General features: G+C 41.0%; 1 protein-coding gene and 1 pseudogene across 1 annotated transcript; both read right to left on the bottom strand.

Annotated features, from left to right (window-relative positions):
* Positions 1–45584: 45584 nt before the first annotated feature.
* Positions 45585–46336, bottom strand: LOC147419987 (uncharacterized). The gene has a single exon (XM_086505101.1). The coding sequence runs from the start codon at positions 46231–46233 to the stop codon at positions 45895–45897; it is 339 nt and encodes a 112-aa protein (XP_086361227.1). The 5' UTR covers positions 46234–46336; the 3' UTR covers positions 45585–45894.
* Positions 46337–57401: 11065 nt separating this feature from the next.
* Positions 57402–57867, bottom strand: LOC147419988 (uncharacterized; annotated as a pseudogene).
* Between the last annotated feature and the right edge of the window lie 14222 nt (positions 57868–72089).

The raw sequence follows: 72089 nt of genomic DNA on the forward strand, positions 1-72089 counted from the left end.
CTCTACTAGAGAAGTACTCTGGTCTCATGAGAGATGTCTTTGGGTCTTTTTGCATCAAGACAGCTCCTAGAGCTTCTGGACCTACACTAGGATTTACATAGAATAATTCACCCCATGTGGATTGTAGGACGACAGGCAATGAGCTCAAAATGGTTTTAACTTCTTGAAAGCACCTTTCACCCTCCTCACTCCATGTCAATGTAGTGTGTTTAGTGAGCTGCTGCAAAGGATAGATTGCCTGAGAAAGGAGATGTATGAATCGTCCCATGTAGCGAACCTTTTGAATGAAGGAGACTAGTTGCTTCACGTTTGAAGGAGTAGGTAAAGCTAACAATGTCTTTACCTTTTCAGGGTCAGCCTCAATACCATCTTGAGACACAACATGGCCTAGTAGAGTGACCTTGCTCTCACCTATGTGGCACTTGTCTTTATTAAATTGCCCACCCAATTGGGCCAGACGGGTGAAACCTTCATCAACCTTGGATAGATGTACTTCCCTAGAGCTGTAAATGCAAAAATCATCAATGAAGACTCGTATGGACTTACCAAAGTACGGTTGAAACACCAAGTTCATAAACCTCTGGAAAGTAGCTGGGGCATTAGTTAAACCAAAAGGCATAACTCTATATGCAAAACACCCCCAAGGTGTTATGAAGGTAGTCTTTCTTTGGTCTTCATCTGCAATTCTGATTTGGAAGTAGCCTGAGTACCCATCACACACTGTGTACCTTTCATGACCAGCCACTTCATTTAGTATTTCATCTTGAAAAGGCAAAGGAAAATGGTCCCTTTTTGTGGCTGCGTTTAGAGTCTTGTAATCCACACATACCCTCCACTTCCCATTTTTCTTTGGTGCTACCACAACTGGAGACACCCACTCAGAATCTTCCACTGGGTAGATAAATCCTGCCTTGAGTAATCTTTTTACTTCTTTTAAGAGTGCATCTTGTTGCACTAGCCCTAATATCCTTAGCCTTTGCATCACTGGTTTGGCACCTTCCTTTAATTGGATATGGTGTTGGGTTACCATAATCAGTTATAAAGAGGCCAGGATGCTTCTTTAGTACCTGCAAATAGGGTTCTCTCTCTTATTCTAGTAGGTCCTTAGCTAGCATCTCCTCTAAGCCTGTGGCTTCTTCCTTGTTTAGAGAGTCTTGACCACCTTCTCCTTCTGGGTTTTGCAGTATTATACCCATGACTTCCAAAGAGCTAGCATCCTCCTCAGATGATTCATCCTCAGATGAAGAGCAACTGCTTGTGCTCCATTCATCCATAGAAGTCTCCATCTCTGGGTCTTGTTGTCTACCCTGCTTCATGTCATACACAAGTTTTTGTTGCTTGCCACCTACCTTATGATTTGGTCGCAACTCAAGGGAACCTGTCTGCCAATCTTGCCTAGCTTTCATAGCCATAAGCCAAGGTCTTCCAAGGATTAGCGGATAGCCCTCCCCCTTAGTTGGGATCACATAAGCATCAATTGAGATTGCCACACCAAAAGCTGAAACCTTCACTCCATTAACCTTTCCCACACAAGCCACCCTTACATTATTTGCCATCTTAGCTTGTAAGGAAGTTTTCTCGTTTACTTCCAAACCCAACCTGTGCATTAATTTCTTTGTCATAACACAAATCTCGGCTCCACCATCTACGTACACATTGGAGACTCGTTGACTCTTAATCTCTGCATCAATGAGTGGCACGATATCCTTCATGCCTCTTGCACTAATAGACCCAACTGACTTTGCCTTAGCACTCCTAGTGCTGACCATCTTAGACCAGGTTCTACGCATCTTTGGGGAAAGGTGGAGGAGTTGCTACCATGAAATCTTTGGTCCTTTCTTACTCACATCTACTACCAGGTCGTCAGGTATGGATTCAAAAGTGAAGAGGGACATCAGGTAGAACTACAACTTTTGCCAAAAGAGGTCTATGATGTCGCAGCAAAGCCCGAGACAAAAGAGGCTAACGAAAGGCTTGGAATCAAAGAGTTCTACCACCAAGAGCCATGTGGAGTAGATTTTCAGAAAGCTTATGAGCTCCTATCCACAATCAAGGAAGATTGAAGAGCCCAGATCTTTGACCAGCAAGGAAACAAGGTCAAAGTGGTAATTACAAAAGAGATTGTGGCCGAAGCTCTCAAATTGCCGACAGAAGGGATGACCATGAGGGAAAGAGACAGAAAATTAGCAAGCACTTTCACCAAAGAGACTATTGCTGCAACATTTGCTGATCTCATCTAGAAACAGGTGGAAGAACCTGCAAGATTATGTCATCAACACTTCCACTTTCTCGCGAAGAGACTGCCAAGGTACACAAAACCTTGTCATGCAGTTGCGACTACATTTACACGTGTTAAAGTCAACAACCAGACAACCAATTGACCACACACAGTATGTGTTATCCACACTAAAGGGAACAAAGAAAGAGGGCAAGATAACATATCTGGGAGCACCTGAGGTACTCACAAGAATTGCCTACCATGCTATCGACATGGCATACAATTTGTCACCTGCCCTAGATCAAAACACATGGATAGTGTCAGCACAACCATCCCCTCGAGCCACAAGATCCACCAAAAGAACTTATAAATCTGATGAAGAATCTGCCGAGAGCTCTCCTGAAGCGCATAGTAGTGAAAGCTCAAACAATGAGGAAAGAAGAGCCCGCATTGCATAGATGAAAAGAACAGCAATGGTTGCACATCAGGAGAAACCTCAACAGAAGAAGACGAGGTGTGAGAGAGAGAAGCACTCTTATGAACGAAGCGGCCAAGCTCAAGGCAAGGACCCTGCAAAGGGGGTACCCATCGAAGTAAAAGGACCAAGAACAAAGCACCCTGCTAGGAAAGAGGCTGAAGACCCCATAGAGTTTTTGGAACACATGTACGCTGAATGAGAAGCATTAAAGCTGAAAGAAACTCAAGAAGAAAAAAGAAAATCTAAAGATGCGACGGAGTAGCAAGGACAAGCCGAAGCAACACAACAAACTAAAAGACAACATGAACAAAGTGATATGTCTCCCCGACCGTCGTCACCTGCTACGGAACAACACGACCACCCCATGCCAATCCCAGCACCTTCACCAACAAATACACCCATAGAGGGCGATCCAATAAAAAAAAAGGATCTTGAACCATAAGAGGCAAGAGATTCTGCACAACAGGCAGCAACTACTTCTGACCAAGTTAAACCAAAAGAACCAAAGCCGAAAAGGGCAGAAAGTCTTGCACCAAAGGAGTCAATAAGATTTGAGCAAACAAAGGAATAGGAAATAGCAGAAACCCCATCTACCACCACGCAGCAAGAAACGGATGAGGCATCCATGAAGCCTCAAGCACACAAAGCAAAAGAGGCCTAAGCATAGTCTCAAGGGGAAGAAAAAACCCGACCACTACCACAAACATCCACCACAGACCCACTAAAGGAATCACAAGAGACTTCAGAAATGTCTAGGCAACTCACAAGGAATGAAGACTGGCAAACCAATGATGAGGTAATTCTCCAAGTCAATGAATTTGCAAAGTAAATGAAGGACATGACAAAAAAACTCCAATCAACAGCACTTAGCCGCAACACCACAAAGGCTAAAGAATTGGAGATGGTGATCGACGCTCTCCAAGGTGAGTTAGAGGATATATTAAATTCATCATTGATCTACAAAAACAAGTCCAAGAATGGAAAGTTGAAGCTGAACAACACCAACTAGCAAGAGACAAGCAGCAAAAGGAAATGGAAGAGTTAGGCAAACTTCTCATGAAGTTAACAGATGCCTGCAAAACGAAGGATGAATAGCTGATAGAGGTTACTAACGAACTCTTGACTATAACTCTGTCAGTTCAAAAGATCCAAGTACAGCTAGATGTAGGAAAAGACTCATTGCAATTTTCAGAGCACAGGATCAACGATCAGGAAACCTTTTTGCGACAAATAAGAGAAAATCCCGTAGTTGCCTCGATCAAAGGTATAGCCGAAGTGTACAAAGCATTGGAGAAAAAAAATAAAGACCTTGAGCTAGAGTTAAAGCTGGAGCAGTCACAATGCAAAGACCTAGCACTAATGCGGGTACAAAGAGGAGAAGAGCTGCTCAAGGAAATAGCCGAGCTGAAGAGAGTGAACCAGCTACTGCAAGATGGACTGCCAAGATGCAGGAAGAAGCAGGTACGTTAGAGCAGCCACATATTGATATTCCCTTAATATCTTTTGCTGAGATGAAAACAAAGCCAGTAGAAGGGCTAGGTGGCGAAGAAGATTTCTAAGTACCATTAACAGAAGTTGATGAAGTGCCAATGGTCCAATTGTAAAAATCTGAGGAAGATTCACTTAAAGAAAAGATTACCCAGGAGGTGGATGAGCAGTGGAAAGAAGTGATGGATTGGGAGTTGAGAGTTCTTCACTCTGTCAATGTTACTCAACTCACTCCCAATCAAATCAATGCACAATGGTATCAACAATCACTGCCATATCCCTTAATAAAGATAGAGTTGCTCCAAGTCAAGGAAAAACTTTATAAAGACATGCAAATAAAAGGTGCAGATGAAGTCTATCCCAAGTGGAGAAAGAGCTGCCTGAACAAGAATCCTAGATACCTGATTCTGTTCACAAGAGCACCTACGACACTTCAAAAGGATCCAAATTTTTGTCATGTACCAACAATAAAGATGTGGCAAGCACATGAGGCAATGACAAAGAAGCGGCCTACATGGCTCAATTATCCAAGATTGCTAGCTCCAGAAAAGGGAACGCCGACAGAAGATCTCTCATGTGCTATGTTTTATAAAATTTTCCTAATGATGCTCACATGCATTGAATTTTTTCATGAGTCAGAGCAAGCAGGAGCCGCGTGGATGTCATTCCTCGAGGGCAATAGGGGTTTATGCTACGATCTCAGTGGCCAACCTTTCGAAGAAGTTCTCTATGACTTTTACGATTGCTGCATGTTCTTGCCGTCTCATAATATGTTGGCGTTTGATGAAGCATTCTACACAGGGTTCTTCACTTGGTGAACGAAGATTTTTGGGCCAATGATTAACAACCTGACTTCAAGATTTATAGGCTACTCTGCAGTCGAGCTTAAAAACAGAGTCACTATGCAATTTTTGCGGGTGCCAGATAAAGAGAGAAAGATCAGATAGGAAAAGGCTCTACATGCACTTAAATTTTTCCTCGCAAGCCGTCAACCCGAAGATTATTTCAGCCCATAAAGTTGTGTCAAGGGACGACACAAGCGAGGAGTGGGGGAATGTTAGCTGCAAGCTAACTAGGATATCATGTTTTGGAGCTCTCATTGTAAAAACACTTATTATTTTGATAAATAGGGAATATTGTAACTCCTATTTTTCAGATAAATATTTGTAATTGATGAGCTCGGACTACAAGCTTCTAGATTGTATCAATTGTCTTTACCTATCTTTAGTTAGAGCTCACATATTATTAGTTTTGACCACCAAAAACCTTGGCTAAGGTATAAAAGCCAATTTTTGTAAGTTAGTTTCAAATTTTGGATAATGAAATACACAGCGTTAGCTAACAGTGCTCACTTCTGTCCTTCTCGTGCTTCCTACTCCGTCCCCGGTTGTCACATTGCAATTGCGTCTGTTGCGTTGCAACCGTAGGTAATAGCTCTATGCATTGATGTAATCATTTCACAGTATTTCGTAGCTTTTGGCATTGCCAAAAAATTCATCATAAGTAGGAATTTAAGCTCCAAAATAAAAAACTAAGCATAGGCGGGGTATTGGAGCATCATTGTTAAGCATTTAGATGCATTCTGGGTCGAAAACAACTAGGTCAAAAATCCACTACTGTTAATAATCACGATTTTTGCACTTGACCTAAAGTGAGATTTGAGACCATAGCATGCCTGCTTAGGTTTTATAAACTTGTCCTAGAAGTTTCATTATGTTTGGATGTCATTTGATGTTGTAATGGGTGTAATTCGTTTGCCGGTGAGCGATTGGCTTTTGGTGATTTTAGTCACTTGAGTGTAGCTTGAGTTAGATGCGAGTTGTTTGTTGTTTTCCAAGAGATTGACAACCTCTTGTAGCCTCTATGCACTAGTCGAGTCAGCTTTGTCCCATGGATGATTGAGAATTTAATCGTGGTTCTCACTACATCTGCAATAAGATAGGAGTGAGATTAGACACCCGTCCCACAACTTACATGGGAGAGAGAACATGAAGATTGTTTCCAACAACTAAAACAATACCTCACCTCCACTCCCATACTCAAGATACTCGATTTTACTCAAGATTTTGAGGTAGTAACAGATGCAAGTGGACTCGCTGTAGGAGGATTCTTAACACAAGAAGACCAACCAATTGCCTACACTTTCAAAAAATTCAGGCTTCATGAATTGAACTATCCAACTAAGGACCTGTAATTATTAGCTGATATACATGCCCTCAAGTTATGGAGACATTATCTATTGGGATGCCAATTTCAGCTGATCACTGATCGCTAGAGCCTAAAATTGATTTTTTTCCAACCAACCCTTAACACGATACAAAGACGCTGGATAGAACTTCTTCAAGAATACAATTTCCAAATTAAATACAAACCCGGAAAGGAAAATGTTGTTGCGGATGCCCTTAGCAGAAAAGCCTCCCTTGGATCCATCTCCATGGCCGACAATCCAATGTTGGATAAGGTGAGGGAATGCTCACAGAAAGATGAAGCCTATCTTCAACTCATCCAAATTCTCAGCTAGGAAGATGCAACAAAAAAATAAAAAGCCCTAGTAAAGGACCATTCTATGGAGAATGCATATGGCCTTCTTTACTACAGACATTGACTTTACATTCCTAAGGATACCTCCCTAAAGAAGTTAGTTCTTCATGAAGGTCATGATATTCCAGTATCCGGGCACCTCAGGTATGCAAAAACTCTTAATACCTTGAGAAAATCTACTTTTGGATAGGAATGTAGTTTTGATACATCAGACAATGCCTCTCTTGTCAGAGAATCAAGGTTGAACGAGTAATGATGCCAAGAAAGATGCAACCCTTAGGCATACCTCAAGTGAAGTGGGAATTCATTAGAAAACAAATTTAGGAATTTTGGGATTTATTCAAGTCCCACTTTAAAAATAGGAGATGCAATCTTAGTCATGCTGGCTCCTTTGAAGCATCAATAATGCAATAGCACGCTTTATAGTGAATAGAATTTGTTTTTAGTTTATAAGTTTTTCACCTTGAAATTTTCAATCCTTGATAGAATTTTGTGTATAATGTTGATTTCTTTTGAGACCACTCAATGTAGATTAGGAAAAAGTACTTTTAGTGGCTTGTATTTGAAACTCCAAATTCAACTTAATCGAAAAATAATAGTGACATTCTTACCAACAAAGTTTTTACAATGCTCCATTCAACAAGTAAGACAAACCATAAAAGAGAATCAAGAACCAAACAAAAATAGTATGAAAGTCCTATGGATGCATGTTAAAAAGATCTAACTATTTATGGTTATACTAACATCAAGTATACAAGCAAGACTATTAAAGTACAACCATAATGTGTTATTCTTCATACTCTTTATATAACAACAAAATATTAAAAGGTGTTCCTAATGGTTTCTAAAAGATTAAAAGAGATTCTTAATTCAAAGATTCTCTCAATAACAACAAAAACAATGCGTTAGTCTATACATACATCAACGAACAATGACGAAGCACGTAGATTTGCAACAGTATCAGTTGGACATGAGAATAAGAGATACAACTTTGCGCGCACGCGCGCGCGCGCGAGAGAGAGAGCACTTTAAGGAGAAGAAAATGCTAAGTACAAGAAAAACACAAGTAGAAGAGAAACATACATATACAATGTGAAGTAGCCCACCTTTTTATATAGACACAAAAGGTCTTTTGACTTTCCACCTTTGGACTGTCCACCTCCATTTGTCTTTTGACTTTTCTCCTCCATCTTTATTCTCATTTCCTAACCTCACCCTTCAGTTAGGCACTTAATATGTTTTGAAAGACTTTTTATTTTTTCGAGATTGGGAAGACCTAATTCGCCTCCATCTGTCTTTTCATTTCCTAACCTCACCCTTCACTTAGGCACTTATTATGTCTTCAAAGACTTTTATTTTTTCGAGATTGGGGAGACCTAATAGCAAGAATGTCAAATTGCAAGCAAATGCCATGATTAGAGTTGCTAACTTCACAAGCAAGAATAAGAATAAGAGCCATCATTAGGGATTCTTCAGAATGACCTATTCTTGAGAGGGAAGGTGTTCAAGAGTCAAGCATTACTCATAGTCATGCAAATTGTGAGATACTACTATCTATGTCATGTTTGGAAGGCCTCGATATTCGACAATACATTGGAAATAGCTAAATTCACAAAGATACTCCAAGAAACTCTAGAGGCGGTCATCGACTTCTAGAAACAAATTAACTTTGATGATTGGAACAAGGCCTTAGGAATCATTATGACTGACTTTCTTGGATTAACGGGTGGGCTCATCACTTGCCATGGGGTGGCTCTCCTATCAACCGATGTAATGATGACCTAGGGAAGCTATTGTGTCTCGGCATGAGCGTGACATTAACTTGTAATTTTTTTTCTATGTTAATATAATCTACTCACAATTGTGAGTTTTCCTATTAAGCAACTTCCAATGAGAAACTCTCGAACATGGATAACGTATTAGCAAAAAAGCCCCCATTTTGGTTTGGCTAACTTCACATGAAAAACCATGAATAACACTTCAAAAAAAAATACAAAGGAGAAAATCATAAACTTGGGAAAGAGGGCCACAAGCTGGCCTTGGGGGGGGGGGGGGGGGGGGGGGGGGGGGGGGGCATACCCATAAACACATGATTTCTCAACACCAAAAAAGAAAGGGAAACTGAACAACAATGTCTTCACATTTCGAATACAAAAGGGCACCAATTAAAGGAGTCTCGGATATATTACATAGGAAAAGCGAGAGGTTTATATATCTAAAAATCTATTCATAAAATATTTTTAATTTTTTTTGCGAGTGCATGTGATATGGTTGGTTTACATATAGTGAATCCTGTTGGGATTTAAGCCAACTGGCTGGATATCCCACTTACTACTAACCCATATACTAACTTAACCCATGTATACACTTATTCTTTAATACAAAAGAATAAGGAGTTGCAACAGGATAACGTTGTTGTGCGCTCCACCCAACAGTAGGTCTCTCTCACTGCTCTCGCACTTGCACTTGCACACGCTTCCCATGGCACCTTAGAATCCCTTGAGCCTATACAGAGAATTCAAATAGAATGTTTGTGGTACATTAAATTTTTCTTCTTCTGTAGTATACATATTTGATTATAACAAAATATCATATTTATGTTAATAATTATTGAAAATTGACGAGTGTAGGGCTTTGATGGCTATGGTGGGCCAACCACAACAATGCCATGGCTAGAAGGGCGTGCAACATCATAAGAGAACAAGAGAGAAGGGGAGTAGAGGATACGATTACACGATTGGATAAAATGAAAAGAGAGGATCTTTTAGGTTTTTCATTCCTTACAAAATCTTACATAGTGTTTCACACTCAATAGACATTGGGGTGAGACAAAGCTCACTCAACAATCCTCCCCTTGAGCTTTGTAGCACTCACACAATAGCCTCGCCTCAAACACAAGAGAGGATAGAGGTAAACAATTGCCTTTCCCTAGACACAAAATATAGGTATTATTGGATATGCAAGCCCGGATTCAATAATGTCTAAGCCTGTGAGAGAACAAGCCTCAAGACATGCAGCTGTAGACCATCAGCTAGAGTAAAGTTTGCATGGCTTTTTTTGGCTTTATATATACATTGTAAGCATGATCAAAAAATAGTGTAGCATGGTTTTTTACTGCTCTACCGAATCTCTCTCTCTCTCTCTCTCTCTCTCTCTCTCTCTCTCTCTCTCTCTCTCTCTCTCTCTCTCTCTCTCTCTCTCTCTCCCCCCTTCCTCGTCTGCTGCACCACAGTATCTTGCCATGCCTCCATAGCCTAAACCCATCACATGGTATCAGAGCAAGGTGAGGCTTGTGCTTGGAGAAGCTTGGCGGGCTCCGCTGCCTACAGAGAAGAAAGCAAGTGTGCCGGCCTGCAGCAAATCAAGAAAAAATTCCATCAACCTGTTTGCCTTGGCCTTTTGGTGAGTTTTTGACACGCCACTTGCTACTAGAAACCCCTCTGCAACTCGCTGCGAGCACAACAACTCCTCCACGCCATCGGCCTGTGTCGCGGTTGCTACTACAAAAAATTCATTTTTTTTAATATATGTGTGTTCACACTTTACTAAGTGACCACCCATTTACAAGTAGGGATTCACACCCTCGGTGGGATCCACCATAGCCACAATTCCCGAATTTGGTGCTTGTCGGTGCTCACAGTAGATAAGCCAGGTGCTTTTGGAGGCTTATTTTCAAGGTGAAGTTGCTGTAAATGAGTATTGAATGAATGCAGTTGCATCCACCTCTTTAAAGCGGTCCTAAAGCATAGCAAAAGGGCGAAACTATCCTTGGCATATCAAAAAGGCCTCCAAGGTGGATAAATTCAACGGGATCGGTTTCCACACTTGGCAGATCAAGGTAAAAGGCTATTGGATGCGGAAAAACCTATGGAACGTGGTCAAGCCTCTCGTACCCGACGAAGCACGCACCACAACTACAGTAACTCGAGCCCTCTCTGCCAAGCAACAAAGGAAAGATGAACAAGCTTTTGGTATCATTCTAACTTCCTTAGACAACGACTTTATTTATTATTTGGATGATGTTGATTCCAAGTGCTGCATGAATAGAGTTAGAGAATCTTTTCGGTGCAAAGCTAAGTATTCCAAAATGAGTTTAAAAATGGAATTATATTCTCTTCGCATGCGTGAATATGAAAACATTGCATCTTTAGCTAATAGATTGAAAAGAATCAAAACATAGCTAGTTTATGTTGAACCCCTATGCCAGATGAAGATTTGATAGCTACTTTTTTTAGAGTCTTACCATACACCGAGCGACATTTTTCGAGCGATCCAAAATCCGAGCTAATATTTATATGGCATGGGCCTAGTTGTTGAGCCCTCTTCTCCATGAGAGAGAGAGAGAGAGAGAGTTCACAGTACTCTTGAATGAAAAGAGCAATTTGTCTTATGTCTATGTCACACTAGGGTAGGGAAGCAAAGGCCACGCGGAGGCGGTAGCCAATCATTTGCAGATGAAAAGGAAAAGTTTAGCTTCATTCCTTGTCAAAGGGATGGCCTTGCACCCTTGGCGAAGTTTTCAAAGTAGTGGCAAAAAACACAAAGTACACGTGGGAGTTCATTTTAGAGGCGTTGAACCTTCGGAGATAGCATATAAATCGGAGGTTTAACCACTTGGGCTACTCCCTTGAGAAAAATGTGCAACGTTTATTTTCAACTCCAATGTGACAATAGAGTTAATAACCATTTTCAAAAGGGTGCGACAGGTGCCCTTGTGTGACAAGGGACTTGGAAGCCATTCCTTAATACGAAAGTAAGTGGACCTTTAAAAAAAAAATAAACTTTGATGTGTATAAAAATTGAAAAGAAATAAGTGAGATTTTCTCTCAATGCTAGAAAAAAACGGGGGTCCAATGTATTTTAACCGTTGAAATTACAAAATCTCGGCTATATTTTGAGCTTGCCTTTACAAAAGTCAAAGTTTCAAATGGCTTTAAGAGAGAAAAAGCAAAAAAATTACACAAGATTTAGTGTCATTACCGGCAAAAGATTCAATTTTTCACCTAAGAATTGAGAGCAATCCAAGTTTGCCCTTATTTTCATCGGTTAGAGAAAATGTATTTTTCTAGCCCTACTCTCTCTCTCTCTCTCTCTCTCTCTCTCTCTCTCTCTCTCGTATAAACTTCCTCAAAGGGTGTGCCGGACGTGCAACCCTTTCAGGGAGAATTTTTTTAAAGCACATTGAAGAGCTTTTAAAAAAAGGTGTATTCACTTTTTCATTTAGTACAAATAGAGAGAGATAGTTACCGTACCTCAAGCACTTTCTTTTTGACAAGTAAATTTCTCCGTCCCTACCCGCCACTTGTGTGTATCGGTCCGACCTACGACCCCACCTACATGTTTGACGTTTGTCATCTTTCCATTTTCTCCCCATCGAACATGGCTCGACATCACCCCAAGATTCATTAACTTCACCATTCACTTTTTATCAAACAAAATGGGATACCCGCCTATTCTGTCTCCACTCATTAGCTAGAGTCTCCTCAGATTCCATCGAAGATGGAGTTGTAGATTTAAGCCTTCTAAATAATATGCACTTTGTTTCATCAGACGACGATGATCGAGCATATCACTAGTCGCGGATCCACAAAGCATTTCTCCTTAAGACAGTCCACCACAATTAGATGCTTGTTGGCTCCACAAACCCATGCATATTAAAAAAAGCATGGCCTGTTTAACCTCCCCTACATGTGCCACATCTCAACACCTACCTTCCTTGCATTGCGCAATAATTGGCAGCTTAGGCCTTCCATTTAAGTTAAACACAACTTCCCTTTTAAAATAAAAGAGCACCTCTTCATATTCGCCATAAAAAAACATGGGTATTCCCTGTTCACTTTGTGTTCACTTAGCACTACAAGAACACATTTTCTTTTTTATTTTAAAGCCTTACTAAAGGACTATAACAAAAGAAAGTTTTTAGACAAAAAAACTCTCTCTTTTTTTATAGTCCTTTAAGAAGACTTTTTCTTTTTTTAAATTGTGTTTTTGTAGTGAACACAAAGTGAGGAGAGAAAGGGGGGGGGGTTGTTTGCAAAGCTAGCGATGATGGTGGACGTATTGGATTTGTCGATAGCTTATCCGATTTATTTATGTACTAGAAGATTTTGTTTATGTTGCGGTCTCTTACTTGCTCGTGTACAACTCGGTGTATGTATTGGAGACTCTTAATTGTTTGTCGCGCTACTCGACGGATTTGGTCTTGTTGTCGTTGGTTTGGTCCCAAGTTTTGGGCACTATGGTGGATGGGGCACGGCTATTAGTAGTAGTGGCATCCTAAACCTGGCCTCTCGGTGATGGGGATTACGAGCCCCGCCATGTCGGCATAATGTGGTGTCGGTTTGCTCTTGTTTTGTCGACAATGGACTCCCCTCTTCGATCGGGTTTGTTGTTGATGGCGGTTCACGAACTTGATGTATAATTTTGGTAATTTTTGTGCTTGATGTATGGCTACCTGCTATGGTATCCTAGCTCGGCTTGTGAGCAAGGTAAGTCTTGTATTTTTTTTGGTTATTTTTGATACAATACTACTCACTTTTGTGAGTTTTGCCAAAAAAATATATCTCTCTTTTTGTAATCCTTTAGGGAGTTTTTTTCTATTAAAAAACCCTCTTTTAGGGGTTTGAGGTAGGATCTCTTATTGAACATCAAACATTGATTGGAGAAGAAGGCCTCCAATTAATGATAAAGTGTCTTTCATTAACTCGCTTGATTTTATCATCGCTCGAAAAAGTTCGCTCGGAGTTTGGGATTCCTCCTTTTTTGAATAGTCTACTGACATAATTTCGTCAAATTGTCACTATTTTAAAAGAGAAGGATCCTCTGCCTTCTTTGGATGGTATTGCTAACTCATTGCGGGAAGAAGAGAAAGGAGTACCACGAATTAGCTCTTTCGTACCAAATGCATATGTAGCCCATGGTTGCACTTCAACTGCCAATTCCACCAGGTCTACTACCAGCACTAGACCTTGTGGTATATGTGGACGCAACAATCATCAAACCAAGGATTGTTTCAGTAAAAATCCTTGCACCCATTGTGGAAATATTAATCATCCATCGGACAAATGCTTTAAGAAGAACAAGCGACATATCAATATGGTTGAAGGTGATGAAGATGATGCAACACCAATGCTTTTCGTAGAAAGTGATGTCCTGTAGTTTGTTTTCTTTAGTCTATCTTTATGTGTCCTTTATGTCAGTTATTTCTCAATAGTTGTATGGGTTATAGACACTGCATAAAAATATAATGGTAAGACCACCCTTTGTTGTTTGGTCGGGTTCTGGTACGTTTCACACTGATAGTTTTTTGAGGGAAGTACACACACACCTATGTTATTGTCAAGGGGGGTACTTCTATTCATGGTTTCAGGCGAATGGACTCTGCCATGGTCTGTCTCAAGTCCATTGTCAGTGGTTTGGGCTTGATGGGGGGTGGGGGGTTGTTGGGTATGCAAGCTTGGAATCAATAATGTCTAAGCCTGTGAGAACAAGTCTCAAGACATGCACCTATAGACCATCAGTTAGAGTAAAGTTTGCATGGCTTTCTTTGGATTTATATATACATTGTAAGCATGATAAAAAAATAGTGTAGCGTGGTTTTATTACTGCTCTACCGAATCTCTCTCTCTCTCTCTCTCTCTCTCTCTCTCTCTCTCTCTCTCTCCCCCTTCCTCGTCTGTTGCACCACAGTATCTTGCCATGCCTCCATAGCCTAAACCCATTAGTTATGGGCACACAAAACCTCCCCTCACACAATTGTAAATACAAGCCTACACACACACACACACACACACACACACAAAAGTATAATCACATGGAACTCCTACACACAAGGTGTGACACACATGCTTCCGTACACAAATCACTACAACACAACATGGAGATATCGACGCGCGTATATCGACAAAATTAGCGGGCGTCGATATATGTGTCGCAATGTGCGTCGATATACACGTGGAAAGGCTTTATTTCCCACGCGTATAGCGACGCAAAAAAAATTTGGGGAAAAAAGCGAAACCCGCAAGTAGCAGGGGCCATTTTCGCCTGCGCTCTGCTCAAATCTTGGCCTCCACCTGCTGGGCAGGTATTATGCCCCCCCCCAACCCCCCTCTCTCTCTCTACATCATGTGTGTGTGTGTGTGTGTGTAGGAAAGAGAGAGAGAGAGAGAGAGAGAGAGAGAGAGAGAGAGAGAGAGGTGTGTGTGTGTGTAGGAAAGAGAGAGAGAGAGAGAGAGAGAGAGAGAGAGAGAGAGAGAGAGAGAGGTGTGTGTGTGTGTGTAGGAAAGAGAGAGAGAGAGAGAGAGAGAGAGAGAGAGAGAGAGAGAGAGGTGTGTGTGTAGGAAAGAGAGAGAGAGAGGTGTGTGTGTGTGTTTAGGAAAGAGAGAGAGAGAGAGAGAGAGAGAGAGAGAGAGAGAGAGAGAGAGAGAATTAATGTATGCTTAGGAAATTAAAATTAAAGAAAAATAATTAAAGAGAGAAATTAAATGAAATGTTCCAAAGTGACCTATGAGACATGAGACAAGAAAGTTACAATGTGATGGATCTGATACAAAGTCAGAGTAAGAAGATGACAAAATAAAATATTATGGAATCCTAAACTGCTGGGTATGGACTAAACTGCTAAACTAGCTAGCTGGGATAGGTAGCTCATAGGAGATCCAGCAGCTGTCGCTGGCGGACCTCATCAATCTCCTCCATGGTCAGTAGTCTGACCGAGCGTTATGCATGTCGAGCCAAAGTGACCTAGCTAGATCCTCTAATGTAGCCTCTGTCGATATTGTGTAGTCCTCCGCAGTCGTGGACGTCTAGATCTCCCTAGCTCAGTCGCTCGTTCGATCAGTAGAGAGATAGGGAAGTAGAGAGCGAGAGAGAGAGAGAGAGAGAGAGAGAGGTAAGTAGAGAGAGAGAGAGAAAGAGAGTTATATATATATATATATTTTATATATATATATATATATATATATATAGAGAGAGAGAGAGAGAGAGAGAGAGAGAGAGAGGTAGGGAAGTGAAGAGCGAGACAGAGAGAGAGATAGGAAAATAAGGAAATAGAGAGAGAAAGAGAGATAGCGAGAGCGAGATCGAGAGAGAGAGAGAGAGAAAGAGAGATCGAGATCGCTTTTTTGAGCAAGAACCATGCAAGGCTTCTGAATCTTTCTCAAGTTGCTCATCCATCTCCACATTATCTTCTGGCTTGGACATGGAGGCACTGTCCGGTTTACAATCAGGTAGAAAACTTTCATTGGGCTGAGAACTTCCATGGCTTGTGCATGTGGTGAAAAAAACACCAGGATGGGCATAATATCCTTGGAAAAACCTGCGTAAAAAATTGCAAACATACGGAACATTACAAAAATGACAAAAATGGTCATGCTTTAATATATGATTCATCAAGTGCGGCATTGGAAAGCTTTCTCTGACAGGCTACCTCGGAATGGAGGCAGGTGGGTTCGTAGACAGAGAAGAAACTATGGAACTAAAAGAGGCAAAGAGGTTTTGTCTGCTACAAGACAGTGAGAGCAGCTCGACAGATCGGAGAACCCATACCTCTAGAAGAGGAAGAGTTGGCTATTGGATGTGACTGAAAGTATCATACATACATGGCACTGTGGTCGCATGGAAAGCATTTTAGAACACAAAAAATTGATAGCAGAAGAAACACGTTTGAAAGTGGGGTAATGGTTAGTTTCATACAAAAGAGCAGGGCCAGTGCTAGAGACACGAATGAGAGCACTAGCAACCTGGATTACTGTGGTCTGGTGTCAGATATCCTGAAAGTAAGCTTCAGGCGGTTTGAGATGTTTTTGTTGGATGTGAAGTGGTTCAAGGTGATTACTTCTGGTCGCAATGCAACCCTATGCAGAGATGGAAACACACTTCTGCAAATAGATTCTACAAAGACTTGGACAGATGCGAGTGACACATTTGCTCTCCCCGAACATTGCGAGCAAGTGGTCTTTGTACCGGATCTTCGAGAGCGACAATGGTGGTTTGTGGTTCAGGTTCCTCCAAGAAATAAACAAGTATTTGAAGGGCAAGATCTCCTGGAGGAAAGTCAGTCAGACGACGTCCATACTACTGTGACATTAGATGAGATGGACGAAGGTATGGCAGAGGAAGCTGACAGATATACGAGGGATAACGCAGACGAGCCAGAATTGACACTTGTAGATGAAGATGCAGTGGATGAAGACAATTTGAGAGAATGAGTTGGGGTAGAGTTATGTTTGCAATTAGAGATAGACGATGATACGGTGTAAGATCTTATCAATGATGCCTCACTCGTCGAGGCCTAGGCGTGTAAGTGTTTGTGTGAAGACTTTGATTTGAAATTAAGCTTAAAGTGAATTTAAACAACTGTGTTCTGACACTTTACTTTACTTTCTTTGTGCAGGACTTTAGTATGGCAGACGAGATTCCAGATCCCGCTTCCATGAGTGCAGATGCATTCATGGGCTTCGTTACATGGATGACGCCTGCTCAGATGGCAGAGGCTTCTCAGTACTGGGTAGCCAAAGGCACGGGTACTATCCCTCCGGGCTTCACACCCGAGGGACCGACACCTAGGGGAGGGACGCCTACGGGGTTGAGGATGCCTATGGGTACGACGCCTTCTTCTCCCATCATGGCCGCTTCGACACCTAGGGGTGGGGCAGAGGCAGGTACGTCCTCATCTCCGCAGCACAGGAGCACTCGCCGATCTCGGCGATCGTCAGGTGGAGGTGGTGGTTGCTGTGGAGGAGGGTCCACAGATGCTTCGACCCCTCCTCGCTCACGACCCCCGTCTTACCCAGGCACACCTCTCGACACACCTCTTGGCACACCTCGGACACCTTGGGGGGAACACGATCCTAGTGCCTCCAAGCTCTATACTGTACGGGGAGATGGTTCTGTTGGCATGGATAGAGTCAGGACAAAGATGCGATAGCGAATTCGCCAGCTCGTGGAGCTGCATTTTTCGACCAGCATTCTGACGTCTTGGGATCAGCAAGAAAAGGAAAAAGTCACTTACATAGTGGAGACCATCCTTAGAGAGTACCTGCCTGCTCTGGGTTCTTCCATTGTTTCGGCACGATGGATCAAGGGTGTTGCACGGGACACCATCAAACATCGACGAGATACAGCTCGAAAGGCTTTCAGGACCGGCTCGCCGAAGCCTTCGGGAATCCCACACAAGACGTGGCTACAGATCAGGGAGGATGAGCGAACAGCGGCCACGCGGTTTAGACAACAGCGTGAGGCCGCGCATGTACGACAGATGACTAGGGAAACATCTCATCTTGGCAGCGGAGGCTTCGACACCTTTCGCTATGAGTTTGTGAGTTTCTAATCCAATCTTAACTATGGCGTTTTTTAAAACGCGATGAATCATGTATTCTTATTACTTTGATTTTTGTATAAAAGTAGAATCTTGTGATGCATCGAGCTCTATCACGCGAGGAGGAGTCAGATGGATATCACAGAGGTATCTATGAAGTACTGAATGATCTTGAAGCTTCAGGAGAGCCTGTAGACTGGGAGGCCTTACAGTCTCACTGATCGCTTGAGGTGAGACGTTAATATGTGTGAGTTGATTTAATTAAGTCAGTATATGTGAAGTAATATCAATACTAATTTTGTGAGTTGTCCTGTGTGCAGGTTGCGACGCCTAGTCATTAGTGGACCAGATTTCATCTATATGCTTTGTGAGACACAGACACGCTTCTGTGTCTCTTTTTTGTACAAACAGTTAGTGTTCAGAAAATTATGGTTTCCCTTATGGTTATGATTATTGTCATTGTCATTGTATAGACAGTTATTGTTTCTCTTTTTGGTTATGCTTATGGTTATTGTTAATTTTGTTTATGGTTATGGTTATCTGCATTATGGTTTTGATCAAAGTGATTATAGCCCGTTATGATTTTAAGTTATGGTTATGCTTTTAAGTTATGGTTATGGTTCGTTATGGTTATGCTTTTAAGTTATGGTTATGGTTCGTTATGGTTATGCTTTTAAGTTATGGCTATGCTTTTCAGTTGGTACGGTTGTCTTTCATTGGCCTTAAATCTCATGTGAGATCCTACATGGATAGCATGTAGGAGGCGTGTACATGATATGGTTTTTTTTGAAAAGTTTATGTAAAAACAAAGGGAGCTCTACCAAAATTTCTGCGCGCAGGAGCATGGTTGATATTTTGGTGCTGCTCGCTTTCTTGGGCAGAGGGAAGGAAGTTTGGCTGTGGTTGTGTCCATCTTTTAACTGGGCACAGGCCAGGCTACCTGCCCTCTGCCCAAGAAAAAAAATTTCTGCTATGGTCGTCGCTATATGCGTCGCTATGAACATCGCTATCAGCGTCGCTAATAGCGACTGGTTTTACAGCGACGCGTATAGCGACGCTCATAGCGACGGGCGGCGTCAATATATGCGTCGATAACACCTTCTTTTGTTGTAGTGAATGAGTGTTTTTGAGGGACAAAAATTGAGTGCAGACAATGGGTAGGTCTTACCTGTGATTGAAGATGCTAGGGTAGTGTTTAAACCCACACATAAGTGAATATAGAGTACACAAGGGAAGGTCTTACCACTTGCCTCTTATTCTCTGAGCCAGGGTAGTGTCTAGTTCCATACAAATTTATTTGGACAAAAGAAAAATTGACAAAAAATATAACAAACTTATAACATAGAACATAAAAACAATCTTTTGGACTCCACAAATGTTGATGTTGTGATAAGTAATTGGAGTGTGATGCTAAGCAATTGGAGTGAGATCGTAATCAGTAAGAAAATTTTGATGGATATTGATTCTCTACAAAAATGTGCATCATTCATTAGTTCAAACTTGATATGCAAACGATCTTTAATACTACCGATATAACAATCAATGGCACTACTACCACTGTGGAACAACAGGGGAACAATATTTTGAAATGCTACGAGAAGGAGTTATCCTTATCGTTTCTTTACAGATTCCTTTGAAGCCTGCAAGATGACATCTTAGAATGCTACCAGAAGTGTTGACCCTATCACCTCTCTAGTGCTTCAAGATTATTTCATTAGTCGAGGATTGGTACCTTATTATTATGTTGCAAAAATTATGAGAGAAATGCTCCTCTACTACTTGATTTTTTAGATGCTTGGAAAAAACTAAAGCACAAACAACAATGTTTTGATATGCCACTTGACCTATGTTTGAACAATAAGGCAGAGTTTTGATATGTTTCTCTCGTTGAGAGAGAGAGAGAGAGAGAGAGAGAGAGGGGGGGGGGGGGGGGGGGGGGCGTACTAGTTTTTTGTTTAAATCTCCAACCAAACATGGTCAAGCCATGTATAATAGATGGGAGCCTTGGCAGTTGAACTTTGATAGTACATCTCCCAATCCCGCTACTTTGACCTGCACGGTAGGGCGACGCCAATTTGTGCCAAACTGTAGTGGTCAAGCAAGGTGTGGGTGGCTACTAGTCGGAGACTGCAGCTTGTCTCAAAGCTACACGGGACTGAGAAAGGCGCACGGGGATTTCTTAGAATGATGCAATAGGCCAGGTATGAACTACAATATCGCAGGATTGACAGGGTGGTGGGCAGCTGTTAGTGATTGTTTGGTGCTGCTAACGGTGTTGATGCTACCAACACATGCTGACAGGGTGGCATGGCGCGAGTACAAGAACACGGTTGGGGCCACATACTCTCAGTGGCCAACATCAAGAAAATCAAAAAGGTCAAGTATGGCTGACTCGCGTGCTCCTTCTGGCCATTCTCCCTCCTCCCAAGGTGCCCTCTGGTTCATAATCTGTGACGACGTCATCGACAACATCATGCCATAGCTTGTCAATGTTTCCAACCACTGCAAATCTAGGCATGGCAAACACCAGTGGAACAAGTTCTGTGATGCTACCGTGGCGGCTACATCTACATGATGATTAATAGATCCAGAGGGAGCCTACCCCTGCTCCTCTTGTTGCTGCTGTAGTAGGCACCGGGGGGGCTACAACGGGGGCTATTGCTGCTTCTTGCAAGAGGTGCGCAGACTGTTACTGCTACTGTAGCTGCAACGAGGGCTACTGTTGCTTCTTACCAGAGGTGTGCAGGTAGCATGAGAGGGCAGTGCTGGCGACTGGGCACGTTGCAAAAGTTCCAAAAATGTTCAAGCCCAACCATAGAACAATATTTTTAACACCATCTCCATCTTTGATTCCTGCAAAGCATAAGTGACGGTGGCAAGAAAGTTGACGGCAACTAATTACAAGTATTTCAAATTCACCATCAATTTCAAATTTCAAACTCGACGGAGAGTTTGAATGGTTTCTCATATCCTTTACACGTGTACTCAAGTAGATAACATTAAGATGGAAAATCTCTCATGTATTCGTTTTGAGCTAAGTATGAGCTAAAGCCCCTATCACACTCTGACGGGAGTCCCTTGTTTTTTGCAGTGTAACATTGGGTCGAGTACAAAAACTGTGGCGTAAAATAGTGAACCTGATTTGGCAAAGAGATAAGGTACCCGCGTTTCTCGCTGCCTGTCACTATCCAAATCTAGTCCACATGCTCGCTCATGCAATTTGGCAGATGGCCTCCCATGTCGAAAGTTGACAGATGTGAGAAGGGTGTCCCTCTGACAAACCCCATGGGCCAACTTTCACTTTTTGGAGAACCAACGAGAGCGAGCCATTTAGGCATGGCCATTCTCTCCTCGTCCCAGTGTGACACGCCTAAGTATGTGGTGTCTTACTTGTTGAATCCTATGATGTTTTGGTAAGTGGCTATGTTGGAATAAATAAAGTTTTCAAAAAGTTCTTATGATAGGTGTAAAACTTTTGCATCTTGAGACTATGATTGAGCCATGGTTATGTGGAGCCCAAGTGCAATTGCATGTAGTTTTGATTATAATGGTCTGAACCATCTATATCTCAAGTTCAAATTCTAGCTATAGCTTTGGCTCGAACTTGAGCCATGGTCATGTGTAGCCCAAGTGTAACTAGAACTTTGGGCTCACGTACAAGCTAAGCGCAAAATCCTTGTAAAGACTCAATGCTACACAATATTTGTAGCTAGAGCTCAATATTGAACCATAATTGAAATAGTTTTGATTATATTGTTGTGGAGCATTTATACCTCCAGCTCAACTTCTTTAATTTTTTGAGTGCTTAATTGAGCTTGAATTGCATTAATAACAAAAAGTTACAAATAGCCCCGACATATCCTTTGCATAGGAAACTCCATAAAAAATACACCAAAGAGGACGGGCTTGCAATTTTTATTCCTTCTACAAAGGGGATTCCACCAACATGACTCTAGAATAGAATTGGTGTCCAACGGCTCACTCTTCTTTTGAAAGAGTAACACATTTCTGGACTGCCATACTGCCCTCAATACTATAGGTCTTACCTTGCATATGTCGACTCAATAGATCTACATTGTCAATGTAGAGCCCATAACAATGTCGCATCTGAAGAAGGGAGTTTTCAGATGTATGAACACCCACGTGCATACAGTGCCCGTAAAGTTTTTTATTTCGGGACATCTCCTAAACAGGTGCGTGTAGGTTTCATTCGGGCACTTTCATTTGACACAAGTAACTCTGGCTCCTAGCAAAAGCAAAGGATGTCTCCTAAACAAGTGCTTGCAGGTTTCATTCGGGCACTTGCATCTGACACAAGTAACTTTGGCTAGCCCTCCTGCGTTTTCCTTATCTCCAATTGGCACGACTCTAAAAAGAACCTTCTAGAGGAAGACTTTGTCTCTCTCGTCGCATTTGACTTTGCATGTCTCCCACTACTTGAGACCATTTGCTTGCAGCCCACTTTTTAGACCAACAGGTGTTCAATCCAAGAATCTGAAGAGCAAAGATTATCATAATTCTATTTATTTTTGGGCGAGCAAAATAGTCTTTGTCTAGGCCACTCCAAGATTTCCAATCCAGCAGTGTCGAGCTGGAAGGAAGGGTTAGGTCACAGGTGTGAGATTTTCCAAGAAGTTTTCTGATGAGGATCTCCTCTTGGAGTGAAAGATCTAACATAGCTTAAGCTGCTCCAAGGATTTTCAATCCCCTTTTTGAGAGTCCCAAAAAGAATCAAGGTGGAAAATCCCTTGTCACAGGAACAGAATAATAGAGATAGATAGCAAAAGGTAGAGAAAGAGATCTTTGCAGACTTTTGGTACAACAGAGGAGCAATAAAATATATGGGCGCACTCCGTTGTACGGAGCTCAAACCTCTCAACCACCCCCGAGCTTCAGTTAGCTTGCATGCAGCGTCTCACTCGCACTCTCACTCGCACTCGTAGAAGAGGAGATCTGTGAATGATCCCCAAACGCACCACCCGTCGTGCTTTTATCCTTCTTTTCCTCGAAAAGCCTACACGATTTTCACACCAAGTATATCTGCGAGATAAGAACGTGATCGCTAAGCGATCGGTGAAGGTTAGATTTTTATCATGACACTTTGCATAGATCCTGTTTCATACATTGATTTCTGCATCGCCTACAAAATAGCCAAAAGAACATACTCGTGCAACCAACTCAACATGATAATCAAAGTAAAAAAACACAATTATATACCTTGATAATCTCAATTGCAATAGTCCACTATGAAGAAACAAATCCACTTCTTGGTTGATAGCAGGGAGAGCTGTATGATGTTGTATGTTTGCCTGTCCCTGTGTATACTACACTGCTGCTGCCTTCTATTTGTTTTCATCATATCTTTTACAAACGAACTCTGAACAGAGCAATCCCGGTACTCAAAACGACGGGACTAAGTCTGGTGTACAAGGCAACGGGGACAAAATTGCGAAAAACGTCTTTCAAACGCAACTTTTAGGACGCGACTCCTAAAACCTCTATTTTTGGGTCTACACTACTTTTTCAACTTATTTTAAGCCCACCCATGCATTTTAAGCTAAAACACTGATATTAATAAAAATCTCAATTTTACTGTTTATAGACAAACTATCTGTTATTCATTAGTCTTTATCAAATACATGGTTAGTGTATTATTTAAAAAAAAGAATATATGTTCTCTCTTAATATCTCAAACTCATTCACATAAGCTCTATTTAATAGACTATTCAACAATCTTTCAAATCGTACTAAAACGAAAGATGTGCCCTACTACATTCTTTTCGACTTTAAGAACTTCAAAGATTAGTCCTATTATATTCTTCCTTTAACAAAATTAACTATGTCCTCAGAGTTGGAAAGATAGGAAAATTCTCTTTGCAAAACACTAAGATCAACACATGATGCATCCTCTACTGGATAGTTCTGCCACTTAACCAAAACTTCCACAATGTCTCTATTTCTCAGATGTTCAACACGCCTATCTAGCACTAAGTCTGGTTCTATAGTCAATGTTCCGTGATCTTTCAACTTAGAGTTGTTTTGTAAAACATGATGCACATTAGGAGCATACTTTTTCAATAAACTCACATGAAATACAGGATGCACTTTAACATGAGAAGGCCATGCCAATTTGTAAGCTAATAAACCCATGCGCTTCAAATTTTTAAATGGCCCAGCAAATCGTGGAGACAATCTTCTATCCTTTCCAAGAATCAAATGAGACTTCTCAGAAATAACTTTTAAGAAAACTATGTCACTAGTTTCATACTCCACAACCCGATGTTTCTTGTCATAATACAATTTATGTCTCTTTTGAGATTCTCTAATATTCCCCCTGATTTTGGCCAACTCGTTATCCATTTTCTCAAGCATCTCACGTAACAGTTCTACCTTATTCCTCGAGCTAAGAAAATTAATAGGTGTGGGACAATTATAGCCATACATTGCCTCAAACGGAGTCATCCTAATTGATGAGTAATATGAACTGTTATATAAAAATTCAACCAAAGGCAGATATTCATTCCAATTAGATTGGTTTTCATTGACATACATTTGTAACATATCTTCTAAAATACGATTCACTCTCTCTGTTTTCCAATCAGTTTGAGGATGAAAAGCAGTAGACATGCGTAACTGGGTACGTATAGAGTCAAAAGTCGCTCTCCAGAAATAAGAAGTGAACTTAGAATCTCTGTCAGACACTATGCTCTTGGGCATGTCATGCAAACGAAATATCTATTTCACAAACAAGTGTACAATGGTCAATGCAGTATCAGTTATTTTTACAGGAAAGAAGTGAGATTGTTTTGTGAGTCTATCTACCACCACAAAGATCGAATCATACCCTCCACGAGTAGTAGGATCGAATTCTAATGATAAAGTCTATGGATATAGACTCCCACTTTTGTAAAGGAATGTCTAAGGGTTGAAGGTCATCAGACATCCTCTTATGTTCAATTTTAACTTGTTGACATTCATTCATGCACATAATTCTTAACATCCAATTTCATACGCGGCCAAAAGAATGAACTTTTAATCTTTTCATATGTCTTATTCAATCCAGGATGACCAGAAAAAGGTGAATTATGACACTCATGCAAAATTTTTGACTCTTAAAAGCAGAATTTGCAGGAATACACAAGCGGTCATAATAATACAGATTTCCCTTATACGCAAGAATTTCAAAATAGGCATATAAAAGGAATCATTTTCAACTTTAGCATGCATATCATCAATCAAATTAGATCGCACAACAGTCAACAAATTACACATGGTCCTACGACTCAATGCATCTGCAACTTTATTTTCTTTTGCACACAAATACGTCAAATCAAAATCATACTCAGCCAGTAAATCAATCCATCTTCTTTGTCTGTTATTTAACAATGGTTGAGTAAAAATATAATTCAAGCTTTGATGATTAGTACGCAATTCAAATTTTATACCAAGCAAGAGATGACGCGAATGCTTCAATGCATGAGCAACAACAAGGAATTCTAGATCATGTGTTGCATAGTTCAATTCATGTCGTCTTAAATTCCTAGACTCATATGGAACCACTTTTCCTTGTTGTGTCAAAACACAACCTAATTGTTCACCACTAGCGTCACAGGACACAACAAATGGTTTGCCCATCTCAGGAACTTTTAAAACACAATTTTCTGCTATTTTAGCCTTCAAGGTCTCAAAAGCAGTCTCACAGCTAGAAGTCCACACAAAACCCTTGTCTTTCTTGGTCAATTCGGCCAAAGGACTTTCTATCTTAGAGAAATCTTTAATGTGTGCTCTCTCATATTGTGCTAGACCCATAAAGCTTCTTACATCTCTTATTGACACAGTCTTAACTTTATCAAGATCAATAGGAATCCCCTGTTTAGAAATCACTCTTCCCAAATACACAATTTGATCCTTTGCAAAAGAACACTTACTTGCTTTGGCATACAATTTATGTTCACGCAAAACTTCAAATGTTTTCTTTAAATGCAATGCATGATCTTCTTCATTCTTAGAATACGTAAAAATATCATCCAAGAATACCAGAATGAAGTCATCAAGATACGGGTCAAAAGTACTATTCATTAAACACATGAAATTTGTTGGTGCATTAGTCAAACCAAAAGCAAGAACAATAAAGTCATAATGCCCATAACGTGTACGAAAAGCAGTCTTTGGAATGTCCTCGGCCTTAATGCGGATTTGATGGTAGCCAGAACAAAGGTCAATCTTCAGAAATATTGTGGCACCACTTAATTAGCTAAGCAATTCATCTATGTGAGGAAGAGGATATTTGTTCTTAATGGTTTGTTTGTTTAATCCCCTATAGTCAATGCATAACCTATATGTACCATCCTTTTTCTTTTTTTGGAATAACACAGGACTACCCCAAGGAGATACACTAGGTTTAATGAAATCCTTTTTCAAAAGATCATCAAGTTGTATCTTGAGCTCTTTAAGCTCATTAATATTGAACCTGTATGGAGCCCTTGAATAAGGTGTTGCTCTTGGATATAGATCTATGGCATGGTCTACCGCTCTAGGCGGAGGTATACCAGGAAGATCGCCCGGAAACACATCCTTAAATTCATGTAAGAGATCCTCTACAAATTCTGGATTTGTCTCTTTTTGTTTATCCCCACATTCTTCTTTAATCTCATTAGCAAACACAAGCAACGTTTCACACTCTTATCTAAGTCACCTTATCAATTCCATGGCCAAAACTAGATTTAGAATCTCTTTCTTTCCACGAAGAGTGTGACTTATCATCATCAAATGATTAAAGATATATATATATATATTTCTTAACAATCAATCAAAACATGATTTTCAATCATCTAATTGATACCAATGATAACATCATGCATATCAATGTTTATGACATAGAAATCATCTTTATGCTTCCGACTCTTCAAAAGAAAAAAAAATTATACTAACTCTTTCGTGAAACTATTATTACCACTAGTTAAGTCCACAAGTCTTTTAACTTCTCGATTTAATTTCAAGTTTAATTTCTCAATCAATTTAGACGATTGGAAGCAATGAATACTATCCAAATCAATTAAGAAATCCAAATTTAAATCTCAAATTTTACACATAAATTCGATCACAGAAGCTTTCAAAGTACGTATCAAAGACATAAAACATCACAAAGAATGGGTAGATGACTTACCTTTATCATACGCATCGCCAAAACTCTCCAATTGAGCCATCTTGGTACGTATTGTCTAATCGTTCACCTTGGTCGAGCATTCGAAATTCTGGTGGTCGTGTTCTTGATATTGAAAGTATAATCCAAATCTTTGAGTTCTTCAATCCATGCTTCTAAATCTTCGCATATCTTTCTGATGCCATCAAAATCTTTAAGCTTAGCCTTCGTTAAGAATGATTTGGTTGTCGCTTCTTCCATATCGTCATCGTTTCTTTTGGCGGTACCCCAGTGCTGCCACGATGATTATTGTTTCCAGGTGGATTAGCATGGTTTTCACCTTCATGTTGGACATCAAGGTCTACATAGATATCAAGCTCTCGTGTTGCTTTCCCCGTAGAGTCTAAGCACGCTCCCGATTTGCAGTTTTTAGATCTTCTCGTAGTCACCGAATCAGGTCTTCTTGATCCTTCATCCTCCTCTCGTATACTTCCATGTCCAGAATCAACCAATTGTCACGGGAACAGAATGATAGAGATACACAGCAAAAGGTAGAGAAAGAGATCTTTGTATTGATGAATCTTTGCAGACTTTTGATACAACAGAGGAGCAATAAAATATAATGACGCACTCCGTTTACGAAGCTCAAACCTCCCGACCACCCCCAAGCTTCAGTCCGCTTGCATGCAACGTCTCACTCGCACTCCCACTCGCAGAAGAGGAGTTCTGTGAATGATCCCCAAACGCACCACCCGTCGTGCTTTTATCCTTCAATTATACCTGCGAGAATAATATAAGAACGTGATCGCTAAGCGATCCGTGAAGGTTAGATTTTTATCATGACACTTTGCATAGATTCTGTTTCATACATTGATTTATGCATCGCCTACAAAATAGCTAAAAGAACATACTCGTGCAACCAACTCAACATGATAATCAAAGTAAAAAGACATAATTATATACCTTCATAATCTCAATTGCAATAGTCCACCATGAAGAAAAAAATCCACTTCTTGGTTGATAGCAGGGAGAGCTGTATGATGTTGTATGTCTGCCTCTCCCTGTCTATACTACACTGTTGCTGCCTTCTGTTTGTTTTCATCATAACTTTTACAAGCGAACTCAGAAAAGAGCAATCCAGGTACTCAAAACGAGGGGAATAAGTCTGGAAGGCAGCGCAGATAGAATTGCAAAAAACGTCTTTCTTTGGTTGAAAACGCAACTTTTAGGTCGCGACTCCTAAAACCTCTATTTTTGGGTCTCCACTACTTTTTCAACTTATTTTAAGCCTACCCATGCATTTTAATCTAAAACACATAAATATAAAACACTGATATTAATAAAAATCTCAATTTTATTGTTTATAGACAGACTATCTGTTATTCATTAGTCTTTATCAAATACATGGTTAGTGTATTATTTTAAAAAAAGAATATATGTTCTCTCTTAATATCTCAAACTCATTCATATAAGCTCTATTTAATAGACTATTCAACAATCTTTCAAATCGTGCTAAAACGAAAGATGTGCCCTACTACATTCTTTTCGACTTTAAGAACTTCAAAGATTAGTCCCATTACATCCCTTATTATTAAGATTCTTGGCAATTTTGATCTAATGGTTATTAAGGCCCAAGTCTTCCACAATAGGGACCCAAGGAGACCAGTGTCTAGTGATACCCTTCCAGCTAGTATCTGATTTTTTCCTTCCACATGAGCACATCACAGTAGATTTACAACATTTTTCAATAAATCTCCTAGTAAAAGCCCCTAATTTAGACCTTACATTATGGGGAGAGAAGTCTATTGTGTAAGCTGATGCTGGATCATGAACACCTTTAGAGCTCATGTAGGCTTCCATTATCATTTCCTTTTTTCCATACAAGCCTAGCTCTCTTCAAAACAGGCAAGGGTGCATAAAAATTTAGCACATAAAGGCAAATCATGCGTGATAGGATCAAGGATGCCCATTCCACCTTGAGCTTTTGGCCTCCCATTACCCCATTGCCACAATTTTTCTACAGCTAGTTTATTTCTCCACAAAATTCCTTTATTGGCTTCAAAAAGGAGTTCCAAGGTGTTTGGAATAATTGCAAGAGTGGTGACAAGATGAAGAAGATACTGATTATCAAAGCTCTGCAGTGGAAAGGAGTCCGGATCAACTCCCTCCCTTCGTTTTCTTCTTAATTTTATCTTGAACCCAATCAAATGATGTCTTGTGTGTAGTTCCTTTCCCAACCGGAATGCCTAAGTGTCGAAATATGTTACCTCTCCTAACAATCTCTCCAATCCATCCTGAGGGATCAAAGTTATCATCCTCTAACAAGGAGATAAGTTTTGATTTTTCTATGCTACATTGAGACCCTGAAACTATGATGAACACCTGGACAATCTCCAAAGATTTTCTAACATTATTTCCTTTCGCTTGGATGAAGAGTAAAGAATCACCAATGAAAATTTTAATAAGTAGTTGCTTACAATCTGGATTTGAATCCCTTTATCTCCCCTCTTGTTGTTGCATGTTCCAACATGTCAATCAAAGAGTGGGTGCAAGCGGAGAACCAAAGCGGCACCAGTGGGCAACCTTGACAAATGGACCTCTTGACATCAAAGCAACCAACTATTCTTGAGTTTTGATTGTAGTATGTGCTATGGCTATGTGTGCCAAAGGGAAACTAGAATTTTAAGGTGCAAACCAACGTTTAAAGTCATAAAGTCATAATGCTAAAACATTTGTGGCTCGAGCTTAAGGTTGATCCATGGTCATGTACATTCCCTTATAATGATTCCCATGTAGGAGAAAACTTGGAAACACTTTCCTTTCTATTCCTTGTTGAACGTCAATAAACATATTAAGTTTCCTCCTCGGCCTATCATTTTTCCCTATAATAACAAGCTCACCACTCAACATCCTTAGATCATATCTCATCCCCCATTTGTGATTTCCAAGACTTTTCTTCATGCGGTGGGGTATTATTAGACTTAGAGCTTCAAGTATCCATTCATGTATAAACCTTTTAAAGCATGTTGTTCTTGCAAGACATTTTATTGGAGTGGATTCTCTGGTTCTTTTCAACAATAGGAAAAGACAGTGATAAAGAACATCTTTGGCTCAATTGAATTTTGAATTGCGATAATGTGTAGACTAAATGCAACATAAAGTAGGCATGGTTTTTTCATACAAGATACATAGTACTCTTAGTCTCTCTCCTCATCATAACCCCATTCTATTTATTATGTGGGTGATTTTGTTGATGCAAACCATTGCATTGGAATGGATTCTTTGTTCCTTTGATCACAAGGAAAATGCAATGCCATGGAGAATCTAAAGCTCAAGATCATTTTGAAACCATGGTTATGTGTAGCCCAACTACAACTAAAAGCGTGTGTGGTTTTTCATGTACATATTGATATTGACATGTTTTCTTGTGGTTTTGTGTAAGGTGCTTAGATGCGATTTTTAGTTGTAAGTCATCTCTTGAGTTTTGTGACCATGTTCTTGTTGTCACACACTACAAGAATTTTGAGTGTCTCTAAACTACAATCATCCCAAATATATGAATATCTTTGACCCAAAGTATGTAATCTTAGCTCAAACAGAGCAATGCTATTGGGTGTTCCTTACAATCTACTAGAGATTTCATGAAGCTTGTTGTTTGTTTCTTAGTTGAGTGAAGTTTATGTGTGTTGTGTGTGAACTTAATTATGAGTGTGCACACATCTAAATACTACCAATTATGTGGGAATATACAAAACCAAGTGCACACTGATTGAGAACAATGATCTATAACAATTTGTAACCTCTCCTATTTAACTTGACACCCAATTATTGTCACAATATTAAGATCTCTCACAATGCAATGTCTATTCTAGATTTAACACCCAATGTTTGATAAAAATGCAAGCTATCACAATGCAATCTTTGCTCTAAACTTGACACCCAACATTGACAATAATGCAACCTCACACAATGCAACCTCTCCTCTAGAACTTGACACCTAATTGTTGACAACAATACAACCTACCTGACTGTAACCTAGCACAATGTTGGCAACGATACAACCTAGCACAATGCAACCACCACTCAAGCACTAGTGACAAAGAAATGTCCAAAAATAATGCATTTTTCCCAAAATTCCTAAATACATTAGCATGGATTTGGTCATAGGCCTCCCCACAGTTCAAGGAGGGTATGATTTACTAATGGTAGTTGTGGATATGCTTACTAAATCTTCCCATCTAATACCAATAAAAACCACTTATACAGTCTCAGATATAAGCGGGATCTTTGCTAAGGAGATATTTCGACTACATGGGCTTCCAAAGAGAATCATCAACGACATGGATGCAAAGTTCACTTCCAAGTTTTGGAAGGTTCTATTTGAAGCTTTAGGAACAAAACTATGCTTTAGCGCGTCTTATCATTCTCAGACAAGATGGACAAACAGAACGTGTAAACCAAGTAATTGAAGATATCCTTCGAGCTTATTGCAGTAGAGAACCCTGTAAGTGGATTCAATTGCTTCCCTTAGTAGAATTTTCCTATAATTCCTCTTTCCATAAAAGCATTGGGATGTCACCTTTCAATGCTCTATATGGGCATGAATGCATATCACCATGGAATTTTTCTGACCCTACTATAAGGGTGAAAGCCTCAAAGAAAATGCTAGACAAAATGGAAGCCTAGACCAAAGCCATACGAAAAGATATTCAGGCAGCTAAGGATCTTCAAAAGCATTATGCAGACCAAAAGCTATCCAATCGGATCTTCAAACAAGGAGACAAGGTTTTTCTTTGAGTGCGGCCAAAAAGAAGCAACCTATCTCTGGGAAAATTCAAAAAGCTTAGTTCCAGGTATTGCGGTCCTTATGAAATAATCAAGGTTCTTAGTGATCAAGCCTACAAATTAATGCTTCCAAAACACATCAAAGTTCATGATGTATTTCACGCCAGTGTACTAAAACCCTACATCCCAAATCCCAACCATGCATTGGGGGATGAACAGATTCTAATGCAATAGCAAGGAGTGTTGGAGATTCAGCCATATTGTACCATGGAAACTAGAGAAAGAACTCTTAGAAATAGAGTAATCAGGGAAAATTTGGTAAAGTGGAAAGATTATCCGACTGAAGATGCCACTTGGGAAGATGAAACCTCTCTTCTCAAAGACTTTCCCAAATTCGGTTGAGATGAGGGCATCTAAAGTCTTAAGTTGGGGTGATTGTAAGGTCTCCACTTTTCTAGCTGCCGAGAATGAACTCAAAGCTTTAGGAGAAATCATTGGTCATACAATTAGGTAAAAACACTATCTCAAAAGCAATAGAAATTGGTATTTTTGGAATCTTAAGCACAACAAATCCCGGGCTAGAAATTTTCAGAATTAAATTTAGACAAATACTGACCTCGCTAGCTCCTTTGGAAGATTTATTGTAAATTAAATTATCTAGAAAAAATGGATGGTTGTAGTAATTATTTAAGCATAGACTTTTACGAAGGCACCCCATATATTTTCCCTAGATATTTACAAAAAAAGCAAAAAATAGCATAGAAAATTAGCAAGGTTGATTTTTTAATCAGGCAGGCTATAGGGGAGGTAGAAGGGGCTTCTAGGCACAGAAATAGTAGTAGGTGGCGCCTTCTTGAGCTGGGGGCTGCTTGAACTACATGCAACTTCCTATTTCAGCCTAGAAAGTCCAGAATTCATTCTCACTCAGACTTGGAGTCATGGCCATTTCTCTCTCACATATGGAGAAAACTCTACCTGAAAACCACTAGAGAGAAAAACTCTAGCTGATTATCCATGGTGATTAGCTTAATCTCTTTTTAATTAGCAAAATTATGCTAATATATCTCTATTTTCTTAATTAATCTAATTAATTAAGAAAATTAAACTTATTATCAATATAAATTACTCTCTTAACTCTTAATATTATGTTGATTACTTAGATTAAGATTAGGGATATTAATCTAATTTATTATTAAGCCATATTAGGATTCAAATTAATCTTTTTAGTCTTAAATCAAGGGTAATTATACCAATTAAACTTAGATTAGTATAAGAAAATTATGAGAGCTATATTAGACTGCTAAGAAGCTGGGAACATTATATCATAATTATTTGATTAGTTTCTGTAATTAATTAGATAGAAATTAGCTGTTTTAATTTAAAACTGATGGGAAACTTACTTAATAAACTAAAAAATGCTTAAGTTAATTATCAAAGCTAGGAAACATGGGGTAAATTCATCATTAATAGATAATTAAGTTAAGTATTTAATAAAGCTAAAAGTAGTTGTTTTAAGCCACAAGTTAAAGTGGAAAATTAGTAAACCAAGTTAGATAATTATGTGCTATTTATCAGAGTTAGTTTACATTGTAATTAAGACATAATAATTATCTTAAGGTCAAAAAAATAATTTAGCTATTTATTTAAGCCAAAACATACTAATTGTAGCTGAAATTAAAAGGGGGAAACTAGTAAATCAAGCTAGATAATTATGTGCTATTTAGAGCTATTTTACACTATAATTAAATATTGATAATTATCTTAAGGTCAAAAAATGAATTTAGCTATTTTTCCAAGCCAAAATAGACTAATTCTAGCTGAAATTAAAAGGGTAAAACTAGTAAATCAAGTTATATAATTATGTGCTTTCTATCAGAGTTAGTCTACATTGCAATTAAGTTGTGATAATTATCAGAGTTAGTCTACATTGCAATTAAGTCGTGATAATTATCTTAAGATCATAGAATTGATTTAGCTATTTTTCTAAGCCAAAACATGCTAATTCTAGCTGAAATTAAAAGAGGGAGATTAGTAAATCAAGTTAGATAATTATGTCCTATTTATCAAATCTAGGATACATCTTAAGTAAGCCAAGATAATTAGCTTCATGTCAGAAAGATAATCTAGCTATTTATTTTGGCCTAAATAGACTAATTTTAGTTGAAAATGAAAGGAAAAATTAGATAACTAATTTTGATATCTAAAAGGAAATTACCAAAGTTAGGATAAATATAAAATAATTAGTTAGTTAGTTTAAGTAGTTATAATTGATCAAAAATCCTATTTCTATTTGAAGATTAATTAGGATAAATAGAATCTACAGTCAAAAGTCTCTACAAATATTACTCTAAGTATAAACCATTGGTTTAAAGTTAGAGAAATTTGATTTTTAAGAGGAAAGTCGACGACAAAGTTTGAGAGGAAATTTGATTTTTAAGAGGAAAGCATGACGACAAAGCCGAGCCTAGTAGTAGGCTCATTTACGAGAGCGTTTAGGCCCCACGCTACAAAAAATGCCTAATCAGTCCTAGGTGGGTCTTTTTTAAGTTTAGCTAATTCAAGTTTTTATTAAATTAATATCATTGCATACGTAAAGAGGGAGTAAGGAATTAGGAAAAGTAAACTGGCCAAAATGGAAGACATCTTCCATGAAACCCACGAGCACTTGTTTGTAAATTAGGAAGGAAATTTTTGGGATAAGGCTAGTTGACTTAGGAAAGAATGATTTGTCATCCTTAACACTAGGTTGGTAACCTAACAGGACATAAAAGTGTCCTTTCAGGGTTTTGAAAAAAACCTCCAAAACCATAGTAGATCCACTCATTTTGTAAAATCCTTTCATGAGGTTATAGTTCAAGGCCTACTACACATGGAAAAAATAAGAGACTTGTGAAATTTCTCATCTTTTGGTCACACCAAGCCTCCAAAGTTGATGGACCAGTACATTTTCATCAAAACAGTCATTTCTTACGTTTTTTTGTATAAAAATAAGATTAGGGATTTTTGTAGGACTTGAGATAAATTCCCTTGTTAACTTCAATGGGTTGGTGATTAGAACATATGATTGCTTCTCACTCACTATTTTTTGTTTTGCCAAAAGAAATAGGTACAAAAAAGTTAAAATTTTACCATTCTACAAACCTATCATCAAAGTTTCTATAGCCACACTGAATACAAATAATATATGCATGTTTTCTTAGTTCCCTATTGTCCTTTAGGTTCATAAGGAGCCATGGAGCATGTCAAAAGAATAATACATCTCTTACCAAGGGGAATCTTGGGGACAAAGATGAAGTGCTAAATACAGCAAACATGAAAACACTCGGTTCAACATTATGAGTTGTAGAATCCCATAGAAACTATTGAATATCTAGCCAAATTTGATCCTTATGACTAGATATGGTTACTACCTAAAAAATGCATATAGTTGTCACAAGAAACTAGCAATATTGAAAAAGCTATACTTGATATACTATAATGTTTTGTTTTCTTCTATAATAGAAAAAACCAACCATCGTTGTGTACTATGCAAAATAGGGTATTAGGTACCCAAAAACTCAAGGAATATTAGCTTTATGTTACAATACGGGACATAGAAAATCAAAACTACATTTGGATATCATGAAAGCCACCAAAAAAATCATAGAAGAGCTAAAATTGGCTAAAAAACAGGATTTGACAATTTTTTTGTAATTTGGTCATAACTTACAACTTTAATATTTATTTCTCCCTAGAAGCATCAGGACATGTTGAGGACTACTAAAGATAGTTCTCTAGAATTATAGACCTCACAAACACGAATTCTAGAGTGGTATAGTTGCAAAAAAGTTGAAAAAAGCCAAAAACAGGACGCGTTTTTTCACACAGTTTAGGTTGTGAAATGTTGTGCAAGGACAAGGTTAAAGATGGAATTGATATTCCAAAAAAATGTCAAGTTTTTTTCAGCTCGTGAGACAAATTTCTAGATAGATAGCACCTCAAAATCCATTTTGAAACTCTTGACATAATTCAAGGAAAATGGTCACTTAACAGGACATAAAAGTGTCCTAGGACATAAAAGTGTCCCATTACCAACCTAGTGTTAAGATAGCTACACATTTGATTCCTTGGAATATTTTCACTTAAGTGGTGAGTGATGATGGTCGGTCATCCATGGATGAGTCATTTTCCCCCATGTACGTGAAGTCTGTACCTCCTACATGTGTATGTTTGTGGATACTACTTAAGATACCGTTTTTATCCTAGGGGAACCACCTGGTTGTATGGGCAACTGGTTTAGCATATGGGTGTCGCAAACTTTTTGGGTGATGGGTTTCCACCCTGTTTCTAAATAAGGTAGGGTGTTGTTTGTTTCACCCATGTATAGGTGTGCTTGAGACAAATGGAGTACGTGTCATGATTTTTCAAGATAAATTATAAATGACCGTACCTTGTCTTAAGTGGAAAGATGTTTGTTTTCTAAAAGACTATTTTCAATGTTGATTTCAATGTCTTGTCTTAATGAATAATTGTGATGGAAAGTTAAAAATAAATCCATTATTTTAAGTGTTAAAACACAAGTGCTAGTAATTAGGAGACAAAAGGATCTTGTGTGAGTGCGGGGTGGTAAGTGGGGATTGACTAAGGTTGTCAATCATGGATGGGTTGACCTGATTAATCAGGTAAATATCCATTCCCGCACACTAAAAACATTTAGTAAACTTCTCTAATTGGAAGAGGAGTTCACCAGCGGCTGTGCCCTCACATCTGTTAGGGGGGGGGGAAAGCATTGGTTGAGAATACCTTAGCCCAAATTGTTGAAGTTATAGGGCTGACACAGTCTTAGATTTTTAAATGTTGTTCCATTTCCATTGTGAGATAGGACTAGGACTTTCTTCTAGGGCTATAGACCCAAGCCATTGTCAATGGTAAAGGTCTATTCCCTAGATTTTTCTTGTTTAGAGACTCTAACTTTCAATAGGCCTAGAGACCTGTCAAGGACCCCATCCCAATCTTGGTCTTGGTGGGTTGGAGATCTCACAATGCTCCACTAGCCTTTGGTGATGAAGAGAAGCAGATTTTGTATCTAGCAATAAATCCTTGCATAATTTTTTCCCGTCAAACTAAGCCATTGCATTTAGTGTATTTTTCATAATTTTCATCCTCAATTAATATCTCCTTCAACGTGCTTTTTGTCGCATTATTTGTGTGTGGGAGAATATTTCATTTGACAGAAATCCGATGACTATCTAAATGCTTTAGTCAGGTTTCCTACAAGCATCTTATTGTCAGATTAAAGTTTGCAAGAATTAGTGCATCTTTGTGGTTTGCAGAACAATATCTCAAATAAATTAAGAGAGTGTCTGTGTGTACGTGAGTTAGGTGGTGGGAGCCGCATCTTGCATAAACAAAGGATTTTTTCCTTGTTTTGGCCCGATCAACGTGCTCGGCGTGCATGTGAACAAGTTCATCATTAGCTGAAACCGACCCTCTCCTTGCTCTTGCATTGCAGGTTCCAGCACTACCCGGGCTCGTGCAATAATGGTTGAGACTGTAAGTACTTGATACTTTGTTGATCACTTTTGATGATTAAATCACATTAGGCAAAATTTGGACTCACAAAGGGGCCCTTTAAGGAGTTTGACTTTACCTCTACCAAAACGGACGCATAGATAAATTTTTGCAAACAAACTCCAAAGTTGGCGGAGGTTTGACAGTTAGAATGTCCTCTTCAAGCTCTATCTATTGATATATAGCAGGCCATGAATCTCATGGCGTGCTATATATCAATAGATAGAGCTTGAAGAGGACATTCTAACTGTCAAACCTCCCCCAAGTTTGGAGTTTGTTTGCAAAAATTTATCCATGCACCCATTTTGGTAGAGAGAGGTAAAGTCAAACTCCTTAAAAGGCCCCTTTGTGAGTCCAAATTTTTCCTAATGACACCCATTAAATAGTGTTTTTAAATTATCAAGGCATGTACAATAGAAATCAACTCTTTGTTATATGTATTAAATTTTCTTTCAGACGGTTTAAACTTATGACTTTAAAATGCAAGTGGATGGTTATCTTGCATAAGGACTGCACCGATACCTTTTCCACTAGCATCAGTGACTACGACAAAGAATGGTCTATCAAAATCAGGTAATTGCAGTACTGGTGCATTTATCAAAGCACTCTTGAGTGCATTAAAGGAACTTTGTTGCAAATTAGACCATACATAAGGAGGATTTTTCTTTAACAGGAGAGTGAGGTAATGAGATTTGTAAGCAAAGTTACAAACTTCCTATAGTAACTGCATAGACCAATAGAAGAACAAAGTTCATGCAAGTTTTTGGGTCTAGGCCATGATTGAATGGCTTCAATTTTCTTGGGGTCTACATGTATTCCCTTTCCCGATACAATGTGTCCCAAATATTTAGCTTCATCTTGGAAAAATGAACTCTTTTCAGGATTCAGATACAAGTGGTTTTGTGCAAGCAGATCAAATACACATATTAAGTGCTCTTTATGTTCTTGTTCTCATGTACTAAATACAAGAATGTCATCAAATAATGCAATCGGAAAATCTTGATGGTCAATAAAAATTATGCTTATCATGCGTGTGAAAGTGGCTGGTGCATTTGTTAGACCAAATGGCATGACAAGAAATTCATCATGTGTTCTGAAAGCAATTTTGTAGACGTCATGGTCAAACATTTTTACTTGGTGATACCTTGATTTGAAGTCAATATTTCTGAGGATGTTTGCCCCTTTTAGTTTGTCTAACAGAGCATCCACTCTAGGAATAGGGAACCTATTGTTGATGGCGATCTTGTTTAAAGCCCTATAGTTAATACACATACAAAAAGTTCCATTTTTCTTCTTAACAAGAAGTATTGAAGTTCTGTATGGTAAACTAATAGGTCTTAGAAGTCCCCAATCAAGCAAGTCAGTGATTTGAGTTTGTATTTTCCTATGTATAGTTGGATTTATACGATAAGGTTCTCTACAAGGATATTCACTACCCGGTATAATATCTATTTTGTGGTCTTCTAGGCATGAAGGTGGAATTATAGGTGGTAGATCATGCATGAAACAATTCTTAAATTGTGAGAAAAAATCATCATGTGAGGAGCTATGTTAGGTTTCAGTTTCAGCGAAGATTTGATTTGCCAACAACAAATATGTTTTCCCTTGTTTTTGAATTGCTCTTTTGGCTTGTGTGTGAGAGAGAAGTGGGAAATTTTTGGTGTGCTAGTTTGCTTGGATGGAGAAATTTTGATTATTATGAGTGAGAGACATGCTATGTGTTTTATAATTAATCAATGGTCAAATGTATGACGGAATGGCATTCCCAAAATATATTTTTGCACAGACAATGGTGGAGAATATGTCTCCATGGATTTCAAGTATTTTTGCAATCGAAGAGGAATTCATCGACAATGTACTGCTCCATACACACCTGCACAAAATGGGATCGATGAAAGAATGAGCGAGTTTTCTCTATGATGTTTATGGTGAAGCTTACTCCAGAGTTTTGTAGGGAAGCTGTTTTGACAGCAGTGCAGATCATCAACAGGTCACCTAGTTCTCCTTTGAATTTTAAAATTCCAGAGGAATTATGGACTGGGAAAACACCAAGCTATGATCATTTACGTGTGTTTGGCCGTGAGGCATATGCACATGTATCCAAACAACTACGTTGCAAGTTAGATCCCAGGTCACACAAATGGATTTTTATCGTGGATATGGTACAAATGGAGAGATGGAATATTGTATTTGGCACCAAGAATCCAACAAAGTCACTCATAGCTCGTACGTTATTTTCAATGGATCAAAAATGCCCAAGAAGACCATTAAAGAAGTTGAGTACGGACGCATTCGTTTTGAGGATGTATCCTCCAAACCAACTCAGTTTAGTAGTGTTGCATCTAATCGTCAAGTACAAGATACTACTATTGCTCTGAAGAGAGCAGAGTCCAACAATCAGGCACTGAGACGGTCTGTAAGAGTGTCCCATGCACCTGAGTGGTTTGATCCGGGTATACACCACATTTTGGTTAGTGAGAGTGGAGAGCCAACCTACTACAAAGAAGCTATACAAATGGAGGATAGCATCAAGTGGGAGCAAGCTATGCAATCAAAATACAATTTGATTGTGGCTACTGAAACATTGGATTTGGTTGAATTACCAAAAGGAAAAAATGCTTTACCTTCCAAGTGGATATATAAGAAGAAGTGTACAACAGAAGATCCCAAGCCTAGGTACAAGGCTCGTCTAGTTGCAAAGGGTTTCAAGAAGCAAAAAGGTGTGGATTTCAATAAAATTTTCTCTCCAATAGTTAAGATGACTACACTTCGCACTGTTCTTGACTTGGTTGCTGTCTAGGACATGGAACTTTTCCGAATGGATGTGAACACAACATTTCTTTACGGGGATCTAGATGAAGATGTCTACATGAAACAAGCAGAGGGTTTCGTATGTGACACCCAAAAGCCAACGAGGGTAAAATTGGTTTGTGGACTTAAAAAGGCACTCTATGGCCTCAAGCAAGGTTCAAGGCAGTGGTATAAAAAATTTGACAAATTCATGCAATATCAGGGTTACATAAGAAGTCAAGAGGATCACTACTTATACACAAAGAGGTTGAACGATGGTTCTTTACTCATCTTGATGTTGTATGTAGATGATATTCTTATCGTAGGCAAATCAATTGATGAGATCAATCAATTGAAAATATTGCTAAGCACTCAATTTTTCATGAAAGATTTGGTAAATGCCAATCACTTTCTTAGTATGCAAATCAAAAGAGATAGGAAACATGAAAATATTGAATTATCTCAAGAAAAATACATCCACAAATTCTTGCAATATTTTAGTATGAAGGGGGGGGAGTCACTGAGTACCCCAATGCAAGCATACTCCAAACATAGCAAGAAAGATTCTCCCAAGGGAGCTACTAAAAAAGAGGAAATGGCGAAAGTGCCATATTCTTCAATAGTTGGCAGTTTAATATACACTATGGTAGCCACAAGACCAGACATTGCACATGCAGTGGGAGTGGTTAGTACGTACATGGAAAACCCTGGCAAGAAGCATTGGTAAGCAACGAAGAAAATCTTGAGATATTTGAACGGTACAACTAGAAACTATTTATGCTTTGAAAACAACGATGCATATATTGTAGGTTACATGGATGCAGATTATGCGGGTTGTGTGGACCGTAGAAGATCCGCATCTAGCTATGTGTTCATGCTTGCTGGAGCAGCTATATCTAAAAAATTGTGTCTCCAAGACTGCACGTCTTCATCTACTACTGAGGCAGAATATGTTGCTGCGTCTGATGCAAGCAAGGAAGCCATATGGTTAGCTCGTCTAGTGAGAGATCTGGGCATTCACAAGGTTCCAGTACTGCATTGTGATAGTGAGAGTGCCATTGCTTTGGCAAAGAATTTGGTGTTTCACTCAAAGTTGAAACACATAGAGGGTAGATACCATGTCATACGAGATGCATTGGGTGGCAAGCAGATCGAGCTTGTCAAAGTCCACATTGACGATAACCCCAAAGATGCTCTTACAAATAGCCTAGACTCGAAGTGATTCACACATTGCATAGAACTTATGGGTGTAGGATGAAGCCTAGGTGATGCTTCATTAACTTTGTATAGACTAACTATATTGATGCCACTATTGGCCACCATGACCTTCAAGTGGGAGGTTTTTGGGGTGTAGACCAGGTGGCCGTGGGAAACCACCCTTACTTACTTTTTCTCCTAATCAATATAGGGAGGTAAACTGAGAGAGTTGACTTTCTCTCTTACTTTCCTCTCTACTAACCACTTTGTTGTGCAGCTTCTCCTTCTTTCCCAATTCCTCCTTCTCTTGCATGCATCCCTCTCTTGCACACTTTGCATCCACTCCTACAAGATGGTTGTCCACCTTTCTTCTTCTCCACATTAAGGGCCAAATTAATAGCCTTTGACATTGTATCCGATCCAAACATATCTATCTCACCACCAATTTGTAGTGCTAAGCCAGATATATACTTACGCTTTAATTTCCTGCAATTGACATGTTCAATAGCTTGCAATTGAATTAAAAAGTTACAAAAATGATCAGTGTAGCCCTGTACATCTTCATTTTGACCTTTTCAAATTAAATCCCACTGGCATCGTGCTTTAGCTTCATATTGTGTGGACAAAAATTGAGGTAAAAACAACTTTTTGAATGCATGCCAGGTATGTGGTATTTTACCATGATGCTTGGTGGCGTTCCACCACAATGCAGCGCTACTGATGAGATGATTTGATGTACACTTTACCATTGCACGCTTGGGAAAGTCTTCATCATGAAAATAGTCATCTAGTTGACTAACCCGTTAGAAAAATGCTAGCATCTGTAGTGCCATCAAAATACTTGAAAGTGAAGGCTTTTTTGCTAATTTTGTTTTGCTTGGGTGCTGGTGAAGATTCTATGTGTGCAGAGTGTAATAATTTATCTTCCAGCTCTTGCCTTCGCATGCGTTCATACATGAGAGATTGTTGCAAAAAAAGCAAACTGCTCAATAATTATGGGTGGCTATGGAAGGTGTGCAATGATTGCATGCTTTTCTTTCTTGCTTAATTTTTTTTATTTTTTCTCTTTTTATGTATATATGTATGTATATATATTTTTAAATAAAGGAAAATGACTATGTAGTAATAGATATATGCTCGGTATGTAGAATTAATGCAAATAAAATTAAATAAATAAAAAATTAATGGGTACTTAGCTCGTAGATTGATGATCATCGTCCAATCCAAATTGTGGAGTACTAGGGCAAGATTGAAAGCGGCGATCGATTGACAATTCAATTGCAAGTTAATTGTATTTTTCAACGTCCGATCTCCCATTTGGCAAAAGAGTCCACCATTTGAAGAGGCTTTAAATATCTTTGTCTTAGTTGCGATTTGAAGGGCGCCCTTGGAATTTTAGAAATCGTCTGCCTTGTACTGATTGACAAAACGGGCGTAGGGTAAAATTTTTATAAATGAAATCAAAACTTATGGGACATTTTGGATTTAGAATATACTCATTGAGATCTATCTATTGATATGTAGCATGTCATCAGACTCTTTACATTCTTGAAGATTCCATTTTTTGATGTGACAACTACGTCTATAAATGGAATCTTTCCCTACATTTCAGCTTCAGTGGGGAGGCCATAACTTCTACAAATCAACTCCAAATTTTTCAAAGTTTGGGGATCTAAAACCTACTTTCTAAGATCTTTCTAATGATATGTTGGTTGATAGGGTTTTGACAAAGCATTTATGTACTTCACTGGGTTGCCCACTTTGGACAAGAGAGGCAAAGTTAAACGTCCTTATGGGGCCCCTTTGAGAGTCCAAATTTTCCCTAATGCAAACAACCTAGTCTACTAGTGACATACTTACCACTAGTAGTACTCTCGAGAGAGCAGAGTCCAACAGCTAGATAGTGAGAAGAACTACATAAGTCTTGCACACCTAAGCATTTTTAGCTAGGGTTAGACTATTTGTTGGTCATTGCCTGCACATAGCCTACTTGCTACAAAGAGGCTATTCAGATGTGAGATAGTGTGCAGGCAATGCAATTGGAGTATAACTTGATTATGGAAAATGAGACTTGGGAATTGAGAGAGTTGTGAGAGGACAAACAAGCCTTGTCTTGCAAATGGATGTTAAAAAGAAGTACACAATAGAAGATATGGAGCCTAAGTATAAAGCTAGATTGGTTGCTAAGGGATTCGAGTAGAAAAAAGCCATGAACTTTGATGATATTTTTTCTCCAACAGTCAAGATGACTACATCGTGCCTAGTGCTTAGACTAACAGTAGCCAGTGAGGACATGGAACTTGTCGAGATGGATGTGAATATTGAAGTGACTTAAAAGAAGAAGATGTCTACATGAACCAACCAGAGGGTTTTAAAGTTGAACTTGAAAAGCCTACGAGAACCGAACTGGTGTGTTACAAGGCTCAAGGCAATGGTACCAAAAATTTGACAATTAAATGCATTCCCAAGGTTATGTACAGAGCCAAGAAGATCATTGCTTGTAACTCGAAAGTTGAGTGATGGTCCACTTATCATCTTGATACTTTATGTCGATGACAGTTTCATTGCCAAAAAGTCTAAAGATGAAATTGCCATTTTAAAAAATTCACTGAGCACAAAATTTGCTATGAAGGATTTGGGAGATGCAAGTCACTTTCTTGGTACAAATATCAAGAGGGATAAGAAACTTAGAGTATAGGAGTTATCTTAGGAAACGTAGATCCACAAGGTCTTACAACGTTTTAATATGTAGGGGGGAAGCTACATTGAGTACCCCAATGTAGGCGTATGTAAACCTTAGCAAGAATGATGCTCCCAAATCTGATGCTGAGAAAGTAAAAATGGCCGCGATGCCATATTCTTCAATAGTAGGCAGTCCTGTGTATGCCATGGTAGCCACCAAAGTAGACATTGCATTTGCAATGGGAGTGGTCAGCAACTCGTAGGAAGCACTAGGAGGCAGTGAGGCACATTCTGAGATACCTTAAGGGTATAGCAAGCAAGTATTCATGCTTTGGAAATAGTAATGCATCCATAGTGGGATACACTGATGTGGACTATGCGGGTAGTGCGGATAGACGAAGGTTCCATGTTTGGCTATGTATTCATATTTGCCGGAGAAGTCGTGTCATGGAGATCATGTCTTCAGGATTGCAGTTCTTCTTTTACCACAAAGGCAGAGTATGTTGCAGTCTCTGGTGCTAGCAAGGAAATTGTATGGTTAGCTTGTCTAGTGAGAGACCTTGGCATTTATCAGACTTCAGTGATGTACAATGATAGTGAGACTGTTATTGTGTTAGCAAAGAACCCCGTGCTCCAAGTCAAAACAAATAGATGTTGCTGTCACGAAGAGCCTAGCCTAATAGCAGTTTTCACATTGCATTGAGATGATGGGTGTAGGGTGAAACCACGAGAATGCTTCACGGTTGTACAAGTTATGCATACATAAGCCACTTGGGCTACGTTGGTCTTCAAGTGGGAGAATGTTGGGGTTCAAGAAAGCTGGCTAGATGTCCACATCCATTACTAACTCATCTAAGCTTATTTTTTAATACACAATAGAATAAGGAGCGGTGAGACATCGTTATTCTCACTCAGCTCCACCCATTCTATGTGACTGCTCTTCTTCTCCATCGCACTCTGCACTCTTCACCATACTTGAGGTACAACGTCTTATGCTTGTGTGATGGGAGCATCTTAGACATGCTTGAAAGGAATTGGTTATGGAACATCAAAGTGTTTTGCATCTAGATGCTTGTAAAAAATTTTATAATACCTACTAACAAGAGCTGTGAGGTACATTGTCATATGGCTAGACATATGTTTTAACATGAAAACCCAATGAAGGATTTTAGAATTTACTACAAGCATCTATAGCGATAGCTAGCACAGATTTCTTCCTTAAGTTATACATCTATTTTTAGCTAAACATGCAATTGTTCAATTGACGATGATATAAACGAAGATCTGATAGGCAACATCATGGTAAAAGAATTGTAATGTTTTCCAACTCCTCAATTGCAAAGCCGTATTGGAAAAAATAGTTTAGGCTGTGCGATATGGAGTTAGAGGTCGAAAAGCAAAAGTGCCATTTGAAAAAGCAAAAAATAATGTTACAAATGATTTGTTATGTCATAGAGGGTATTAATATCATTGAGGTTATTGATGGTGGGGAGGGAGAATGAGGAAAGAATTACCAACTATTACCAACTTGTCAAATGGAATTGCGCGTGTTTATGGATCAAGGAAGAGGCCACAGTAAAGCAAAAGAGCTTTTCGAAAAAGCATAAGGAGTCGAATGGTACTTGATTGAAGAGGGAAAATGTGGGCCAAATGCTTTTGGGGAGTTATTGATGATGAGGGAAAGGAAAAAAGCAAAACTGAGTGGGTTAAAGGACGTGGCAGGCGGTGAGAGCGTTGGCGAGCGGCTTGTTGGCATCGGGGTGCAGATGCAGGGTGGCGCAGCCAGCGTTGCTCGCGATGGCGGCGTTCACCGCCTGACAGCAGATCGAGTCTTCCTTTGCGCTCTCCTGGCTCACGCAGCCGAACCTCGACACCTGGCAGCTGCTCGCTACCGCTTCCCCTACTACCTTCATGCACTGCCTCAGCTCGTCACCTCTCTGCACCATCATCATCCGCCCCGCTTCTGCGTCACTCCCCAGGTGCTGCATGCAGACTACCGCCGCCACCATCACCACCATTAACCCTCGGCTGCATCTCCTCTCCATCACTCAGAGATAGCTCTCTCTCTCTCTCTCTCTCTCTCTCTCTCTCTCTCTCTCAATAACGCTGTGGATGCACTCAACCACGTATTCTCTCTCTGTATCTCTCCACAATGACGCTAGCTGTGGACGCACCCAACCACTTATACTCTCTCTCTCTCTCTCTCTCTCTCTCTCTCTCTCTCTCTCTCACACACACACACACACACACACACACACACACACACACACAGTCTGAAAGGACGCACTCAACCACGTAAAAAATATTGGCCGAGTTGCCGCTCCCTACGGCGCACCGCGTGAACTGCACTGGATCCTATGCACTGGTCGTGGGTTTACCGTCTTCCGAGCTCCAACTCGAAAGCTTCTTCACAAGTTGTGAAAAGTCCATTCTGCTTTTCTTTCCACATTCACACACATTAAGCGGACTCCATTTGTAAGCGCAAGCCTTCGCTCACAAGTAAGAGCCGGATCCCGCTACATATGAGTGACATTAGTGATATTAATGTAGTAGTCCTACACTTTCCCAAATGTGTTAGAAGCATGTAAGAGATAACATCAGTAATGGTAGTAGTGCTCCAAATACCAACTTTTTTTCTTGTATTACTAGCCTTAGCCTCAAGAAAATGCTAACCAATGATAATTCAAGAAGAGAATGGCACGATTCTGAAGACTTTATTTTTAGAATGTGAAAATCTCTTCCCTTCACTATAGCCAGAATCAGGTGGCAGGTCATGAGAGGTACTCTGTTATGGATGGATTTTCAGGGTACTTTCAAATAGGGATTGCTCTTGAAGACCAGCTAAAGACAACATTTATCTCTCCATGGGGATGCTTTGCCAATCGCAGGATGCCCTTTGGTCTGGTGAATGCCTATGCCACCTTCCAAGACTGGATGAATAGGGTGTTTGGTCCCTACTTGGGTAGGTTCATTAGAGTTTTCATGGATGACATTGGATGTTATAGCTCAAGGGCGGATCATTTGTCAAAGCTCCGGCTATGTTTTCAAAGGCTGGACGAAGAAGGAGGTCAGTTAAACCCTAAGAATTGCAAGTTAGCACAACCTCGAGCACAATTGCTAGTTCATGTGGTGTCACAAAATGGAATCGAGACAGATCCGGAGAAGGTCAAGGCGCGAGTCTTGATGGAGCCTCCCTCTAGTGCGCAAGGCTTGGCATCCTTTGTGCATAAGCTAAAGTACTTGTAGCGTTTTTTTTGGATGCTATCAGAGTATGTGTATCCTCTCCAAAAGAGGGCTCAGCAGGTGCATGGCTTTGAATGGGATGAAGATGCTCAAGAAGCTTTTGACAGGGTGAAAAAAAATTTGTGTCAGCTGCCAACTGTGTGCCCTCCAAGCCAAGAAGATGATTTCTATGTGGCAATGACGGTAGGTACAATGGCTATTGGGGTTGTGTTACTGCAAAAGGTAGGAAGGAGCTATAAGCCTATCTACTTCAAAAGCAGGGTAATAAGTCCTAGAGAGGTGACTTACACTGAAACAGAACAGTGGGTCATGGCATTGGTTTTTGCTTGTAGAAAGTTCAAAGTGCACCTCATTGTACGTAAGTTCTATGTGTTGACGGCTAATAATCTATTGCCAGAAATAGTGCTACACTTGAAGCCAGGGAAGCGGATCATGAAGTGGGTGATAGAGTTGCACGAATTTGAGTTCGAGTTCAAGATTGACCATACAAATCGGTCCCATTTGGCAAACATTTTGGTCAGCAAAGCCGTGGATTTGCCAATTTATCCAAGAGTAGTACGAGATGAAGCCAAAGAGGAGTCCGACCTGATGGGAACTTTTACCATGTGGTTTGATGGTGTATACAGGAGGGTGATAAAGAAAGTTGGTGGAGGTGTGGTGATACACGATCCACATGGAAAGGTAATATTCTCAAAAGCCTATGATTTAGAGGATGTTCATACCAACAATGAAGCAGAATATCTCGCCCTCCATCTAGGTTTGAAACAATGCGTTGAGTTCGGCATTTCCAGGTTAGTGGTCAAAGGTGATGCGTTATTGGTCATCAAGAAACTGCTAGGCCAATGAGGTAAAGCAAGATTCCTTAAAGCATTGGTTCTTTGCCATAAAAAATCTATTGAAGTTCTTTAGGGAAGTCCAATTCAAACATGTTAAGAGAGAGCACAACCAAGAAGCAGATCGACTAGCAAGCAGTAAGGTGCAGGTACATATCACAAGTATATATGTGGCCCCGGCCACATACGCAGGTAGGGAGTCATTGAAGGAAGTGGAAGATAGAGCAGTGTCCTCAAGGTTTGTCAAAACTGGAGAGGAGGAGGATAGTTCAGAAAGCTCGCAAATTTACACTAATAGGTGAAGACCTAATGACCTACGGCAGAGACGGGGTGTTGAGGAGAGTACTCTACAAAGAAGAGATTAACTTGGTGCTAGAGCAATGCCATGAGGAGAGCGGACACCAAAGGAAATGTGAAGTACTGTTTTGAGTGTTGAGAGCGGGTTTTTGGTAGCTGTCATTAGTGAAGGATGTGCACTATTGGTGCAAGACCTGCCATGAATGCCAAACTATAGGAGAAAGTCGTTTGATAGCCGAGTCACAGGGAGCCATTGTTGCTTAGAATGCTTTTGAGAAGTTGGGTTTGGATGCCATCGGTCCACTCCCTAAGTCTACAAGTGGCAAGAAGTATGTTGTGGTAGCCATCGACTACCTCACCAGGTGGGTCGAGGCCACAGCTGTGAAGGAGGTAAATGCACAGATTGTAGCCCACTTTGTTTTTGATAACATCTGTTGTCGTTTTTGAGTGCCATGGATACTCATTTTTGATAGAGGCCAAGGATTCAGAAGTAAGCTTATGCAGGCATTGGTGGAAAAACTAAAGATTCAGCATCGGTTTTCCTCGCCTTATCATCCCCAATGCAATGGTCTTGTGGAGAGTGCCAATGGACAAATCATCAATATGTTGACAAAGTATGTGTATAAGCAGGAGACGGAATGGGAGATCAATCTAGAGAAGTGTCTATGGGCCTACAGAACGTCCTACAACGTGGCAACCAACTTTACTCCATTTGAGCTAGTTTATGGTAAGGAGGCAGTGCTGCCAGTGCATGCACAATTGGGAGCTTTGAAAGGTATGTGCTGCATCAATGCCACTCCACAAGCTATCTTACAAGATAGGATTGTCGGCCTTGAGGCATTGTAGATGGATAGAGAGGCAACATCAGACTACTACGTGAAGCAGTGAGAAAGACGAATGGCCAAAGTCAATAAGAGTCTGACAAACAAGAAGATAGAGGAAGGAGACCTGGTAATGAAATATGAAAGCTACTTGGAATTAACCTTCTAGAAGAAGTTCAAGAAGAAATGGACGGTTCCGTACAAAGTACAAAAGGCGTTTCCGAATGGGACCTATCAGTTGGTGAGAGTTAATGGTAAGCTTCTCAGGCATAGGGTAAATGGTGTACGACTCAAGTTGTACTTTGATAGAGAAATGGTGCCTGATGTGAATCAGATTGTGACAAAGGGGGTTGGGCAACCCACTTGAAGGGACTCAGGAGTAGCATATATATAATTTTGTACATATTATACATATTGTACATATGGTTGTGCGCTTTCCAGTGTGCTTGGATGTTTGCAAAGTGTTACAAGTTTCAAGTTCAATAAGGCTACTTTTGGTTGAACATGAATGTTCAACAGGGAGGTAGGCAATGATGGTGCAACCGAAGTCGGTCTGTGTAGGGAATTGACATGAGTTTTTTGATCTCGCGAGAGTTGTGAAGAATTGCATGTAGCAGGGGAAATTGGCTGAATTTGGGGCTCGATGTATGGACACATAGGTGTTGAGGTACGCCCAGTTTCATGTTGGAAAATAGTCATGACGGAGGCGAGTCGGGTTGATTTTTTTAGATTTGATGGCTGGTCACTCGAGACCGTGCAGTGGTCTAAATGCAATGGGGTTCGTGGGATGTGGTAATAGCAAGATGGAACTCCAATTTGGAATGGCCAACAAGCTGACAAAAAGTGTGTATACGTGCGAGCACCGACAGCATGCACAACAGGTACTTGGGGGAGTTTTTTTTGAAAATGCAAAAGTTGGATGGTGGGTATTCTTGGGAGAAGAAAGGAAAAAAAGCAAAGGAAAACAAGTGACAAAATCACAAGGCCTGCCAATAGATGAAACGAATTAAGAATGTGGAAAGCAAAGACAAAGGTACAAGGACGGAAGTCACATTGATTGAGAAAGTGATTTGCAGATTACATTACAGAATGTCGGCCTCGATGAAGGATTGAAGAGTGGCAAAGTTGCATCTTCTTAGGATAAAGGTAGGCATAGAAAAGGGAAATATGGTTTGTTTTTGTGGAGAGGATGAGGTAAGGGAGAGATGACGGGAAAAAGGGAGGGAGGGAGGGATGGAGGTATAAGAATCATTTAGGAATGATTAGATGTGTGGATGAATGATCGGACCAGAAGCAAAACCGTGTGCCTGTGATGAATGATGCAGGGGGATTTTTAATCCAAACATGATCGAGCTTTGAGTTGTACACAGTGGTCACATCATGAATTTGTTGTGTGTAGCCATGCGCTTGGAGCCTCTCCTCCAAGTAACGATATTGATTGTTTGTGGGCTCATTGTGTACATTAAAGTCTCCCATGATGACACTCATTCGTGTAGGATGGGATTGTTGCAGTAGGTATAGAGTTGTGTGACCAATGCGGTTGAAGATGTGTTTGGTGATTTGTAGACGCATATGATTTTCCAATCAAGGTGTTCATGAATGGCTAATATAACTTGAATGATTTCTATTCCTGGAGCTAGCAATGTTTTTGCAGAGTGGAGATTGATGCTAGGTTTGTAGTAGATTGAAACACCTGTTTTGCTGTGGTGATGGGCATGATGAAACTTTGGTGCAAGATCATTGGAAGGATTTTTTTGCTTTGTTTCTTGGAGGCATAGAATGTCAGAACTTCTAAAATTCAAATCATCTTTGATATGTTTGAGATATTTGTGACTAGAAACGATGTTCAATGATTGAATGATATGATGTGTGCGTTTGTATGCGAATGGAAATTTTGTCAAATACTCCCATTTGGCATCATTGTTGAGGCGGTCAAGCTCGTCAAGCACAATTTTGTCGACTTTGATTTGAGTTGGATGAATCAGATTGAGAATGTGGAGGTTTGATGGATCTTTGATGCGAGAAAGAGCTGTGTAAACCAATCCATGTGAGTTTCTTGATTCTGGATCAACTGCTACTATGCTCATTGTCAAGCCTTGTGATCTATGGATAGTGCATGCATTTGCTTCTTGTATTGGAAATTGCGTTCGAGAGACAGTGTTCAATGTATTTTTACCAACTTTAAATTCTTTTGTTGTTTGAAAAATTGGTGTCCACTGAGGGCCAATGGGAATCGTATTAAGGTGCTGGTTCACATGTCGTTAACTTGGAGCCTGTTGAGGAATCAAAAAACTCTATCCATGCAATAGGACAGCTAGCTCTACTGTCCGTGACAAGCTTTAGAATTCCATCTGCGCCATTCACAAGACCGTCGGAAATATCAATATTGCCACCAAAAAGCTCGACAATCATTCCTGCTTTAAGCTCCAACATTGAGGACAAGCCTGCTGTGTTTTGTGGGTTTTTTGGAACAACAAGGTTTTTGGAGCAAGTTTTATGGTGGTTGTCTTTTGCACAGATTATGTATGCGTGACTAGGCAATTCCTAAAAAACAAGACGATTATGTGAGTCCTTCAAGTTATTGGTGAAGTATAAATGTGGTGTTGTCAATTTGTTAAAGATCTTGTTAGTATGGTTGGTATTCAAGAGCAACAAATCCTCGGTTGTTTGTTTTTCTTTGCGTATTCTATTGAGAATGGCAATGAAGTCATTATCTGATTGACGCATTGTCTTTGTGAGCTTGTGGCATTTTATATGGGTGAGCAAGAATGAAGGCGAGAGCAATTTTATAGAATCATGTGGCTCGCTGAATATCCAACGATCTCGAACGGGGCTTGCTTCGTACAGGTCACAGAAGAAGATGACATCTAGACCACCAAATGGTTCCATGTGATTGTGCTTAATTGATTGTAATCTTGTGTCTATGATACGCAAGAGTCTATTCCCAAGTCAACGAGTGCTAGCTCAGTTGATAGAGCAAGAGCCTCTTGTGTCCAAGGTCTTGGGTTCAAACCTCCTTGACAACTTGTGTGACATAAAGACCTTAGGGGCTGTTACCATGGTCCATATGATGGGTTGGCCACCCTTAACCAGCTGGGATGCTCCACCTCACGGAGTCGGGTGTGTGAGTTGTAATTTCAAGTTCCTACTCTCTCAAAAAAAAATTTAAAAAATAAAGAGTCTATTCCCAATCAAGGATGCCTCATGGAACACAACAAGCTTGAGGATTCTATATAGTTGGGAGAGCTGGGCAAGGCTCTCAGAAGAAAGAGAAACATTTGGTTGGAAGACAAGGGGCAAACGCAATGCTGAGTGAATCGTTGTGCCTCCAAGGTTGAAAGTTGCTTTTCCTGTATATTCCATTAACAATGTTGAGGGAAGATGAACATCTAATTCAAGAGAGGTATTGTAGTGACGAATTAAGCCTTGCACGATTGCTTGCAAAGTGAAATTTTTTCCCGTTCCTGCACCACCAGTCAAAAAGAGATGGATTGGTTGAGTTGGTTGCAAGCGCTTCCTAACCATAATGTCATCAAAAAGGGAATGTTGCTCGATGTTCAACTTGGACACAAGTGAGTGATACTCTTTGTTGCATAATGCCAATTTTCGAAATGTTGGTAAGGATCTTGTAGTGGGCTTGCTTGGTTGAATATCACGTGCCAGCTCATATTTGCATGAATCGCCAGCCTTAGATCTTGAGGATGAGGGCAATGAGGCCGTGTTTGAGCTTGATGCACGAAGTTGTAGCTTACAATATTTTTGACGATTGCCATCTATAATTGCATAGTTTGTGGTATATTTATCTTTCCAACAATCAACACTTGTCTCAAAGGTTTTCTCATCGCCCATAAATGGAAGAAACAATAAGCAAAGTTCATGGAAATGCCTATCTACATCTTTCTCCAAAATGAAGTTAGCATATCGTATGACTCGAAGGTTCTTAGACTTGCGGGTGAAGCCATGCACGCAGCGGTAGTTTCTTGCATAATCAGCCAAACATATGTGTGCAAGGTTGTCTGGACGATGGGTCTACTTGGTGACAATGTCGTCAAAGAAAATGTTAGAATCATCAGGATTCAAAGTATTCAATGCAGCTCTTCTTTTCAACAACAATGTGCGATGGATTTCGAAATCTGCATTGATGAATACGAATTGTTTGCTCGCACTATGTAAGGGTAATGAAAGAGAAATGTATGTGGCTTGCTGTGATATCATCTCTTGTGTATTGATCAAAGCACTGCCAATTTTTCTCAGCCGATCCAATGTTGACACACTTGTCTTCTTGCAATCTTGCAATATGTGCTTGATTGTTTTGCTTGTGGTCGAATCGTTTTTAGTCATGTATGATGTGCAATATGCAACAGCACCGTGGCCATTGAATATAGATTGAATGCCAATGTTTGCATCCCATAGACTACACAACTCTTTGTTGAAATTATTTGTGTAAATGTCCTTTGGATGTCTTTTCAAGAGTAGTGTTGGCTCTATGATGCTCACCGAAAGGGACTTAATGTATACTTCTTCAGTCATTACCAAAGAGGTCAACCATTCATCATACGACGCTTCTGAATCATGTCCAAGAGAAAGCAATTGATCGTCAATGCAATTTTTGCAAGCTAACAATACATCTTTCTCTGTTTGTGCCACTGTGACTGGATATAGAATCATAGTTTCTCGAGAGGGTGGACGCGGAAAACCAAACTGACAAAAAATTTTACGCTTTTTACATGTTTTGCGATGGTGGTGGGCTTGTAAGCTTTTGAGAAACTCTTCTAACAAATTCTTGTCAGTAGCAATGTGTGTGTCGATAAAATGTATTGTATCATTATCCGGTGCTACACCAAAGAGAGGTGCATCTTTTAATGCACACAAACATTTTTTCAAAGGGTCTCATCTTTGCTCAACACATGAAAATGTTACAAAGAAAGTCGGTTGGCCCAACTGACAAATCATTGCAAACACGTTTCGCTTAAGCTTCACCTTGTAATCGATTGAAGTGCACAACGACTGGAAGTCGTGGTAACCTAGCTCGGATGAAAGCAGTTGCTCTATGTTAGTGCTAGCTTGAACATCTTTTGCTTGTAATTGCTTGCCACAAAGTTTTCCCTTGCGTAATCCAAGCACTTTCGCAATAATAATTTTCATTGTTGTAAAGAAAAAAATTTCAATGCTGCTTGCAAATTGTCTATCCACATTTTTAAGCTCCCATTGTGCCACTTTTTGGTATTTTTTCTTCGCCAATAAATGATACTTTCTTCTCTGACCAAAAAACAATGTTGGGAATGAAAACTCCTCACAAGATTCATCATAAAAAATGCCTAGAGGGCTGAATCCCTCACAAGGTGCTATACTTGCAACTTGTGAATTATGGTCCACAACTTCTTGAGCGGAGTACATACCATGCACCAAAGTGTCCGTAGAATCATTCTCGTCTTCAAGATCTTCTTGGTGTGGACTGCGACACACATCTGCATGGATTGTGAAACTAGATGACCAAGACATATCGATAGAAACACCATGCTCAATGTACAAGGAAGTGCTCAACAGGTCAACCAAAGCTTGAAGTACACAATTTGGCCGCACAATGCCACTCAAGTAGGCATGATCATAATCAAGCTTGCACTTAATTTCAACTAGAACTGAAGCTTGATCACTGGAGAAGCGTGGAAACACTCTTTGTACTCTTGACAAGTCTGCCATTACATTCACAATGCTTCCGCGTAAACCAAATTGACCTTCAAAGTTGAGTTCTTGAATTTGTGCGAATGGTATACGTAAAGATACAAAACGACTCTCTATTGAATTCAGCCTTTCCACACTAGATATTTTGACACTAAAAGTCATCTCTCTTCTCATGCAAAATAGTGGTTCCTCTTGTTTCTTCAATGCGACCTTGCACGGGTGACACACTCTAAGCACCTTATCGTCGACCACAATGATTGATTTTATTTTTTTAAGAAGCAATAACTCCACCTTTAACATTCCATGCAAACTTTGACAAAACATAAGGGAACCACATGAAGCACAATCAAAAGAAGGAGTATCCTCAATTATCTTCGCATATTGTGAAACTCTACTAGGTGAAAATGTAGAGATTCTTTGATGTGTTCGAGATGACTTGGACATATTGTAAATTTTGGTTATGACTTTCTTAAGGGTAAATGTGTTGGGCTATAGACTCACAAAAATAGATGCAACTTGCTGAACAGCAACAGTTTGGGTGTCAATGAGAGTAGCTAGAGACAAGGTAGCCTCTTTAGTCCATACACATCGTTTACGTTTAGGACGGTCAAAACTACCGGGAAACCATAAAAATTCACCATGCAAACTCAACACAACCAATGATGGCAAAGTGGAAGAAAATCGACAGTCATGCGTAGCAAAGGAGCGAGCTTCACGTATAGTCTCACCTTGGTAGAAGTAAAGTTTACACGCAACAAAAAACATATTGCACATTATACCAACCAAGTGTACGCTCAACATCAAGGAGGATTGGCGACTACACAAGAGAGAGATTATAAATTCTCTTTGATTAAAAGAGTACGATTGAAGACTTATGATCCAAGGCTGCACCCAAAGTTTCAAAATGTCTTCATTTCTCAATGATATTTGATCCACAATAACATCCACGACTTTAGACTCAAGAGATTGCAAAGAGAGGCTCAAGTTAAAAAGGTGAAGTAAGCTTAGAAAAACATCTTTGTTGTTCGAGAAATTACATATAAATATGGGATCTAGGTACAATATTTTACTTTCAGCCTACAAAGTCAAATCACTTTCCATTTACAAAAAGGATAGTGTAACAAAGAGATACACAACTAGGCACCTTTGAAAGCAGTGACGTGACCCGACTTGTCAATAGTGAAACAACTAGCCTTCTTAACGTTCAAAAGCGATGATTTTAGATCCACCAAGATTTTCTCAAAGAGATACAGAAATGGGCAAGAAAATCCAAGCACAAAGTCGACTACAACATCTTGTAAAATAACACCAACAGCCTCTCCATCTTGAGGATATAATTTGGCAGGTAACACAGGTTGTTTATTGATTGTAGATTGTCTTCCACAAGAGTAACAAAATGGGTTGCTAGCCTGGTGGCTTACATTCAAACCTTTGCACGTGCCACAAGAAAACTCCACATCCAAGTTGTTCACACTAATAATCTCCAAAGTTCCAAACACCTACCAATTTCACATTTTACAATGAGAATTATAACAATTTTTATTTGATATGCAATAAAAGTTTACCTTCTTCCCAAAGCCTAAATTCGAGACTTGTTTCTACAAGTATTCTTGGAAGACATCAGCCAACGAAGAAGGCAATGTACACAAGATTGTAGCATCGACGACACTTAGAGTGTTCGATAGGTGCTTGAAGACGTTAATGTTGTGAGCAACGCAAGTGAAGAATCCCTTTTCTTTGACGTCATTGACCATAAGTTGATAGTCGAGGCGCCGTGTTGGGACAAAGAGAGGCTGCCACACACACAAACCTTAGAAAAAGGATACACAAAACTATCTAAAAGGATGATTAAAACTTACACTAGCTCGATCGCTTGTTGACGGCCCATCAGCAATAGTCAATCGAAAACTAGGAGTGCCATCACTTCGAGTTACATTCTCTATTTTGACGACAATGAATGCAACAGTCGACACTGACTCGTTAGCATTAGAAGCTTGGGCCAACAGCTCTTTGATCTTTTTTTCAGGATAAAGGTAGAGGCAACACTCGAAAGGCTCAGCCTTAACAACTAAAGTAGTTGCATCTGCATACAAATCCCACAAGCAAGTACCACCGTCTTTTGCAATAGCCCTTTTTAGACATGCCCCCTCGATGCGCACGTAATCATGGACAGCAAACGCCTCTATAAACTCTGAGAGATATATCTCAGTCACAACAAAAGTCATAGTATGGCGAGATTCTCTGTCAAGGAGGTCTGCACGCATGTATCTACCATAGTTAGACTTGGGTATTTTATAAGTACCATACTTACAGAGCACTTTGCCTTCGAAGGAAAATCTAAAATTTGTAGTCTCTGACAACTCGGAGATCGCTAAGTCTTAGGGCAGGGGTTATGGCCAAGTGAGAAGTGAAAGATTCAGCATTAGGCTCCTCTTTCTCTTCACCTATATTTTTTATCAGAGGTGACGAGAATGAGGTATCTGCCACCTAGACGCTTTACCTAAAAACAACCATTGGTGTGAGTAATATATTCTATCGAATCAATAGGGAAACAACAAGCATTACCTCTAACTGCAAGCAATGCCTTTTTAATAGCCGAAGAAGAGGCTTTATTCAACTTTCCTCTTGGGCTAAGCTTTTTGCTATGCGGAGAAGGTTCTGAAGATTGATTGAGGCGAGCCAAAGGTGAAAAATCAGCAGCAGTGTTACACTTCTCACTGTCACGAAGATCTTTCTGCAAAGAAGGTGCTTCTACACGCTCGGGCTCATACAGTGCATCATCAAAACTAATATCTACAAACATATGCTCATGTTAATGCTCAAGATCTGATGCTCAAAGTAAACACAGCTCAAGTAAAATCTAGATAACAACGTACTCACCATTCATGGGAGTATCCATTGTATTAGGTATGTAAGCTAGAATTGCAAGCAACTATGAGCAATAAGAGCTTAGGCTTTAGGAATAGCATATGTACATGGTGCTAGAGATAGTTGTTTATATAGGAGCTCTGAGAGAAGTAGTGGAGAGCAATGAGATATGTTTCTATGATGAGAGCCAATGCCTCACGTTCAACATAGAAACCAAAGCAGAGAGATTGCAAAAAGATGTTGCAATATCTTTTCATAAATGAGAGGTATCATTTCACGTTTTCAAAAGTAAAAGCACATTTTTTGAGGGCGACTTTATAACAACTCCTAGCAGTAATGACAATAACTACTCTTTTTCTATTTTTTTAAGAAAGCGAGTTAAACATCTCACAATAAATCGGAATAAAATAACCTAAATTATAGTTAACAAATATCTAATAGGATAGTGCATTTATCATGGGCGACATGGTTTTTTCTATATATTTAAATATAATCAAAAGTTCTAAAGAAATTAATTTTAGGCTCATTTTAAATATTAAAATATCTCGACTCTATAAACCTAGCACAGTTCAAAGTCCTAATCCTTTTAACAAGGGTAGTATATGTTTCTCAAAAATAATATAAACCTATCCACTTTATAATATTAAAATTAACTTTGTGTACAATGATATCTTCTTTATTTTGATAATTATTAAGTGGAAAATAATGACAACTAAAGAGTTTTTTTTGCTTAGAGATTCTATCCTAAGTTTGGACAAAATTAGCAACAAACCAAAATTCAAAAGTGATTGTCAAATAAACTTATCCGCGAGCGCAATCAAATTCCTCATTGTTGTTTTATCTTTCCCTATCCCATAAGCTCATAACAGATTACCCAACAACATAAAGGACGTGAATCCATAGTTGGGTGTATAGTCATCATCACAGCTTATCCCGTAAAAGAGTACCATTCGTTTTAATGCTCAGTCTTTTTTTTTAATCTCTATTCATCTAGAGATGAATAGCAAGTGAGTAGACATCATCGCAAAAAAATCCCCGATAAACTGAGAGCAAGTCTTAGATAAAAAGCTCTATTGCTTTGCCTGTGGAGGCATTACAAAAATACTCAAGGACAAAAATTAACACGTACTACATACAAAGAGTGAATAATATAGAAAAACATAACCAATCTTAAGCATCAAAGATGCTATCACGAAAGTCTAAAAGACAAATTCATATATTGTTCCAAGATGTGCCTTGCAAAACTAAGGAGATCAAAGTAGCAAAACATTCTTGAAGTACTTATAAGCTTTTCGTCACTCAGCTTAAAGAGGAAAAAGTGCTGGATATTAGCCCCATCAGGGAACGTCAACAAGTGCATACAAGGAGCAGCCTTGAGCTTCTTTAGCAGCCACAAACCAGAATTAAACATGGTGTTACAGCTGCACAAATAAATAGGTTGAGGGCTTGAGATCGACAGATATGTGTGTATCTACTCGAGAAAAACTTTCATCAGCGGATCTGCAAAGTCACAAACAGATGGTATCATAGATAACAAGAAAAACAAAATCATGTACTCTTAACAGTTTATCCCCTTGTGTCATGATCAAACAATTGAACCCGTTTACTACAATAGCCAAATAAATAGAGAAAAAGCAAGCAAAGCCAAAGCTATCTAGCCCCAGTCGATATCGGAAACCTCAAGATTATCGAACCTCGACATAGTCTGAAGCTCACAATTAGTTGAATTAACCTCCAATGCTAATGCTTGCACTGCCTCTTGGCCCCTCTCAACAACTGCTTGCAGCCCCGTCATAAACCAAGGTCGATCTACCACTACCCTGCAGTCCGGCACAATATCATACACAAAATACAAAAGCAAGGCAAGATAAACCAGTTCAAATGTTTGTAAAAATAAATACAAACCTCCGCAAAAGTACATTGAGTCAAACACAAAAGAACTGCAGCAGCACCGGCGAATAAGAGCACGGATTAGTCATCACCCTGTGGAAGCGGCGGGAAGCAAGGCGTGATCTGCGAGCAGAGAAACACGCAGACGCCGAAGGGTAAAGGCACCGCGGTTGACGCCGAAGCTAACATAAATGCTTGCACTGCCTCTCGGGCCCTCTGAGAAACTGCTTACAGCCCCGTCACAACTAACCCACATTGGAGAGGGGGAATAGGGGAACACACCCAACACAAACAAAACGGCCTCTCTATAGCTCAGGGTATTCACAGCACCCCTATCCTCTTGAAAAACACCTTCAAACACACAACTCACACTAGCAGACCACCGCCTGCTCCATTTCCACTGCTCACACACTCTACAAACCCACCACACTAGGTACACCTACCACCACTGCATGTCTCCACCCTTACACACGCACACAACCACTCAATCTCACTCTCTTACTCAAAACACCATCGGTCCGGGAGGTCACACACTTCCACACAGCCGGCACCGAGGAGGGACATGAAAGAAGGAGAAAGAGAAGGGGGGAAGGGGAAATAACAGCACAGGAGGCAACTGTGGCTTGATTGCACTTCAAAAAACACATACACCGGCTTGCAATGCCATCACCATGGCCATTTTCAAGCAAAAGTTACAAAGGGGCTAGCTTGCTAGAGAACTCCACTTTGCAGGCTTCAAACGGCACCTCAAAAGGCGAAGAAAAAGGCCCAAATTTGATTCATTTTTTACTTTTATAGGGGGGGACTTTAATTTGGGAATTCACAATTTAATAAGTCCACTTGGCACCTTGAATTGGTATCTTTTGGGAAAGAGGGCACCGCTTTGATCTATTTCTCTCTTCTTCACTCTTTGTACTTGGGGGGGGGGGGGGGGGGGGGCATTAGCAATGTCGCTATTGCCCCCTAGCTTTCATTTTTATTTTTTATTTTTCACTTTTTACTCTCTTTTGGTTTAGCCTTATACTGCCCAATTTTTGACTTTGACCTTCACTCCTTATCCGGCTCCTCTTTGGCCTTGCACTTGGTTCACCCATGCTTGTTTGTACTTTCCCGGACACGCCTTGGGATATGCCCCTTTGACCTTGCTCAGCTTTGCCCACCTTTGATTTGTCCTTAACTTAGCTTGTCCGGCCCTTGCTTTGTCCATCTGGCTGCCCTCGGGCCTTGTCTCTCTCTCCTTGGCTCGCCTACCCTGGCTGTGGGACCTTCCCCTTACCTGAGGGGGGGAGGCAATAGAGATGTCACTATTGCCTCTTCCCTTTCCCTCAAAATTTTGGGCTGCCGCGGGAGCTCCCTTATGCCGGGCTCCCTTGCCATGTCATCTCCACCACTCCACTGCCGCACTCCGCCGCCGCTCCAGGCGTGCGCCACCGCTTCGCCGCCTTGCTCGCCAAAACCGCCCCAATATCCGCCTCCGTAGCGCCACCGCGTTCACGCCATAGCCCATGCTCCACGGAGCTCCAAGAGCTCTTCACCTTGTGTTTCCCTTGAGAGGTACTCGCCCCACCCTTTATACCGCGGGCCCATGCCTTCTCTCTGCGCATGTGGGGTTTCTACCCCACCATGTGGCGGTTCCTGGTGTAAGCACCCTTCAAGCCTTCACAAAACCCACCATTTAAATTGAAAAAAAACCTCATTTTCACTTGCATTGGGTACTCAGTTTTACCTTGCCCAATTGGCCTATGCACAGGCCTTGGAGCCCAACCACCAGTCCATCGCGTCCACTTTCAAATCCTCTTCCTCCAGCCCCATTTTGGGATTTTCAATGCCATCATTCGAGGCAGCAAAAAAAGTCAAAAAGCATCTGCAAACCTCCCACTGTTAAATGCTCCCAACTTTGTCTCGTTGTATCTGACCGACCGAGCATCCGATTGACGTGTAGTCGATTCCGACTAGCTCCATATGGTATACCATTTCACCGAGAATCTTGACAAGGCCAAAAAACTGCCAAATGGATTTTCTTCCCACTCAGCTTCTTGCTTATACACATACTTCATTAACATTTTGACAATTTGACCATTAGCACTCTCGACTAGACCATTGCATTGGGGGTGATAGGGTGAGAAAAACCTGTGCTGAATCTTTAACTTTTCCACTAATGCACTCATGAGTTTGCTTCTAAACCCTTGACCCCTATCAGAAACTAACACCCATGGAACACCAAAACGGCAACATATATTATCAAACACAAACTGATCCACAACACTAGCATTTACTTCTTTCACTGCTTTGGCCTCGACCCACCTTGTAAGGTAGTCAATGGCTACTACCACTTACTTATTACCACTTGTAGACTTTGGGAGAGGGTCTATAGCATCGAGACCCCACTTCACAAAATCACTTTGTGCGATGATGGCACCCTGTGACTCTGCTACCAGTCATCTTTCACCTATAGTCTCACACTCGTGGCACGTCTTGCATTAGTAATGCACGTCCTTTACAATGGAAGGCCACCAAAAGTCGGCTCTAAGCACTCGAAACAGAACCTGATCCTTGCCCTGATGTCCGCTCTCTTCATGGCATTGCTCCAGCACCATCCCTATCTCTTCTTTGTACAACACCCTTGTAAGCACTCCATCACGCCCATAGTTCATGAGATCTTCACCTACCAATGTGAATTTGCGGGCCTTTTGCACCACTCTCCTCTTTTGCAGCTTGGACAAACCCTCTGAACATTGCCCTGTACTCAAAAAGCTTTCAATCTTGTTTAGAGTCTCCCTACCTGCATAAGTGGTTGGGGACACATATAGACCTGCAACATGCACCTGTACTTTGTTGCTAGCTAGTTGATTTGCCTCTTGATTTTGCTCTCTCCTCACATGCTTGAATTGGATTTCTTCAAAAGACTTCAACATCTTTTTGATGGAAAATAACCAATGCTTCAAAGAATCGCGCTTTACCTGCCATTGGCCTAGTAGTTGCTTGATCACTAGCAATGCATCTCCCTTCACCACCAACCTTGAAATGCTGAATTCTATGCACTGCTTCAAACCTAAATACAGAGTGAGATACTCCGCCTCATTATTGGTGTGGACATCCTCTAGATCATACGCCTTTGAAAACATAGTTTTGTCGTGTGGGTCGTGTATCACCACACCTCCTCCTGCTTTCTGCACTACCCTTCGATATGCTCCGTCAAACCACATAGTAAAAGCATCTTCCAAGTCGGGTTCCTTCTTAGCTTCATCTCGTACCACTCTTGGATAGGCCGGCAAATTGATAGCCTTGCTGACAAGAATGTTTGCCAGGTGAGACCGACTCGTGTGATCCACCTTGAACTCGAAATCGAACTCCTGTACCTCCAACACCCACTTCATAATCCTCCTTCCTGGCCTCAAATGTAGCACTACCTCTGGCAATAGATTATTAGCCGTCAACACAAAAAACTTACGCACAATCAAATGAACTTTGAACTTCCTGCAAGCGAAGACTAGAACCATCACCCACTGCTCTGCCTCGGTGTAGGTAGCCTCTCCTGGGCTAATCACCCTGCTCTCGAAGTATATCGGCTTGTAGCTTCTCCCTACCTTTTGCAATAGAACCGCTTCAATAGCAAATGTGTCCACTGTCATAGACACATAGAAGTCGTCCTCTCGATTGCGAGGACACACCGCTGGCAACTGACACAAAATCTCTTTAACTTTATCAAAAGCCTCCTAAGATTCCTCATCCCACTCATAGCCATGCACTTGTTGAGCCCTCTTTTGAAGAGGATGCACATATTGCGACAGCATCCAAAAGCTTATGAACAAAAGAAGCCAAACCTTGAGCATCTGATGGTGGCTCCATCAACACCAACGCTTTCACCTTCTTGGGATCCGCCTCTATACCGTTTTGTGACACCATATCACCTAACAGCTGCGCTCGAGGCTGTGCTAGCTTGCACTTCTTGGGATTCAGCTGACCTCCTTCTTCATCAAGCCTTTGAAAGCATAGTTGGAGCTTCGATAGGTGCTCCAACCTTGAACTGTAGCATCCGATATCATCCATGAAGACCCTAATAAAACGGCCCAAGTATGGACCAAATACCCTATTCATTCAACCTTGGAACGTGGCATATGCATTCACCAATCCAAATGGCATCCGGCGGTAAGCGAAGCAACCCCATGGCGATATGAATGTGGTCTTCAGCTGGTCTTCAAATGCAATTCCTATTTGAAAGTACCCCGAAAAGCCATCCATAATCGAGTTCTTCTCATGCCCAGCCACCTGGTTTAGGATTTCGTCTTGAAATGGCAAGGGGTAGTGATTCCTCTTGGTCGTGGCATTCAATGGCTTGTAGTCGACACATACTCTCCACTTCCCATTCTTCTTAGGGGTTATGACCACTGGCGAGACCCACTCTGACTCCTTCACAGAATATATGATACCTACATCCAATAGCTTGTTGATCTCCTGCCAAAGGGCTTCTTTTTTAATTTCCCCTAGTCTTCTCAGCTTCTGTGCTTTAGGCTTATGCCCCTCCTTAAGAACAATTTTGTGCTCCACCCCTTTTACACCTCGCAAATGCTTGTACTCCATAGCAAATAGATTTGGCTTTAGTATGATTGGCCATACTCATGCACACATTTGACCTGACTACAGCCTTGACTCCCGTCTCTTTCATGGTTGCTTCCGTCATGACACAAACCTGTGCTCCACCGTCTATGTAGGCTTGTACCTGCATCCTCTTCTCTATAATTTCATCCACAAGTGGAAGAACGTCAGTGGGGCTACCTACCCTCAAAGCCATGTTTTGCACTGCTTGGACATTTCCCTTAGCTCTTGGCAGCCTGGTGCTAACACTTGTGGACCATTGCCTTCTTAATTTTGGATTCAAATCCAACAACTGACCAAATGTGATATTTGCCTTTTGATTTTGAACATCACTCACTAGATTGTACTCGGGATAGCCACGTCCTAGCTGGAAATCCGCTTGTTTGATCTTGCAACACCTCCTTCTTTTGCTAGACTCAGGCTGCTCTCTGCCTTCGTACACCTTCTCTTTACCCTTGCGAGCTCTAGTTTCCCGCTCTACCTCTGTCTCCCTCTCAACTCTTGCCCTCTTATTGGCCAAAACTTTGACATCCTACTTGTCCACCCCTATGATGTTTACTCTTGGAACTTCACCTCCGTTTTGTAGAGGTGGCTGCACAGGATTCTCCACCGCTTTCTCTCTTGGACCATTGTACTGCCCTTGACCTGGACCTCTACCAAAAAGCGGGTACATACCTCCTCTCTCTCTCTGCGGTTGAGGACAATCAGGTGCATAATGTCCTTCTTCTCCACAATTGTAACACCTACCAGGCAGTGGCCGTGCCGTGCCCCTTGCTCCTCTTGGCTGCCCTCTATCCGTGACACTGAGCCGCAGCTCCTGGATCTGCTCGGATAAATATTGCACTATGCGCACCCAATTTTGCGGCACAACAGCTACACCTTGAATTCCCTGATTTTCTTCATGTCCAGCCTCTCTCGGACTCTACGGTTGAACATGGGAAATCTTCTCGTAGCCTGACACGCCCTGCTCTATCTTCTTCTTTATCTTTCTGCTCTTCGACCGTGCAATGGATACCGCACCATTATAATTCTCTGGTCTCTCAAAATCAACTTTCTCTCTCACCTTGGGATGTAGACACGCCATGAATTTGTCGAGCTTGAAATAGTCTCCATTAGCCAATTGCATGGCTGCTGCTAACTCTGCCAAACACTCTTCAAAATGACCTAAAAACAAATTGAACTCTTCACTCACATCTTGCTTAAGCGCCTTCAGCTTTGCATCCATTTTGATTGGGGAAGTCTCCTTGCGAAAGTCGTGAAGAAACCTCGCCTGTAGAGCCGGCCATGCTTGCTTCGGCTCACCTTCCAATGCATCGTACCATGCTTTAGCTCTACCACGCATCACCAAAGGAAAAGTCTGCATCTTGCCATCCTCATTCGGCATATGCAACGATAGCATGTACAGCTCGAAATCTAACATCCACTCGCCAGGGCTCTCTTCTCCTGTGAAAATAGGTCCATAGCTTCTACCTGCCATGACTTCCAACATGAAAAACCGCTTCTTTTCGATCAATTGGGAGCAATCAGTGTGCTCCTCAGTGGGGGCACCAGAAGATGGAGAGGGGGAATGGGGGAACATACCCAACACAAACAAAAGGGCCTCTCTATAGCTTAGGGTATTCACAACACCCCTACCCTCTCAAAAAACACCTTCAAACACACAACTCACACTAGCAGACCACCGCCTGCTCGATTTCTACTACTCACACACTCTACAAACCCACCACACTAGGTACACCTACTACCACTGCCTGTCTCCACCCTTACACACGCACACAACCACTCAATCTCACTCTCTCACTCAAAACACCATCGGTCCGGGAGGGCACACACTTCCACACAGCCGGCACCGAGGAGGGACATGAAAGCAGGAGAAAGAAAAGGGGGGAAGGGGAAACAACAACACGGGAGGCAATTGTGGCTTGATTGCACATCAGAAAACACATACACCAGCTTGCAATGCCATCACCATGGCCATTTTCAAGAAAAAGTTACAAAGGGGCTAGCTTGCTAGAGAACTCCACTTTGCAGGCTTAAAATGGCACCTCAAAAGGCCAAGAAAAAGCCCCAAATTTGATTCATTTTTGAATTTTATAGGGGGGGACTTTAATTTGGGAATTTACAATTTAAAAGGTCCACTTGGCACCTTGAATTGGTATCTTTTGGGGAAGAGGGCACTGCTTTGCTCTATTTCTCTCTTCTTCACTCTTTGTACTTGGGGGGGGGGGGGGGGGCATTAGTGATGTCGCTATTGCCCCCTAGCTTTCATTTTTATTTTTTATTTTTCACTTTTTACTCTCTTTTGGTTTAGCCTTATGAAGGGGATCGGGGAGCACCACAGACGGAGAGTGAGAGAGAGAGAGACAAGGAGACACACAACACAGATATGGGTGGGGAGACTCAAAGAGTGAGCAGCCCCCTATAAACTTATGCTATGTATAAGGTATACAAGTCAGTGGGCGCCCAGACTCTGGGCGGCCGGGGAAGGCACAGACGCCTATACCCCAACAACCTCCCACTTAAAGGCGACTGTGCCTTTAAGCAAGTGAACCTAGTCTAAAGACTACAAAAAGCGAGAGAAAACCGCTCTCAACCGATGCCCACTGGTTGGCTGTGATCGTGTGCATCCAGCTGTCCTGCTCCCGTGTAAGTCCATAAACCACCAGACGTACCGCACACGTACTGCAAGTATGTATGCAATACCTGCATATCTCCCTCGTGCACTATGCCATCATCAGTCAACAAACGAATGACAACCCCAACTGCAAATGCTCCCACTATAGCTGCGATGTCCGGTCTCAAGATCAGCATCTCATACACGAGACCACCGAATGCCGATGCAATGCTAGCGGGCCCTGCTAGCTCTACAGAGCATGCATCAAAATATATATCCTTGGCAATAGGCATCTCTGACTGACAAGGCGTGTCAGCCACATGCATCTCCTGACTGTCCGCAAAAGACGCATCAACCTCTCGTGCAACCTGAGAGCAAACCAACTGCTCTAGGTGTCTGCTGGAAGACATATCCTGCACAACTATATCCCCATGCTCACTATCGAGCATAGAAAGGAATGACTGCATAATCGTTGACATCTCAGTCTCCTTTGCAATCATCCACTGCAAACATGACCACTCAATCTATTGTGACTCACTAGAGCTCTCATGCTCTAACTCCGTATGCATAGACTCTTGCACAACGTCCTCCTATCATGACTCACTAGAGCAAGACCGCTCTACCTGTCTATCCTGCATAGAAGTATCTCGCACACTTGACTCTCTGCTTTGCTCAGTCACTAGAAAAGCATGCATGTCTGACTCTGTCACCTCTCTGTGTGACTGCTCAAGTCGTGCCCTAACTGTGTGCACAACGAGCTCACTACTCTGCACTCCATGCAAAGCATCCTGCAACCCACAAGCAAAAGAGACTCGCCTGCTCTCTCGATCTCTACCTGGCTACATGATCACAGAGACAGCACCGTCTCTCGCGTGATCCACATGCAATGGGTAACCTGTACCACTCCTGGCACCTCTCGCAATCACTAGCAAACCCAAATGCATCAAAAAATCTCGCTCTCGTAGCGAAATCTGACATCCACAATCTCTAACATCACCAATCGAGATCAAACTCACTGTCAAATCTGGTACATAGCGCACATGTCGTAACAAGTAAGATGCACCACTTGGTAATGACAATCTCACAACTCCTGCACCTGCTATCGCATGCACTGATCCATCAGTCAAACGTACACTGCTAAGCATCCCGCTAGAATAGCTACAAAACCATTCACGATGCGGCGTGACATGAAACATAGCATCTGCATCTAGCAACCACTGTGAAGGGAGTGCACTATGCACATGTATAGCATCTCGTGCATAGCTCGAGGTAAAAGTGACATCCCCGTCACTAGTATACTCCGACACTACATGTGCCTCAACTGTCAAAGCAACTGAGTCCATGGCATCACTACATACATCTCTGAGACTGCCATGTCTCCTACGATGTCGCATACGACAAAAACAGCGCCGTCTAACGTGTCCAGAATGACCACAATACCAACATGTCACATGTCGGCGTGCTCTTGAATGTACATGTCTCACACGAGTCTGTGATGACTCATATCTATCATACATATCATGTAATCTGTGCCAAAGTGCTCTCAAAGTAGCCTCATACATAACAAGAGCATATACAGATTCCGCAAGGTGCAAAGAGAGTGTAGATAGTGCCATCTCCTCTAGCTCCTGCCACTGATCGTGAGACATGTTTGAAGGTCTACCTGCATCACCACTCAATGGTGGATGCAACCCTCGCTGTGTCAATGCATCAAGCATACACTCTCTCCATGCCGCAAAGTCTGACCCATCAAACACGCGCATCTGTGAGAGGTCACAATCTGATCGATCACCTGTCTCTGCCATGAGCACAATGGAGCAAACTAGAAAGCAAAACCACCTCACCAACAACACCTGGAAACTGTCTACAAATATGGCCAGAAACACAACGTAAAACCTGTGAGACACACTCCAAAATAGAGCTCCCGTAATGTCAATACAAGCCTCACCTGCTTTAGTATCACACTGCAATCTGTGAGCTAATCACCAAGCCCACACTCTGCGGTATCGATGCATACACACGCACAAATCTCCCACCTACAAGAGAACACCGCATGCAAATGCTGAGTGCAACCTGCAATCTCTACCTAGATCGCATAAATGATATGCATAAAACTCCTGGGAAAATTTCGCCAGAGTTTTGACGCACAATGGCTATCAACACAAAATAACCATTGTCCTGCAAGCTCAATACAATGAGCAATCAATGCGCATCAAACTACACTCAACATACATGCATAAGCTCTGCAAAACTATGGCAAACAATGCTCGAGATCACAAGACTCTCCCACTCGAGAGCAAACCACTGTCTCAAGCAAAGAAAGATACACAACTCCTCACTCTTGCGAGAGTGGATACAAAAAACACAAAACTGTGTCCAAACTGACAAAACCTGTCAAAGTGAGAGTAAACACTCGATCACAAACTATGGCGAGAATCTGGGAAAAATCCGACAGAATTTCCCCTGAAAACTGAGCACAAAACTCAAGTACAATCTCTATCATAAACCATAACACTACTCAATGCCAATGAGTAGAAATGCCAAAATGGCTCCACATTTACATACAATGGAAGTCCGCACTCAAAGTACATCAACGGAGTGACCGCGTATAAGCAAGCGCCAAAAGCTTAGCAATCCGGAAACTTATTCAATGCGAAAACAATGCTCTCAAGAGAGCTCACCGGCACTTGAAAGTGTTCGTCAAAATGCATGTATAATGGGCATCAACCATGCGCCATAACCATATGCAAACCATCCGCAAAGACCATGAATCCAAGCACAAAATCACTGCCAAAGTATCCTGTGAAAACCAGTGAAAGAAGCTCCACCTGTGTGCTCCAAAAAACTGCGTCTCTCAAGAGACCACCTCGGTGGTGTGTAAACGCCTCCGTACTTCGTTGCCCAAGTCTACCAAAAACCCTCAAACCACAAGCTTAACAAAAGCTGCAATTGCATCTTCAGCTCAGAATTTATGCTCTCAACTTCAAGCATCTCCCGTGCTTCCAAAAGTGCATCAAACTCGCACACAATGCGACAACAGAAAATCTGGAATTTCTGTATACAGTCAGTCTGAGCTGAATATTAGCAAAACGGTGAGGAATTTGCAAAACGTTTCTTCTTCAAAGTTGTAGACCACGTTGAAACGGATGGGCCCGGAGGACAGAATTTTCAGATCTACATTCTACAAGGAGAAAAACGAATCTCAAAATAGTGCTGCTGGACACACAGTTTTTAGGGCAGCACCTTCACTTACACACAATCTTCCACACTCCTTTCTGAGCTTCCACAAGAGCATACATCACTCTCAACTGAGTTCACAACCTCCCATTGCATTCTCACTGCAAGTCTTCTGCTTTCTTAATCTCTCTAGCGTCGAGAGAGAGCGAGTTATCGCCTCGAATTTCTCAAAGCCGTCGTGCTCTCCGCTGTCACCATAGCTCTGATACCAATTGAAGGGGATCGGGGAGCACCACAGACGGAGAGTGAGAGAGAGAGAGAGAGAGAAGGAGACACACAACACAGATATGGGTGGGGAGACTCAAAGAGTGAGCAGCCCCCTATACACTTATGCTATGTATAAGGTATAGAAGTCAGTGGGTGCCCAGACTCTGGGCGACCGGGCAAGGCACAGACGCCTATACCCCAACACCTCATACTGCCCAATTTTTGACTTTCACCTTCACTCCTTATCCAGCTCCTCTTTGTCCTCTTTGGCCTTGCACTTGGTTCACCCATGCTTGTTTGTACTTGCCCGGACATGCCTTGGGATGTGCCCCTTTGACCTTGCTCAGCTTTGCCCACCTTTGATTTGTCCTTAACTTAGCTTGTTCGGCCCTTGCTTTGTCCATTTGGGTGCCCTCGGGCCTTATCTCTCTCTCCTTGGCTCGCCTACCCTGGTTGTGGGACCTTCCCCTTACCTGAGGGGGGGAGGCAATAGCGATGTTGCTATTGCCTCTTCCCTTTCCCTCAAAATTTCGGGCCGCCGCAGGAACTCCCTTGTGTCGGGCTCCCTTGCCATGTCATCTCCACCACTCATCTGCCGCACTCCGCCGCCGCTCCGGGTGTGCGCCACCGCTTCGCCGCCTTGCTCGCCAAAACCGCCCCAATCTCCGCCTGTGTAGCGCCACCGCGTTCACGCCATAGCCCATGCTCCACGGAGCTCCAAGATCTCTTCACCTTGTGTTTCCCTTGAGAGGTACTCCCCCCACCCTTTATACCACGGGCCCATGCCTTCTCTCTACGCATGTGGGGTTTCTACCCCGCCACGTGGCGGTTCCTGGTGTAAGCACCCTTTATGCCTTCACAAAACCCACCATTTAAACTGAAAAAAATCCTCATTTTCACTTGCATTGGGTACTCAGTTTTGCCTTGCCCAATTGGCCTATGCACAGGCCTTGGAGCCCAACCACCATTCCACTGCGTCCACTTTCAAATTCTCTGCCTCTGGCCCCATTTTGGGATTTTCAATGCCATCATTCGAGGCAGCAAAAAAAGTCAAAAAGCATCTGCAAACCTCCCACTGTTAAATGCTCCCAACTTTGTCTCGTTGTATCTGACCGACCGAGCATCCGATTGACGTGTAGTCGATTCCGACTAGCTCCATATGGTATACCATTTCACTGAGAATCTTGACGAGGCCGAAAAACTGCCAAATGGCACGTCCCCCAATGTAGTCAGATGGGCTCACACCCTGCCCTTGGAAAATCTTCAACTGACCATATCTTTCTATCCAGAGCTCCGATTCACAATCCGAGAAGACAGGCATGCTCCATAACTCGAGCACTACACACATATGCACTGACATCAGCCCGGGCCACCTGTCCCCAGCTGCCCTACCTGTCGGGGATCTGCTACACACCCTTTATTTAAACTGCAATATCTAGAGCCCCGAGACTCCGTTTGACGAGCCGTCTAGACCGGCTTCTAGAGCACGCTGAACTCTACCTTCTAGAGCTTTGAAATGAAATTTTGGACATCTTCATATGCCATCCCATCCCGACCATTCCGCTGCACTTTTGGGCTAAGAAACCGCATCAGCCATACTTTCCCGCTATCCT

The sequence above is a fragment of the Adiantum capillus-veneris genome, chromosome 28, assembly GCF_014529385.1.
Source record: "Adiantum capillus-veneris isolate H3 chromosome 28, ASM1452938v2, whole genome shotgun sequence".
NCBI classification, from domain to species: domain Eukaryota; kingdom Viridiplantae; phylum Streptophyta; class Polypodiopsida; order Polypodiales; family Pteridaceae; genus Adiantum; species Adiantum capillus-veneris.

What these genes read in the sequence shown, in the direction of transcription:
- LOC147419987 (XM_086505101.1), bottom strand. Translation starts at nt 46,233, where the DNA reads ATGGAGAGGAGATGCAGCCGAGGGTTAATGGTGGTGATGGTGGCGGCG.